Source organism: Nicotiana sylvestris, chromosome 9, assembly GCF_000393655.2.
Source record: "Nicotiana sylvestris chromosome 9, ASM39365v2, whole genome shotgun sequence".
NCBI classification, from domain to species: domain Eukaryota; kingdom Viridiplantae; phylum Streptophyta; class Magnoliopsida; order Solanales; family Solanaceae; genus Nicotiana; species Nicotiana sylvestris.
In genome coordinates, this window is record NC_091065.1 from 66,911,763 (window position 1) to 66,983,851 (window position 72,089).

At 38.7% G+C, this 72,089-nt stretch overlaps 3 protein-coding genes across 3 annotated transcripts; all 3 read right to left on the reverse strand.

Moving 5' to 3' along the window:
- Positions 1-19,893: 19,893 nt before the first annotated feature.
- Positions 19,894-30,679, reverse strand: LOC104246027 (uncharacterized). The gene is made up of 11 exons (XM_070157328.1): positions 30,412-30,679; positions 30,174-30,254; positions 30,032-30,094; positions 24,706-24,851; positions 22,735-22,909; positions 21,835-22,048; positions 21,702-21,751; positions 20,906-21,033; positions 20,459-20,563; positions 20,274-20,315; positions 19,894-20,187 (listed from the first exon to the last, which is right to left on the reverse strand). Exons 8-11 carry the CDS (start codon positions 20,909-20,911, stop codon positions 19,894-19,896), a joined length of 447 nt encoding a protein of 148 aa, XP_070013429.1. The 5' UTR covers positions 20,912-21,033; positions 21,702-21,751; positions 21,835-22,048; positions 22,735-22,909; positions 24,706-24,851; positions 30,032-30,094; positions 30,174-30,254; positions 30,412-30,679.
- Positions 25,680-27,503, reverse strand: LOC104246026 (uncharacterized). Its single transcript, XM_070157329.1, has one exon. The coding sequence runs from the start codon at positions 27,501-27,503 to the stop codon at positions 25,680-25,682; it is 1,824 nt and encodes a 607-aa protein (XP_070013430.1).
- LOC138877700 (uncharacterized) lies at positions 27,782-29,044 on the reverse strand. Its single transcript, XM_070157330.1, has one exon. The coding sequence runs from the start codon at positions 29,042-29,044 to the stop codon at positions 27,782-27,784; it is 1,263 nt and encodes a 420-aa protein (XP_070013431.1).
- Positions 30,680-72,089: the final 41,410 nt, after the last annotated feature.

The following is a 72,089-nucleotide window of genomic DNA, read 5'->3' on the forward strand; positions in this document are numbered from 1 at the left end:
CTTTTGCTTGTGGATGCTGCGTTTCATACCCGCAAGTCCCGATAGATAGGTTGAGAGTCCTCCAAGTAGGCTATTAGCTCAGCGGAAGGTGTTGATACGCTTTATTTGCTCCGGAGTTGCTTATTTGGTCAGTATAATTAGTACATGCATTGATTGGTATGGCGGGGCTCTGTCTTGACCTTTATGATATTATGTACTCTTAGAGGCTTGTAGACAGATGTCATGTATACGGATACTTGTATGGCCTTATCGGCCTATGTTTTGAGTATATAAAGGACCACGTTGGCCTTACAGGCCCGTATGTCATAGGTATGAGTTTCTATATCAGGTTGGGTCGCTTTATGTCCCTTATGTTTACTCTGGTTATATCATGACACCCTTTCTGGCCCACTTACCCATGATGATGTAATAAGAAAGATACGTTACATTGGTATACGATTGAGTAAGGTACCGGGTGCCCCCTCGCGGCCCAATGGTTTGGGTCGTGACAAAAGGCCCGCCATACCTCAGCCTGATTCTGAGGAGGATGAGAAAGAAGGTGTGGACCGGCTTGTGGATAGAGCTTGGTGTGACTCCGCTTACGGTCAATGCGAGGATGGAGAGGGCGTTGGAGGCGGGGGTGGTGATGGCCACTATTTTTTGTTTAATTTGTATATTTTTTGTTGGCGTCTTCAAGCACCCTTGTAAAGACTCTTTATCTGAATATCAAAGTTTGTTCTTGTTTCATACGCACCTTTCTTACCTTTGTTTTTGTACTTGTTTTCTTTGTTGTTAATTTTTAAGTTGCGATAGCCATGGTGTTGAGCGACCGTAGGTGTATCGGCCTTTATTCAAGTCAGTTGAACATACTTTTAAAATAAATCGCGTCGAGGTCCGGGAGGTATTGTTCGAGATGGTCGAGTCATACCTTTAAATAAGTCATGGACGAGGGCCGATAGGTGTTGTTCGAGCTTGGTCGAACTTAACTTTTCATTAAGTTGCGGCTGAGGGCTGATGGATGTTGTTCGAACTTAACTATTAAAGATATCAGTTTCGATAAATGCATATTTCTATTATTTTGAAGTCGGTGATCTGATTACATCATTTTGCCATTGGGAATTTTTGAAGAAAATTACAAGTTTTGGGTGTTGGCTGACTTTCCAATCCCAGTCCTAGTTGTTAGACTTGGAGAATCTTAAGGAGTCTGGCAATGACAAATCTATCTGCTCTCGAATACTCCAACTTGAAGTGTCCCACTCGTCGCCTCATTAAAAACCTCATTGAGAAAACCCTATTGAGACAAAACTCAAGTGAGGGAAAAAAGAGTACGACTCACAGGGTATTTCTTGGTTTTTAAGAAGTTGAAATACTTGAGGTGGCTTATATTCCAATTGTTGTTTCCCTTCCAAGCCTTCCAGTTGGAACGAACCCTTGTCTGCTTTGCTTAGAATTTTATATGGTCCGTCCTAGGTTGTTCCCAACTTGCCTCTCGTGGATCCCTATTTTCTTGGGTTTTGGCTTTAAGTACGTACCTTGACCTCGAGTAACCGAACCTTTGCCTTTTTGTTGTAGTAACACTCTGCTTGTTGTTTCTGAGTGACCATCCTTATGTACGTCATATCTCTTCGCTCTTTGACCTCGTCGAGATCTAGCCTCCTACCCCTATTTCATGTACCTCAGGTTGGGTTCTTCGACCTTGACTGGTATAACTGCTTCTATTTCGTAGACTAGAGAATAAGGTGTCTCTCCTGTGCTCGTCGTCAGGGTAGTTCTGTGCACCTATAATACCTCTGGGAGTACGTCCGGCCACAGACCCATATCATCTTCGAGTTTCTTCTTCATGATGTTGTCTATAGACTTATTGGAGAATTCTGCTTGTCCGTTGCCAGTTGGGTGGTAAGGAGTTGAAAGTATCCTTTTAATATGCCATTTTTCGAAGAACTTGGTGGTTTTCTTCCCATGAACTGGGGCCCGTTGTCATAACTTATCTCTTTAGGTAGGTCGAATTGGCAAATGATAATTTTCCATATGAAGGCGATTACCTCTAGCTCACGGACTTGGGTGAATGCTCCTGCTTCTACCTACTTGGAGAAATAGTTAGTTAAAACTAAAAAGAATTTTACGTTACCTCGTCCTAGTGGAAGCGGTCCCACGATGTCCATTCCCCATTTAATGAAAGGCCACAGAGAACAAAGTGGAGGTGCTCGCCTGCTTGTCGAATTATCGGGGCATATTTTTGACACTGCTCGCATTTCTTCACAAATGCTAGAGCATTTTTTTCATGGTGGGACAATAATACTCGGTCATTATGAGGCACCTGACGAGTGCTCGGTCACTGGGGTGACTGCCACAATGACCTTCATGGACTTCCTCGAGGACGCGTTGGTTTTGGTTTGGGCCTAAGCATTTTGCCAAGGGGCCGCCATACGTTCTCTTGTATAAGTTGTTGTGAAGGAGGTTGTACCTGTCAGCTTGCATTCTTACCTTTTTGGCTTCCTTTTTGTTGTTTGGGAGGGTTCCGTCCTAGAAATAGTTTATAATACAATTGCGCCAGTCCAAGTTAGATTTATTGATTTTACCTTGACATGGTCCAATGAGAGCTGAGGAGGTGAACTACACTCTTATCCCAAGAGGTATACTTTTGGTGGCGGTGGCCAACTTGGCGAGACCGTCTGCTTCAACATTCTCATTTCATGGAATCTGGTCGAGCTGGTACTCGTCGAAACTAGGTAATAATCTGCACATCTCGGTCTGATATTTTGGAACCTCTGCTCTTTAATTTGGAAAGTCCGAGTAACTTGGTTGACTACGATCTGAGAGTCACAACAAAGCTTTAATCGCTTCGCTCCAAACTTGAGTACTAATCTTAATCCTACAATTACAGCGTCATACTGGCCTCGTTGTTAGTCATATCCGGGCATCTTATAGATTGGCGAATTATCTCACCGGTGGAAACCTCAAGTACGAGTCCCATCCCAGACCTGCATGTATCGGATGTACCATTGGTGTGCAGGACCTAAAGGTCCTGTGTCTGAAGGAAAGCTTGAGTGGCTTCCTTTTCAGCCCCAGGCATTACTTTTGCACTAAAGTGTGCGAGGCTGATAAGTGATATCCTGCTTACTTAACTCGATGACCCATTCGGCCAGCCTCTCTAACAGCTCGGGTTTGTGTAATATGCTTCTTAAAGGAAAGTGGTGACGACCGAGATAGGGTGACACTGAAAATAGAGTCTAAGCTTTTGTGAAGCTACGACCAGGGCCAAGGCTAAGGTGAGGGCACCTCATCTCAGCGTCGTCAAGTGTTTTACTGATATAATAAATTAGAGATTGTGTACCTTTATTTTCTCAAACCAAGACCGCATTTACTGCTACTTCTGAGATGGCGAGGTAAATGATGAGGCACTCCCCAGGCTCGAGTTTCGAGAGCAAGGGAGGTGATGACCAGTACGCCTTTAATTCTTTTAGTGATTGTACACACTCGGGCATCCACTCGAGGCTGTTATCCTTTTTGAGTATGTTGAAAAACTTGTGACATCTAGCAAACGACCGCAAGATTAATTTGGATAGGACGGCAATTCGATCGGTCAATCTATAGATTTGCTTTTTAGTAGTCAATTATTCTTATATCCATTCGATAGCCTTAATTTGATCTGGGTTGACCTCAATCCCTCACTGTGATACCAAGAAACCCAAAAACTTTCCTGAGGCTACGCCAAACTCGCATTTCTCGGGGTTTAATTTCATTTTGTACTTCCTCAGAATATCGAAAGCTTCTTTTAGGTAGTCTATATGATCCTCTAACTTCACGAACTTGACAAATATGTCATCGATATATACCTCCATAGTTTTGGCGTGTTGATCTTTGAAAAGTTTTATGACCAACCTTTGATAGCTTGCCCTTATGTTCTTCAACCCAAATGGAATGACCCTATAATAATATGTTCCCCTGTTGGTGATGACCGTGGTTTTCTCTTGGTCTTCTTCCTCCATGAGTATTTGGTTGTAACCTGAGTAGGCATCCAGAAAACTTAACAGCTTATGATCGGCCGTTGCGTCGATGAGTTGGTCGATGTGTGGTAGTGGGAATGAATCTTTTGGGCATGCTTTGTTTAGGTCTGTGAAGTCGACGCACATTCTCTATTTTCCATTTTTCTCTTTGACCATCACTACATTGGTGATCCATTTGGGGTGCTTTGCCTCCCTGATGGAGCAGTTTGCCAATAACTTTTCCACTTCTCCGTGGACGGCTTCATTAATGGCGGGGTTGAACTTTCGTAGGACCTGCCTTACCATGGGGTAAAAGGGGTCGACATTCAGCTTGTGTGTGGCAATTTATGCCTGGCATGTCTGCATGACTGAAGGCAAAAAAATTTGCGTTAATTATTAAAAATTGGCTAAATTTACCTGGTTCCCGGAGTCTGCAGCCGATGTAGGCCTTTTTGCTGGGGTCGTTATGATCTAGTTGAACGGGGTCGAGTTTTTCTATGGTTGATTGAGCGGCTTCGACCGTTTTGGGGGTCCATAATGACTTACTTGGCTTCGCCTTGTGGCGACCTCAACCTTGCTGATTGATATGCTTCTTTTTCCTTTTCTTTCTTTTGTTAAGTCATCGCGCTGTCCATGCCCATTTGGTAGCATTCCCGGGACGTACGTTCTTCCCCTCATATGCTAAATATTCTCCAAGGTGTTGGGAATTTGATCACTTGGTATAAGCTAGAGGGGACGACTCTCATGGGGTGTATCCATGGTCGTCCCATAATGGCATTGTCTGCGGTGTCCTGGTCCATGATATGGAATGTTGTCTCAAGAGTTACTCCGGTGGCGAGAACAGGGAGTGCAGTTTCTCCCGAATTCCTTTCAATTGCGTTGTTAAAATCGGTTAGTGTAATGCAACGTGGCACTATCTTATCCTCGAGTCTCATCTGTGAGAGGACTCGGGGATGGATGATGCATGCTCCACTTCCGTCATGTACCATAATTCTCTTAACTTCATTGTCTAAAATTCATAAAGTAATGACAAGCACATCATTATAAGGGAAAGTCAAACCGTCGGCATCTGACTTATCGAAGATGATACTTTCTTCGAGTCTGTCATACCGTTCGTGGGTTATTGATCTTTTGAGCTTGTGGATGACGGTGAATTTGATGCTGTTGATAGAGGCGTCATGATTGCCACCAATAATCATATTGATGGTACGAGCTGATGAATGGGGCTTTGGTGGGCCTAGACATTCTCGACCCCTTGCCAAGGTGTTCCTGCCTTTACCGTTGAGTAGTTCTTTGAGGTACCCTTGCTGCAACAAGTTTTCCACCTCTAGACCCAAGGTGACACAATTTTCTGTTTTGTGTCCACATTCTTGGTGGAACTCGCATAGGACGTCAGATTTCCTTATGTTTGGTCTGACCTCATCTTTGGTGGCCATTTGACTTTTTTTCCAAGCTTCTCAAGAGCGTAGACTACTTCTGTAGGCGATACGCAAAAATTATGAGTAGATAACAATGAGGCATACCTTGATATTTCCTGTGAGTGCCTGATCTCGGCCTAGATGGGCCATATCCATAACGGAAGGAGTGAATGGGTGTCCTAACATAGGGTTGGTGTTGTTCCCTACCTGGCCGCAACACTGGGTGGTCTCTCCTCGTATTATCTCTGTGTTCTTTCCTGGGCTCAGATTGTACCGAGATGAGTCGTCAAGTTTGTCCATTGAGGTCGTCGTCGCCTTCTCTGCCCTCGGCACAGTAGGCATTATGGATTTCATACCAAGTGGCCAATGGTTACTTCATCAACCGACTTAGAAGCTTTTTGGTCGCCCTCGAACCTTCTCTACTCAACCCATTCTGAAAGGCTGCCACGGCCATCCCTTCGGAAACATTTGGTAAGGTCATCCTCACCCTGTTGAATCGGGCTAGGAAGTCCTTTTCCTGGGGATTACTTAATGGCAAAGATGTCATTTACTCTTATTTCAGCTTTCTTGGCCCCGGGGTACGCCGTCACGAAATTGTTGACCATGTCTTCAAATGTTTCTATGGAACAGGATGGTAATTGTGAATGCCATATCAACGCTCCTCCAATAAAGGTTTCACCAAAAAAATTTAGCAAGATAGAGGACACCTACTCTTTGGTGAGGTCGTTGCCTTTCACAGCAGTAATGTAGTGAGTCACATGATCTTTAGGGTCGGTCGTTCCGTCGTAGATTATGAGATATGGGGCACCTTGAAGGTGTTTGGTATGTGTGGAGCCGCTTCCTCGTACGACTATTCCACAAACCTGCTCGTGTCTCTTTTTGGTAGTAATTTAGGGGAACCAGGTATTTTGTCTACCCGTTCCTGGTGCTCTTTCATTTGGTCTTTGAGCGCCTTTTTCTCGTTTTCCATTTCCTCCATTCTTTTCAGCACGGCAGCGAGGACATTGTTACCTACATTGTCAGTAATAGTGTTCTTTACCTGGAGTCGGAGGGTCTGGTTAGTCGTCCTGTTCATTCCCACATTGTGCTGCATGTATTCTCGTGGTTTTTGTGGTTGTGCATGGAGCTTGTTTACTAAGTACACTGACTAGAGTATCAGAACGTTATCTGTTACCTCATTCCGTTTCCTTAGTTACCCGCCAAGGAAATTTTTGTACGCATAGAGAGGAGAGACAAACTTTGTGGTTTGTTAGATTAACAAGTCACATGAGTTGTAGATCTAATGGAAACTAAAAGATTGGCTGAGAAAATTCCCACAGACGGCGCTAAACTGTTAGACCCAAAATTTAAATCTAGGTTTAAATAATTAGATTTTCTAATAGGATAAAATTAATCTTAGTCAATATTAATTAATATCCAAGAGATTGTTTAACTGATTTTGCAGCAAGATGTCACTACTTTATTCGAGTAGCAATAAATAGCAACAATAAATCAATATTCAATGGCTCAAGAACAAAGAGGATAGCATTAAATATCAGTAAATGATAATAAATGACACTTATGTAAATAAATGTAAGTGAGTCACCCAAGAAGGGTGAGGTTCTTTGATATTTCCTTTGACAAAGACGGACGACGATAAGCCTTAGAATATTCAGATCCTCCTTGGATCGTGGGAGGAAAGATAGTCACAGATCTGAAGAAAAGGTGTATTTTATATGTTAATGATAAAGAAAGAATCTTCAGAGAATGTCAATGTATTATTTTTTTATAATGAGTATTCAATCCCCTCTACAATCCTCTCTCTTTCTATTTATAAGGGCACATGGGCCACAAAAACCCTAATTATACAAATGGGAGGAATATTCCTGAGAATATTCTCTATATGGTCTTAACTCTAAACCTAGCCGTTACTTCCCTGCTAAGGGGGTGCTCATCCTCGTCCTTATCCTCTATTGAGTCAACTCGACCTCACCTTCATCCTTTGTTAGGTCACTTCGACCTCGCCTTCGGCCTCTATTAAAAGCACATCGATGACGTGTGGTAGCCTTCGAAGGCTCTCTTAATGTTAACTTGACCCACATATAATTATGATAATTTTTACTCCCCCCAGTCCATAATAAGTGACCAATTTGCCTTGGGCACACCATTAAGAAAATACTAAATTTTAGACAAAAATAGTTAGTATGATAAACTACCCTTAATTAAATATTGTAGTATAATTTAATGTGAGGAGTAAGAGACTTTTTAGAAATACGTAAATAAAGGTAATTTTGGAAAAAATAAATTGAATTTTTTTCTTGATTATATAAATGGACAGTTATTTTGAACCAAAATAAAAAAGTAAATTGGTCACTTATTGTATATGAGAGAGAGTAACCCATATAATAACCTACCTCAAACTTAGTGAACCAAAATTATTGAATTTAGCCGAATAAGAAATCCACTTGCATTGTCATTAATATTAAGCACAGAAACATAAACAGTTCATCAAACAGCAGGTTAAGGCCATCTCCAACCTAACCCCATGTAACGACCCGACCGATCGTTCTGAACTTTTGCACTTTGCTCGCCAGTTCTCGAGCATGACTAGACCCATGTGATGTATTATGACTTATGTGAATTATCGGTCTTGGTTTTCAGGGTAATCGGAACGGATTTGGAACAACAGTTCTCAGTTTGAAACTTAAAATTTGAAAGGTTTGACCAAGTTTTGACTTGTTATTATATGATCTCGGATTGGAATTTTTATGATTTGGTTAGCTGTGTTAGGTGATTTGGGACTTAGGAGCGTGATCGGAATGTGTTTTGGATGTCCGGAGTAGATTTAGGCTTGAATTGGCGAAAATGGAATTTTGGCGTTTTCCGGTTGAAAGGTGAGATTTTGATATAGGGGTCGGAATGGAATTCTGGGAGTTGCAGTAGGTCTGTTGTGTCATTTGGGATGTAAGCGCAAAATTTCAGATCATTCGGACGTGGTTTGAAAGACTTTTTGATCAAAAGCGAAATTTGGAAGATTTTCGGAACCTTAGGCTTGAATCCGATGTTATTTGGTTGATTCGATGTTGTTTGAGGTGTTTTGAAGATGGGTATATGTTTGGATATTGGTATATGACTTGTTCGTGCTTTTGGTTGAGGTCCGGGGGGCCTCGGGGTGATTCGGATGGTTGACGGGAGGTTTTGGTGTTGAGTTTGGCAGCTGAAGATTTATGGTTGCTGTCATAACCGCATCTGCGGTTGGGAGGCTGTAGGTACGACTCCTGCAAATGCGGAAGCAAGCCGCTGAAGAAGCCAAGAGGTGAGTCAGGCGGAGCCGCAAAAGCGGACATCTGGATGCATCTGCGATGGCGCAGGTGCGAGAGAGTGACCGCAGGTGCAGTCCCATACCTTTAAGTGAAAAATGCAGGTGCAGTGGGTTAGACCGCAGAAGCGGTACCGCAAAAACAGGAAATGACCGCAGGTGCGGAATCCCTGGGTCAGAAGGTATATATTTCACCCTTCGCGATTTTGGCCATTTTTCTCAATTTTTCATTCGGGGTGAAGCTTTTGGGAGCCTTTTCAAGGGAGATTTTCAGAGGGATTCATTGAGGTAAGGTCCTTGGTCCCTAAGCTCGTTATTATGGTATTTTTATCGTTGTTAGCATGAAATTTAAGGGAAATCAGTGGTGAATTTGGGGATTAAGGCTTAGTTAATTGGAGAGTTTTGAGTGGTGATTTGAGGGATCATTTGAGGTCCGATTTTGGTACTTTTGATATGCATAAACTCGTGGCAGAATAAAGAGTGTATTGATGTAATTTTTATTGGATTCCAAGGCGTGGGCCCAGGGGTCAAATTTGGCCAATTCCAGGATTTTTGATGTAAATTGGATATTTTCGAGTGGGCTTTGTTCCCTTAGCATATTTTGATGGTATGAATCTGCTTTTGGCTAGATTTGGAGAATTCAAAGGCCGAGTCGAGAGGCAAAGGCATCGTGGGCTAGATTTGGAGCATTCGGAGACCGAGTCGAGAGGCAAAGGCATTGCGGGCTAGAGTTTGGACCGGATTGAGGTAAGTAATGGTTGTAAATGTCTATCCTGAGGGTATGAAACCCCGGACATCACATCATTGTGCTACTTTGAGGTAACACACATGCTAGATGACGAGCGTGGGGTCGTGCACTGTTGGGGATTGTGACTTAGTCCATCCCATATGACTGTTTTACTATGTATTTGATTGAAAACTATTTGCTATCATCATGCTTTAGGCTGAATGCCATATCTGGACCTTGTGCCAACTGTTTTGGACCCTTAGGGGATTTTTACTACTATTCCTCACTGTTTAACTTCACGTTTGTACCCAGTCATGCTATATTCTACTGTTTTCATTACTCAGCCATATTTACTCTATTTTGACATCTTAAATGATATTTTGGGCTGAGCATCATATTTTACTGTGCCCGAGTGGCTTTGAGAGATTTCTGATTGAGTGAGGCCGAGGGCCTGTGTTGTGAGGGTATTATGGGATCGGGCTGCACGCCGCAGCGATATTGTATTGATTCATGATTATGAGGCCGAGGGCCTGAGTTGTTACGCCATGAGGTGCTTGGTATGAGGCCGAGATCCTATTTGATTATGCCACGAGATGGCTTGTTAATGCGCTTGGGTCGTAAGGGGCCCCTCCTGGAGTTCGTACACCCCTAGTGAGCGCGGGTACCCTGAGTGAGTGATATATTGATTATGCCACGATATGGCTTGATATTGCGCTTGGGCTATAAGGATCCCCTCCCGGAGTCTATACACCCCTAGTGAGAGCAGGTACCCAGTGTGAGTGATATGTTGTAGCCCGAGGGGTTGTTGTTGTTTCATATTGATGCCTAAGGGGCTGTTCTTGGTCCATGTTTGCTCGAGGGGCAGTTCTTGATTCATGTTATTCCCAAGGGGCTGATTACGAGTGATTGTGAGGTAGCCCGAGGGGCTGGTTCTGTTGATATTATGCCCGAAGGGCGGTTTATGGTACATACTTTGCCCGAGGGGCTGTTTATATTTCTTTTGTTTTTACTCACTATTTTTATTACTCGTTCGAAACTATTGAAAGTTGTTTTAACATGTTTTTACTGAAACTGAGCTTGATTTACGAAGAAAATGATTTCTGTACTGTTTTGGAAAGGTACTGCATTTGCTATAGCATTGTGCTGTATTTTACGTGTTTTCTTACTGCTCAGCTTTCATTTACCTTTATTACTTATTAAGTTGGCGTACTCACATTACTCCCTGCATCTTGTTTGCAGATTCAAAAAAATTCTAAACCCGGTAGCGGGTGCTGATTGCTCAGTGGCAGAGTCATCGGATTTAGCAAGGTAGGTGCCCGACGTTTGCAGTACTGCCTTTCTCCCTCTTGTCTTCCTTACATTGTATTTAGGATATTTTTAGACTCTTCATTGTATTCTGATATTAGTAGATGCTCGTGACTTGTGACACCCCGATGTCAGGCTTGTGTATTTATTCTGCACTTTTCATTTAGACTCTCATTATGAAATATTTGATTAATTAAAGACTTAAAAATGACTTTTATTGATAAATGGTTAATTTGGGAGCTGTGTCGGCTGGCCTAATTCCACGATATGTGCCATCACAACCAGGTCAATTCTAGGGTCGTGACAAGTTGGTATCAGAGCCTAGGTTACATAGGTCTCGCGAGTCATGAGCAGGTTTAGTAGAGTCTCGCGGATCAGTACGGCGACATCTGTACTTATCCTCGGGAGGCTGCAGAACCTTTAGGAAAAACTTCACATTCTTGAATTCTGATTGTGCATCCTTGATTCAACTTGAAATGTAACTCTTTGAATTCCTTTCACGTGTTTGTATGCGCACATGAGCGCTCAGTATCAAATATACATCGATGTCTTGTGATTCCCTGATCGAGGGGCGAGATGTGATCTCTGTGTGATGATGTTGGGCCAGTATGGAAGACTTGAGGCCAGATTTTTCCTATAGCTTGAGCCCTGAGCTGTTGATTATGCGAGCGCATGTTTTTGGATCTATATGTTCAATTATGTCCCTATTAAGGGAAGGGATGATCATATGGATATGTGATGAGTATGATGTGACGGCGAGAGGTGTCCATATGATTTGAATGTGACGAGAAGGGGCCACTTGAAGGTGGAAAGAACTATTTGGTACTTGGTTTCCATCGTGATTTGATGTTTAGCCCGAGTTGTGGGTGTGTTGAAGGACCTTTTCATGTTGCCTAGTGGGGAAGTGAAGTAGATTTCACGTTGTGATATGAGTTAAGACTCAGAAGATTAAGTGACTGTGTAATGTTTATGACGACGAAAGAGTATAAGGAGATATTAGTTTGAGGCGAGGCAAGTGGGTTATCTCCTGCAGATTGTTCTGAAGTTTGTGTGACCCTTATGATGTTTATTGGAAGACCTCTTTTACCAGTGAAACATATGTGTTACAATTTGAATTTTGATCGCTTAAGAGAGTGGGCTTGACTGTTACAAGGGTGAATGCGAGATTGCAGAAGATTTGAAGTAGTAGATGGTCTGTGTTGCATGAGCTTATGAAGAATTGAGTTCAATCTCACTATGGTATTATGGCAGTAATAGAGTATATGTATTATGAGTTATTGTGCGTTTTGATCTATGGCTTTGAGCCAAGTGGGGGAGTCTACTATTGATTAGTCGATTGCACGGTTATGTGCTATGTTGGTTCCAATTTGAGGCGTACGGGTGAATCAGTATGGCTTATGGAGATTTGAGATTGAGGATGGCTCGAGTAAAGGGAAATTTTGACAAAGGTTATGTTGTGCTTCATAGGTGTATGAGAATCGCGGAATGTCTTGAGTGGTTATTGGTAAAGGATGTGCGGTGCATAGAACAGGAAGTTGCTTGGTTGCATTAAGGTGAGGTTACATTCTGCGGTGTCGGGGTGCTAATGGAGCACAGGTCATCGGCCCGTTCGATCAGTCTAATTGCGGTTTGAGTAGAGTGGGAGACTCTCGAGAATGGTTCTAATGGGTTCAAGATTTTACATGTAATAATTGGAGATTTTCAAGTTGTATAATTGGCTAGAAATTGAGGTTTGCATTGGAGGGTGTCAAGACTCGTGGTATTTCTATATCATTAGGGGATTCTATATATCAGTATCAGGAAGGTGAAGGTAATGGCTTTGGGTTTGCCGAGAGTCACTTCAGGGTAGGTATTGTGAATGTGGTGCGTTTGGGATATTCAAGAGAGTATCCAATAACTTATGCGCCTTAGACGGTGTGGTTTATTCTTGGGTCTCGTGTGGTGTGTCTGGATTGAGGAATTATGGTGTTGTGGCGAGAAGAAGTATCAAGTTGAAGGTAAATCAGAAGGAACTTGGATAGATGGGATAGCTTGGTATTAGGTCGGATCGACATGGTAATGATATGATTAAGTTCTTTGGGTGCTTATGAGGTAATGAGTTTCTACATCTGTTTTGTGGCAATGCTCTTAGGTTTTGATGGCTTGTGTAGCTTGGTTGAGTTAGAAGGGGTCAGTCCTGACGGTTTAGTTTTGTGCAAATGGAATTTGGAGAGGTCTTGATGGTTTCTACCACGGTTATAGATGCGTATTTTCTACGAGCGTGAGGAGCATGGGATGTATAGTGATTTTCTTTTAAATCGGATCAATGGGAAGTTCTTGGTTAGTTGAGTACATAGTTGCTTGTGGCTCGGGAGGGATATCAAGTTCTCATAGTTATCCTTGGTTGGTATGGTATATGCGGTATGTTGTGTAGGATTGAGATTTACGTGTGTAAGGTTGCGGTTCAGTTCTGAAAGGAAGGTCATAAAATTCTTAGGCAGCACGAGCAGCTTCAGATGATTAGGAAAATGATATTACTAATTGGTGTGTCTTGATGAGGGTATACGTTTCAGAAAAAGGGCAATGTGATCGAGTTAATGATACTTTATTAGTATTACGACACTTTCTTGTTGGATCGACTACTAATATTCGAGTTTGCTTGGTGGCACAGAAGAATTATAGGAGTACCTCTCATGGGATGATTGGATATTAGAGGTGTGCTGTATATTCGGATGGTGGAGTTGGGATCGGATATGATGATTCGCGTGCTGTATGGATTTGGAGACTTGGAGTTCTCATAAACAGGTTAGGTCGTGGTTGTGGACCGCGTATATCAGTCTTATGTGGTGACTATTGGAGGTTTGGAGACCCGATTGGATCCTTGTTACTTAGTATACTGGATTTTGGTGTGGTATTAGGTATGGACTAGTTGTTTTCCGTGTCGTGCTATTCTGGACTGTTACGCTAAGACGGTAGCGTTGCCTATGCCAAGGATGCCACGGATTGAGTGGCGAGGTTCGATGGATTATGCTTTCAGTAGGGAGGTTTCATTTTTGAAGACCCATCGGATGGCTGGGAAGGTTTTTTTTTCTCATTTGGCCATCGTGATGGATGTCAGTGCAGAGACTTCTACCATTGATCTAGCTCCGGTGGTAAGGGATTTTTCTGGATGTGTTTCTTGCTGCTAGGCATGTCCCCGAATAGGGTTGTTGATTTTGGTATTAATTTGGTACCGGGTACCGTATCGTATGGCACCGACAAAGTTAAAGGAGTTGAAGGAGCAGCTTCAGGAACTCCTTGATAAGGGGTTCATTGGTAGGCCAATATGGAGGTGTGTCCTGCATCGAGTCGGTTTGGTTGACTCCGAGTTGTATTGTTGAGGGATGAGTTGAGTCGATTGTTAATGAGCTTATTGGTGATCTTGGGAGATCTATGAGTTACCTATTCGTGTTGCGAGGCATTGGAATTTGTTGGTTATAGGCACATGTGGTGCAGTTTTATTGGGGTCTCTTAATGGAATTCGAGCGGAAAGAGTATTGGGTATTGTTCGGCGGAGAGCATATCGGTTGTGTCCTTTCGGGTTTGTGTAATGTTATGCCAATTGCTTCGCTGTGGTTATGATGATTTTCTTTGGTTTCAGATATCAAATTTCGCGTGGTGGTCGATTTTGAGCATTGTGGCTGGAGGTGCTTCATATGGACCAGTATTTTGATAGGGTCGCGTATTGCAACGAAGTTATGTAGCGGTATAACCCTTCAGGTTGGATTCGTGTTTATGTTTCTATGACATGTGATGGGTTCTCAGCATTGTGTTGTGGTGGTACTGGTGATCTTGCAATACAGCTCTCTCATTTGAGTCATTCTCATGATTTGAGTATGCTTGGATTGTTGCTTATTGGTGCGCGGATTGCACGAATTGTGGCTTTAGATGGTATTGATATGTCATGTCACCAGAGTAGTTGTGTTGAATTAGATGAGATCGTGGGGATCTAGAATGAATACAAATGGATTCAGTTTTAGTGTGTTGGAAGGATAATATCGATGTTCGACTCAGAGATTTGCTATGGTCCTTGCCAAAGGAGAAGTGGCTTCACGAAGGGTTGATCTGAGGAATGATTATGACTTTCTACGTGTTTCATTTATCATTGGCAGTATACAGAAGTGTTGGAATGTGGCTTTATTGGATAAGAGGCTTAATATCGATATTCGGTTGTTTTGAGCAACTGCTGTGAATAGAAGTTATCGCTACGAGTGTTTGAGTTATGTGATATATCATGTAATTGCATCTGAGCTTGTAGGTATGGTTTGTTACATCTTGTTCGGGCTTATTCAGAGTATGGATGTGAGATTCTGGTCTTATGGATGATTTCAGAAGTGGAAATGTAGTTCCAGACGTCAAATTGTGCGTGGTGGTCGATTTTGAGCATAGTGACTAGAGGTGCTTCATGTGGACCAGTATTTGGATAGGGTCACGCATTGCAGCGAAGTTATGTGGAGGTATAACCCTTTGGGTTGGATTTGTGTATTATGTTTCTACGACGTGTGAGGGGTTCTCAGTATTGTGTTGTGGTGGTAATGGTTATCTTGCGATACAACTCTCTCATTTGAGTCATTCTCATGATTTGAGTATGTTCGGATTGTTGCTTATTGGTGTACAAATTGCACGAGTTATGGCTTTAGATGGTATTGATGTGTCATGTCACCAGAGTAGTTGTGTTGGATTAGGTGACATTGCAGGGATCTAGAATGAATACAAATGGATTCGGTTTCAGTGTGTTGGAAGGATAATATCGATGTTCGGCTTAGATATTTGCTATGGTCCTTGCCAAAGGAGAAGTGGCTTCACGAAGGGTTGATCTGAGGAATGGTTATGAATTTCTATGTGTTTCATTTATATTGGCAGTATACGGAAGTGTTGGAATGGGGATTTATTGGACAAGAGGTTTATTATTGATATTCGGTTATTTTGAGCAACTGTTGTGGTTAGAAGTTATCGCTACGAGTGTTTGAGATATGTGGTATATCATGTAATTGCATCTGAGGTTGCAGGTATGGTTTGTTATAGCTTGTTCGGGCTTATTCAGAGTATGGATGTGAGATTTGTGTCTTATGGATGATTTCAGAAGTGGAAATGTGGTTCTAAGGTTTATGGGCTAGGTTGGATTGTGAAATCTCAGTTACATTGTGTTATCGGACCTATATGAGATAGGGTGAGGTGGGATCACCCCCGGGTATGTGCATGGTAAGGTTATTCAGCGATTGGTTGGCTTTTGGAACAACTCTAGGCACGTTCGAGGACGAACACATGTTTAAGTGTGGGGGGGGGTGTAACGACCCGACTGGTTCGTCGTTCTTGGTTTTCAGGGTAATCGGAACGGATTTGGAAGAACAGTTCTCAGTTTGAAGCTTAAAATTTGAAAGGTTTGACCAAGTTTTGACTTGTTAGTATATGATCTCGGATTGGAATTTTTATGATTTGGTTAGCTGCGTTAGGTGATTTGGGACTTAGGAGCATAATCGGAATGTGTTTTGGATGTCCGGAGTAGATTTAGGCTTAAATTGGCGAAAATGAAATTTTGGCATTTTCTGGTTGATAGGTGAGATTTTGATATAGGGGCCGGAATGGAATTCTAGGAGTTGTAGTAGGTCCATTGTGTCATTTGGGACGCAAAATTTCAGATCATTCGGACGTGGTTTGATAGACCTTTTGATCAAAAGCGGAATTTGAAAGATTTTTGGAACCTTATGCTTGAATCCGATGTTATTTGGTTGATTCGATGTTGTTTGAGGTGTTTTGAAGATGGGTATAAGTTTGGATATTCGTATATGATTTGTTCGTGCTTTTGGTTGAGGTCCCGGGGGCCTCGGGTTGATTTCGGATAGTTGACGGGAGGTTTTGGAGTTGAGTTTGACAGCTGAAGATTTATGGTTGCTGTCATAACCGCATCTGCGGTTGGGAGGCCGCAGGTACGACTACCGCAGATGCAGAAGCAAGCCGCAGAAGCGGCCAAGAGGTGAGTCAGGCAGAGCCGCAGAAGCGGACATCTGGCCACATCTGCGATGGCGCAGGTGCGAGAGAGTGACCGCAGGTGCGGTCCCAGACCTTTAAGAGAAAACCACAGGTGCGGTGGGTTAGACCGCAGAAGCGGTACCACAAAAGCGGAAAATGACCGTAGGTGCGGAATCCCTAGGTCAGAAGGTACATATTTCACCCTTCACGATTTTTGGCCATTTTTCTCAATTTTTCATTCGGGGTGAAGCTTTTGGGAGCCATTTCAAGGAAGATTTTCAGAGGGATTCATTGAGGTAAGGTCCTTGGTCCCTAAGCTCATTATTATGGTGATTTTAATCGTTGTTAGCATGAAATTTAAGGGAAATCAGTTGTAAATTTGGGGATTAGGGCTTGGTTAATTGGAGAGCTTTGAGTGGTGATTTGAGGGATCATTTGAGGTCCGATTTTGGTACTTTTGATATGCATGAACTCGTGGCGGAATAAGGAGTGTATTGATGTATTTTTTATTGGATTTCGAGGTGTGGGACCGGGGGTCGGGTTTGGCCAATTCCGGAATTGTTTTATGTAAATTGGATATTTTCGAGTGGGCTTTGTTCCCTTAGCATATTTTGATGGTATGAATATGCTTTTGGCTAGATTTGGAGCATTCAGAGGCCGAGTCGAGAGGCAAAGGCATCACGGGCTAGATTTGGAGCAATCGGAGGCCGAGTCGAGAGGCAAAGGCATCGCATCCTAGAGTTTGGACCGGATTGAGGTAAGTAATGATTGTAAATGTCTATCCTGAGGGTATGAAACCCCGAACTTCACATCGTTATGCCACTTTGAGGTGACGCACACGCTAGATGACGAACGTGAGGTCATGCACCGTTGGAGATTATGACTTGTCCGTCCTGTATGACTGTTTTACTGTGTATTTGATTGAAAACTGTTTGCTATCATCATGTTTTGGGCTGAATGCCATATTTGGACTTTGTGCCAACTGTTTTGGGCCCTTAGAGGATTTTTACTACTATTCCTAAAACTTCACATTTGTACTTAGTCATGCTATATTCTACTGTATTCATCACTTAGCCATATTTACTCTGTTTTGACATCATAAATGATATCTTGGGCTGAGCATCATATTTTACTGTGCCCGAGTGGCTTTAAGAGATTTCTGACTGAGTGAGGCCGAGGGCCTGTGTTGTGAGGGTATTATGGGATCGGGATGTGTGCTACAATGATATTATACTGATTCATGATTATGAGGCCGAGGGCCTGAGTTGTTACGCCATGAGGTGGCTTGGTATGAGGCTGAGAGCCTGTTTGATTATGCCACGAGATAGCTTGTTATTGCGCTTGGGCCGTAAGGGGCCCCTCCCGGAGTCTGTACACCCTCAGTGAGCGCGGGTACCCTGAGTGAGTGATATATTGAATATGCCACGAGATGACTTGATATTGATCTTGGGCTGTAAGGAGCCCCTCCCGGAGTCGTTACACCTCCAATGAGTGCGGGTACCCAGTGTGAGTGATATGTTGTAGCCCGAGGGGCTGTTGTTGTTTCATATTGATGCCCGAGGGGCTGTTCTTGATTCATATTATTCCCTAGAGGCTCATTACGAGTGATTGTAAGGTAGCCCGAGGGGTTGGTTCTGTTGATATTATGCCCGAGGGGCGGTTTATGGTACATACTTTGCCCGAGGGGCTGTTTACGTTTCTATCATTTTTACTCACTATTTTTATCACTCATTCGAAACTATTTAAAGTTGTTTTAAAAGGTTTTTACCGAAACTGAGCTTGATTTACGAAGAAAATGATTTCTGTACTGTTTTAGAAAGGTACTACATTTGCTGTAGCGTTGTGCTGTATTTTACGTGTTTTCTTACTGCTCAACTTTTATTTACCTTTATTACTTACTGAGTTGGCATACTCACATTATTCCCTGCACCTTGTGTGCAGATTCGGGAAAATTCTGAACATGATAGCGGGTGCTGATTGTTCAGTGGCAGAGTCATCGGAGTTAGCAAGGTAGCTACCCGATGTTTGCAGCATTGCCTTTCTCTCTCTTGTCTTCCTTACATTGTATTTAGGATATTTTTAGACTATTCGTTGTATTCAGATATTTGTAGATGCTCGTGACTTGTGACACTCCGATGTCGGGCTTGTGTATTTTATTCTGCACTGTTCATTTAGACTCTCATTATGAGATATTTGATTAATTAAAGACTTAAAAAATGACTTTTATTGATAAATGGTTAATTCAGGAGCTGTGTCGGCTGACCTAGTTTCACGATAGGCGCCATCACGATCGGGTCGGTTCTAAGGTCGTTATCCCATTTCCCCATAATGGGGGCAATTTTTTGGGGTAATGAAACTCCAACCCTCCCCTATTTTTGTCCCCGAAATGGGGGATGAATAGTGTTTCCTCAAATATGGGGGTACACTATTCATCTCCCCCATTACTATTTATGTATTTTTTATTATTATTTTATTATTTAATATTTTAATTTATCTCTTTATATATACCTAATTATGTTTATGTAATATCTTTATAATATTAATTTTACATCTTAACTTTGGCGTATAATTTTGATAAATTAATTTTCGTGCATTTATTATTTTTATGTAATATTGTAAGTTAAATTTATTAGAGGTTGAAGTTGAATATTTATGTAGTATTTCGAATGAATTTTATCGTTATGTAATATGGATTTAATTAATTTTGTATCGCAATGATTTCACCTTTATTTGAATTATTAGTTAATCTATAATAATTTCTTAGAAATTATATTATTTAAAATTTTGTGGAATTGTTTTAATGGAAATTATAAATTAATAAAAATAAAAGATGGAATTTATTTAATAAAAATTTAAAAATAAAATTGAAATGAAAGATAATAATATAATATAGAAGAAAGAGAAGAATATAAAAAGGTTTGGGGGAAAAATAGGAAAATAGTTGGAATAAATTATCCCCAAAATAAGAAAATCTTTATTTTGAGAACCAAAAATGAGGTAAAGGTTGAAGAGGCCTAAGGAGAGAACACGCCCTTGACTTGGAGAGTTGCCTTCTGTTAGTATACTAGATGATCTTGCCCATGCTTCGCATGGGGCCAACAATTTGCAGTCTAAAGTTCTCTTCATTTGTAGTAAAGATTATAACCACATGATATTGCTTATTCTCTAACAATTTAAAGTCTAAAGTAATGGTCAATTCACTGCCAAATTTTCTCCTAAGTTGAAACTGCAATCTTGAAGCTTTGAAATAATTGAGGCAAAAATAGCACAAGTGTCTAGCCTTTTATACTGAACCATAAATGTAAACCAATACAACAGCAAATAGAAGATAAAAGAGGATACAACATGATTTGTTTTATTAATTTGATCATGTCTACAAAAATAGGGCTCTAGCTTTTGAATAAGATAAAGCAATCCTATTCTGTTTCCCAAGAATTCAAAATCTATCTCATCTCTCAAAGGCGCTGCATCAACTTCCGAGCACATCTGCACCCAATGCAAATTAAAATCCCCATTACACCCATTTATATGTATTGATATTTTATTTTATGCACAAAGTTTTGTAAGCTTACATAAAATGTTGTCACAACACCAGCAGAATCACAAACTACAACCTATATACCAAGAATGTGAATATTCAAATGTTAAGAAAAGGAAAAGAATGTAAGAAATAAAAACATTTGGGTTTTAATCACCTAATACTTGGTCTAAGGTGAGATAGCAGATATGTCCATGTGAGAAGTCTTGAAACGAGTACCAGTTTTCCTGAAGTTGTTTTCACCTCCCATGAGAGGGCACCAACAGGACAATAGCCAATTCCACACAGAAACTTCAATTGAAGAGCATTATATTCACCCGGTCCCTATCAATAGATGAGCAAAAGCAGAAAAGCATGTGACTTTTAGAAAGAATGGGGATATTAGAGAGTTCAGTCCGATTATATTATAGCACTCTTACTTGCTGATGTCATCAAGGTGGTCATCGAGATCCAAACATACTTCAATTTGTCTGATAAGATGTAATCTAGAAGGGCCATATTTACTAATGGTTATATGGTCGAAACCAAACCTTGTTTTTAACAAAATTATTTGTTCAAGGGAAGAACAGAGAAAAATTCCTCATTTAAACTAATGAAGAAATTATAACCCTCTCAAAAGTTAGAAAGCATGAGTATACAATTCTAACTTCTAACAGGGACACTTACCTTCATGGTTGTGTTGTTGAACTGATGGATATCTCGACTCCAAATGATAATTTATGTTGTGCCATAGATGAAACTGTTTAAGCACCTTTAGATTGGCAAGTTAGCATAATCATCTTGAGCAGCAAATACTGAAAGGAGGGATAAAACATAGGAAAAAAAATCAAAAGTGGTGTGGATGGCACTGGAGCAATATGTCAGAAGAAACATAAATGAGAAAAATCCGCTACCAATAATGTGAGCAACAGAGGATATAATAGTAGGACAGGGCAGAGCTAACTAATAACTCTAGACATCAGAGAAACCATAATTCATTTTTTCACAGGCTTTCTTATTTCACGAAGAACCAAGTAGTTTTCTACGTAGAAAATTATCGAATTGACCAAAATCATCGTTCTTTCAGCTGTTGCCTCTTAGAGTTCTTACTTGAGTACTTTTGCTACAAACATCACAAATTCTCCATCAAATAGTGCACCTAAACCATCAGCAGTAACAATTACTGAAACAGAAAGTGCCAAATAGGTATAAATGACTTTATAATTAGCATGTTAAATTATTTGGTTCAGGGAAAAGATGTATTTTATTAGAGCAGCTGCTGAACTACAGGTAAATTGTCTAAAACATGATGCCGAACCCTTTTTATTCTAAAATTTAATCGGCAAAAGCACAAATCTTTTAAATGGAATTATTATTATGCTATGAGGTTTTAAAGTATAAAACTTCACTATTACATAAATCAAACGCAGCAGAAAACCAAAAGGAAAATATATGGAATCGAATTAGTATGAACTAAACTCACCCCGGAAGCACAATTCATTCTCTCCCAATAAATATGAATGAGCTAATAACCTGAGGACGATTTGAAACAGGGTAAAATAGAGTGAAGAGAGAATCCATAATAACCACAAAAGCAGAGGGATGGCTAAGCATACCTGAGAAAAGGCGGGACACGCGCCGCTGTTTTAAGATACATATTGATGCAGCGTTGTATCCTAATAGTGTGCCCAGCCATAAATTCCACTTAAAATGTTGGTGCTTTCTTAAAAAGAAGCTGGTCACTCTTTTTCAAAAGAATGTCATTCATCTTGTGATACAGCTTCCACAATGCTCTTGGAGAAATCTAACCAATGAAGTTCCTTTTGTAGTCTTAAGAGGAAACAATAACACAGTTGTGCCTATGAATTAGCATCGAGGTTCATAGAAGTATGTATTGTTTCTTTCTTTAAGAAACAAGCGACATATAAAGGAGAAGTGGACCAACAAAGTAAATATGTTAAAGAAAGGAATAGAGCAAAATATCAGAAATAAAGTTCTCCAGAAATAGCCTGCACTACACCACTCCCATCAGGTATAAAGTTTTAAATTTTACAGTTTAATTAACAAACCACAACTAAAAAACTATGAGACAACTAAAAGCTATGTGAAAATTTAAACCGATTAACTCAAGATGACAACAGGTCTATTGTTATATTACTGATTTACTGGTAATAGCCACTCTTCAGTTTACTCATGAATTTTTGTAAAGTAATTCTTCGAGCTTTAATTAATCCACTTTAGATTATTTCCTACTTCTGCCCTTCCTCTCCTTATTGCTTTTACTTTACTGAACGTGATGAATAGGCATTGCTTTATAATTCTCAGTCTTTCTTCAATGTCACTCAAAACAATTTTTAGAGATCAACGTCAAGAGAAATGTTAAGCACAAGAGCATTTTATTCAATTACAAATGATCTAAAAATAGAGCACTTTATTCAATTATATAAGAAGAAGTATCACAGAGTTCAAATGTAGCAACTTATCCAAAGAAAAGAATTATATGTGGAATAACTTACCCATCACTTCTAGTTTCTGAATCTGATATTTTAGTTGGTCAGGATCCTTCTTCAATATACCCACTTCTGTCACTTTCTTCCTCTCTTTCTTGTTCTGGGAAAGAGGTCGTCCTTAGAACCATCCCTCAATTTTCCTTCTGTCTCCAATAGATGTCCCATAAGACTCAAAGCTTGTCTGTGCGTACATAAAAATGTAGAATATGCAAGTAAAAACGATAGGCTTCAAGGTTATGTCCACAAAGCATATAAGCAAAATAATTAATCTGAACCAATCTCTTTTCCTAATTTTCTGTCGTATCACATTATATATGGTATAAACATATAGCCATTGCTAGATAATATATGTTTCCTATAAAAGAGTTAATCTCACAACTTCAGACGAATCCTATAATAAGGATGAAGTATATGTAGCCACTCAACATTTAAGACATTTAGAATGAGGATACATGAGCATATAGCTATAACAGTACAAGTGCAAGAAAAAGGTCAACTAACATAAACTTATAGCTACTTCTATTTCTCAAATTTCTCATCAGTAGTAAAATGTAAGAAAAATCACATGAACTGTTTTTAGAAAAAAAAAACTCAATATTTAAGAAAGGGGGGTTAAAGGCGACATTCAAATCAGGGGCTTCTTCAGGACACAATTAACTAAAGTTCCTTTTCAATTCCTGTTTGATACAATAATGCTTAAAAAGCTTTCACCACTTTTTTATTTTTCATTATTTCTTTCCAAGTAATATAATTCTATACTATTTATATGTGACAACAAAATTACCTAACCTGTTTCACAACAAAGCAATGAGCCCGAGAAACCTGCTTCGTAAAAATACTGCTAGCCCTAGAAGATGATGCATTAGCTGAGTTACGAATAACTAAATTGTCAAGCAAACAATATTTTTTCAATTCAATTTAATTCAGCTCTGTAATTTCGTTTTCATGCAATTCTCTCAACTTTGAATTACTCTTTTCTTTTCCCTTTGTGACATGCAATTTCACAAACACATAACAGGCAAACTGAAAGTGAAGCTGCCAAAGAAAAACAATTAAAACCTAGCAAGCAATTGGTGATTCCTTGGACTTATTTAAACCCAGAAGCAACACAGGAAGAAAGAGAAATAATTACTTCCAAAACGCAGGGATCAAATCTTAAGAAGTAGAGTAAGAAAAAACCAAATAGAGAGACACAAATTGAGAAAGATGGAAATTTTTAAAAAGAAGAAATATGACCATCGGATATAGAAGAGACAAAGTCAAAGGAATCAGTAGAAAAACAGAAGAGAAATGCTTATTTTGTGACAGAATCGTGCACTCTATATGATTTTGTCGAGTGAATAAGCACATGACTTTGTTAAAGCTAATTTCGTGCACTTTAAATGATTTTCGCTCGACAAAATCAAGATTGTAGCTGTCTGAAATCAACCTGTGCTACACATAAGCGAAGTAAAATTAAAAATTCACCTTAATTACTGAAGCCAGTCTATATGAATATCCCACCTACAAGCTACAACTCAATAGAGAAGAATATTACCAAACCATGTAGCATGACCAGACAGTTCAAGAAGAAAGCGAGTAAGTACCATAAAACAAATGATACCTATTTTGTTTTATAAGGTGAAATTTGGAGATGAGTGACTTGTGAAAAATATAGAAATTTTCTCTAGAAAGATGCAGTCATTTGAAGACCAATGAAAGATGGCAAGAAATTCAAAGCTATTTGACTTATGGGGTGCTAATGCAAGAAGTTCATCAGAAAGGCATAGATTATTTGACGGCTGGACAAAATCAGTGTTGTCTATCTTCGTTAGTTAGAGGTGCTTACGGAAAACTGATTTGCGATTCTACTACCATAATATAATCACCCACAAGAGAACATACTTGTTATTATTCACACCAAGGTTGAAGAGGGCTATGATTTCAATTTCTTGAGCAATCAAAATTAGTACAGACGTTTCAGGAGAAAGAGGAAACCTGAGGGTTGTTTAATTCCATAACAGCCCCCTGCAGCAGCTATGTAAATATTTTCAAAAGCTTATCCTTTGCTGCCAGACCAATTCGACAGTTGTGCATTAACTCGTGTATTATGACGCAACAAATAACACTGGGTCATTTAGTTTCTGTGAAATATATATGATGTCAATTATTTGTATGTATTCATAATAGTTGAATGAATATAATAAAGACATTAAAAAAGATTAATTGGATAACTTCCAGTAGTAAAACTAATCACATCATTGAAATATGCAAAGATATCCATATAAAATCAAATAATGAAACAATCTCTAAGGTAGAAAATGAAATTACTATATCAAAATTTGGTTAGTGTGACAGTACCTTTTAGTACCAACTTGTGAAAACATTTTACTTTAGAAGATCTTTTTAAAATACCTACAATACAGATTATACGTGTTAGTAAGCAGTAAAGGAATATAAAGACATCAAAATAGAAGATGAATAAATTTTTAATTTATTTCTCATTTTGTTTCTTAAACGAACAATGGATTTTTTTTCCGCCAACATATTGATAGTGATGTATAAAAATTTATAAGAGGAAATCAGTAAGTACATTCAAATGAAGAAATAAGATACAATTGTTATTACCAATATACAATAGACCGTCCTCCTTTATCCGGGCTTGGGACAGGCTGTGTTACAATATAATTTGAACACAAGCGGAGTTAAAAATATATATATATTTTTTTTGATGTAAATGTCAGTCAGGTAAGCTTCACAGGGTTGGAAAAAAATCACATAAATATGCAAGTTGCTTTTGTATTTATAGATTTGTAAAGATGAGTAAAAGTTTAGGAAGGATTTGTAGATACACAAGCCAACTCTTATTTAGCACATAGTAAATTGCAGAGAAACTATCTCAAGTCTCAAGAAAATTATTGAAATAAAGAATATAAGGTTAAACCAGGAATATAAAGAAGAAAGCTACAGACTTATAGAAGTGCTTTTTGAATGATTTCGTCATACACTATGTTATATGTAGAATGGTCATCATCGTTATCTACGGTTGGTGGTCGGATTAATATTTTAATACAACTTGAACTCTTTGCTCTGGATAAAGCAACATATAGCTGGCCATGAGAAAATACTGGCTCACGCAAATAAATACCAACATAATTTAGTGTTTGCCCTTGCGCTTTATTTATCGTCATTGCAAAACACAAGCGTACTGGAAATTGAGTTCTTTTAAATGGGATTGGTAGCTTCTCATCATCTGAAGATAACAATGATATTCTGGGAATAAATACATGCGTATCTTTAAAATCACCACTCAAAATTTTAGCACTTATAACACGGCTCTTAAAATCACAGCATATCAGTCGTGTACCATTGCATAAACCCTCACAAGGATTTAAATTTCGCAGCAACATAACAGGACAATTTTCCTTCAAGATTAATTTGTAAGGAGGCAAACCAGCAGGGTTCAATGAATGTAAAAAACCCTCAAACTGGCTCTGATCATTTGGTTCAACAGTTTCATCTATTGCAATAAATGTTTTAGCTTCTTTAGGGAATTGAGCTATAAGTCTATCATTTATTTCATCAACAAAGTCATTTTTTGTTATCAAAATAACGCGCGAAGTTAAAAAAGAAGAATTGTGAAGAGACATGTGCAAATTAGGATATATTATGTTGAATAAAAGATCCAAAGATTCTTTTTCAGTAATATAAGGAACAATGAAAGACTTTGAAATTTCTATTTTATTATCCATGTTTGTTTTTTCTTTTCCATTTCCAATTCGCATCAAATATTCACAAAAAGAGGGATCAATTTTGGTACGCATATTCTCTGATAACTGCAATTTTTCAAGTTTGTTCCATATTTCGAAGTTCAATATGCTTTCTCGAATGAAATCTTCCTTTTTTCCACTTCGAACCACAGGAAGAGTTTGTCTAAAATCCCCTCCAAACACAACAACTTTTCCGCTGAAAAGCACATTTGTGTTCATTATATCTTTCAAGAGAGAATCTAAAGCTTCAATCATGTTCTTTTTTGCCATTGATACTTCATCCCACACAATCAATTTTGCATCATGAATCAAAGATGCCAATGAGCTTTTCTTTCTAATATTGCAAGAAAATTTTTCATCGATATTAATCGGAAATTTAAAACGTGAATGAACTGTTCGTCCTCCTGGAAGGATCGAAGCTGCAACTCCAGAAGTTGTTGTTGCTAATGCTACAAATCCTTTAGATCTCACAGTTGCTAATAAGGCACAGTATAAAAACGTCTTACCACTTCCTCCAGGACCATCAATGAAAAATGCTCCTGATTCATTGACAAATACTCTTTGCAAGATTATGTCGTATGCTATTTTCTGTTCTATATTTAATTTTCTATGTAACAACAAATCTTCGTTACCCACAATGATGTTTCTTTCGAAATATGCTTCCTTCGCTTCATTTGCCATTTTCGAAGATGTAATATTTTCTGAAACAAGATTGAATTCATTAATATCACGACCCATAGAATGTAGTATATCATTGATGTGATTCAGAACAGCGAGGTGGATATCTTTTGCTGTTATATTGGCTAGAATTTTAAAATCTTCGGACATTGAATCTTCAAACTGTTCCCGTAGTTCTCCTGGATTGTCAGGGCTACAGTATACTAATATTGTAGCAAATAAACGTATTAAACTATAAGGCATTTGATAACATGCAGCCTCTAACATACATTCAATCAAGCTGTTATCACAATGTAGCAACCCTTTTTTTTTCTGCAGATTCTCTATATGTGTCGCAGCATATTTCATTTACCGTTAGAAGATCTTTGTATGATTTTGGTGCTCTCACATTCATTAGTAATAATCTAAGGTAATATCTTTCTCCCTCTGTTGGATGACATGTTACAACCCGGCCAATAACGTGACCTTGTTGTCGTCGAGTCCACATTTTATAGCTAGATGACCATACGAAGTGTTGTGGAAAATCTTTATACATTAATTTAAGCTCTTTAGCATCTTTATTTGTTTCATTCATCAAAAAGAATTCTGTCAGCATCGTCTTCTTGATCATAGGATTTTTCACGATACTATCTATTGTGTCTTTTTTTAAAAGAGACAAATTGTAGTCCATCAAGATGTAATGGGAGGTGGTAAACACTCGGAGTCATTTCACTAATAGGAAATGCAAATAAGCGCCACATAGCTTCTGGAGGTGACACCCATCTAGCAGATTGATACTCTTTTATCTCATCTATTTGTATATTTGTGTTATCTTCATGTAAGCCAAATGATATCTTATCATGTCCTTTAAAGATATATTTGTATATATATTTCACAACTTTAATATCAGAGCAAACTTCTACATTTATATGGCAATTGTATTTACATAGCAGATAGGGGTTGTAAGGAACAACCCATGAGTTATCAAGAAATTGTTTTCTAACTTTCACAGATTTACCAGTATTTCGTCTTCTATAAATTGGGTATGAGTTCTTTTCTTTCGTCGTCTCATCAACGAAACTCTTGGGGTACTTAAATTTGCACTCATTTATTTTCATACATAAATTTGTGGGATTTAAATGACCACAAGGCCCATGCATCATGTGTTTAACGACAAGCTTATGTAAGTATGAGTATGTATCAGGGTCAGGCAACTTAGCACAAACAAATTTGTCATAAGCCTCGGGCATTAATAATTTGTATTCATCAGTAAGTATAACAAGAAAATGGGCATGTGGAAGACCGGGTTTTTGAAATTCTAAACTGTACATAAAGGCGACAACTTTTCCAAATATGCTTCTTTTTAATATATCTGTTTTCATCTCTTCTACCTTTGCTCTGAATACTCGACTAATTAAATTAGGCCTATTTTGAGTTTCGTCTGTTGGGAGCAAATGTTCCTTTATTTCAAGCCAAGAGGGATTACATGTTATGGTCAGAAATATATCAGGCTTTCCAAAATGCTGTACTAACGCAATAGCATCCATATAACGTTGACGCATATCTCTCGGACCACCCGTAAAACTTGTTGGAAGAAAGTTTTGTTTTCCTATCTTAGAAGCTTCTCTTTCGCCAAGTCTCAAGATATCTAAAAGTCCTTGTAGTACATCAATTCGAAATAAATCTTGGTTAAATGAGGCAAAATCTAATCTTTGACTTTCTACTTTTATGAATTCATCAACTGAATATTGTTGAAATAATCTACCAGAATGTAAAACTCCGTTTTCCTCATTGTCTCTCATCTGGAGTTTGTAATAGTAGTATTCACGACAAGAAACATTATTTCTTTTTTGTTTCCCCTTTTGCAGGACATCCGCTTCCATATCAAGTAGTCCATCAATTGAACACATGTTAGAGACACTCGGAAGCTGCTCAGTCTCATAGTAAGCTCGCTTTCTCAATTTAATTCTAGGTTGTACGATTTTTGGAATACCGCAATGCCAGCCGTTTTGACCATAAGGAAATAAAAGTGGATATTGCAAAGGATCATAGCAACAATAATAGTAATTTACTAATTGGCTTTTGTTACTGTGAGTATAAATTCAAATATGGGGTGTAAAACTATTATTGCTCATTTCTTGTTCTAGCCATAATGCTGCTACTTCTGACACAGTTGGCAGATTATATACTCGTTGATCTAAGCCAGAGCCACATCTCAATGCAATATAAAAGTTTGATAATTCTGGAATATGTATTAGAGATTTCAAGAAGATACAATAAGGATTTATCTTTAGTATGTTCATTAGCTTCTGAACAATTGATTGTCGAAGTATATCCGACGAAGCCATTCGTTTTAATATTTCTGCATTCTCATCGTAAAAATACAACTGTAAATTTCTTGGTCGCCGATTTGTTGGAATTAAATCATTTATAAAGTGATACATTTGACCTTGTACTCTAAATGTATAAATTCCTTGGTTTCTTTTTGCTAGTACTTTGTCATAGTGCACCCCAAGGGAAGTAAATGCAAACATATTGTTGTATAATCTAAGGTAGGTACGGAAGTGTTCAGATTCTTCGGTATTGCCTAAATATAAATTCAAGAGTTCATTAGGCATTTCATGTGACGTCAACTTAATTGAACCATTGCTACAACAAAATGCCGGTAGCTCATATTCAAATCTTTTTGCTCCACAATATTTACAATCTGGTACAGTTTTTAAAATGGTTGCATCAGTGGGTAGTTCTCTAATGTTCCAGTTCCAACTTATTATTTTTGATTTAGAACCTGTGTATATTAGTTGCAACAATATATCCTATTAGTGTTGAGAAGAGAGAGGCAGCAGGTGGTGTTATAAGATTAAATTGAGATAAACCTAAATTAAATTGAGACAAACCTTTGTTTATGACAGTAGATGTCTCTACATGATGTCGGTCACAGGGTGCACCAGAGGTCGAACCTAACATACAAATAATTCTAATTAGTATATTAAAAGGGAGTACAGTCAAGTTACAAAAAACATATTTTCACTCACTTACCATGTTCAAAAATGGAGAAGTGATCAGCAATATTTTTTCCTTTGTGACAATCAACTACTGCCCCCACAGCTGAAGATATACCTGCTAATATGGAAATCTAAATATGTTTAGTAAGAGCAAATTGTATTTAAGTATAATCACGACGAAGAACACATATATACATGCATATATTTCTGTCTACAAATAGTGTATATGTGGATGTGTCTTTTGTTCTAATAAATCTTTTTCGGTTTCTAACCTTTCCCAGCAATGCATGGTGCCTCGACTATTGTCAGAGTTTTTTCTGTATGCAGCTCAAACCCAGCAGCTTGTTTGGTATATTCAAGCAGCGCAGTCGAACCCTTTTTTAATTCAAGTTTTTTTGATCGCCGGCGTGTTAAAAGCAATTCTTTTTTATCAACTGATAACTGCTTGTATAGATCACGTCTCCTATGATTAATTTTAGAGACGATTTCTGTTGAGCACTGTTGCTTCCTTTTCTGCGCACAACAAGCTGACGGTAAATGCTTTTTAACAGTTGACATCTGCAGTTCAAGTAATCTATAAAACTTTAACATCAAATCTGCAGTAACACCGATTTCTATATATGAAATGTTCTACAAACAGATACAGAGAGTTACAGTTCAAAGTGTGTATTTGTTATTCTAGGCAAATAAGATGGTGACCAATACAAAGAATTCAATAGTGGTAACGCTGGAAAGCAAACGAATTAATACTATAATTGTTTCTTATTATAGAATTAGTTTTTGTATATGGCAGAAACTTTGAACATTGACTATGGTTTTAGTGTACAATAGAAAGAAGAGCACAACGATAGACGAAGTTTCTAAATATTTATTGGTAACTTATTAAAAAAATAGTCAAATTACTAAACGTGTTAAAGCTGTTACACCACTGGAAGAAATACAAACTATTGTCAAATTTCAAATAGTTTTAAGTTGATTAGAGGAAATTATTGAAAACATGAAAAAGAATCTCTGCTGTAGCTGCACTATTAGTTGCCTCAAGAGAATGAAAAGAAGAAACTTCATTCTTTCTCATTTTCTTTTGTAGACCTTTCAACTGCTAACTCAGGAATTAACTTTTAACAATTATTTCACTGCCTTGAAAAATTTGGATTCTCAAGATACATATATCTGGGGCTCAGAGCACAGAGCAATGGTAAACTAATATAACCAATATTTTGTCAAATACAGCCTTTGAAAATACAAGTTCCAAAATAGATATAGGTCTATCCCTCCAAATCTTCATTACAAACATACACAAGATCATTAGTTTATCATTCCAAACTAAATCCAAATAAAAAATTAGAAACCACAATCTCGAAAATAAATCATGAATCAACAAAACAACTTTTATCATTAGGGAAAAGTAGATTTTTTTTAACTTAGATTCATTTTTGGACTCGTTGGCAGTAGCTTCAGTATTTCTTGCCATAGGAAAGTTGTACCTTTAGATGTGCAAGAAAAGGGAACACATTAGATAAGCCCAAAAAAAACCTATTTTAAAAAACTTCATTGTTATGCATCACAAGTTTATCAATGGAAATATCTTGTAATAGGGGGAGAGATCAGTACAAATTCAAAGTTAATTAGATCAGCTAGCATTCATGCCAAAAGGAAATAGGGTTTTTTAAGAGAAGTATACGAAAAGTAGTGTGTGTATTATACCAAAAATGCAATATTTTGTATTATGCGATTTCAAAAGCGATCGAAGAAAAATTTAAGCAAAAGAGATGCCATTTAATCTAGATGATGTTATCTTCTTCCCAGATAGTGAGAATTAAGTGCCCCTCTAATAAAACAAAAAACTCTATGGTTTCCCGAAAAAGATTTTAATCTAGTGTGATTTAGTGCCAACAATAAGTAAAATTTGTAGGCAAAAGTGCTTGAACAAATTAAGAGGGACAACAACTTGCACTTGCTCAAGATAAGGCAATATGATGGTTCATAAGAACTTTAAAATCATTTTAAGCAGCTACTGCCAAATGCTGCAAAGAATTACTGTGAACTAATAAATCAAATAAACCAAACAGTGAAACAGAGCTGTTAAAAGGTCAAAATGCAGAAAATACAAACTATTGCATTTTTTTTTAATTTTTTACCAAGAATTGATTGGCCTTAACAAAACTTATTACCAACTGAAAAGAGATACAAAATCTACCACATGAACAACAATAGTTCGTCATAGAGTGTAGTAGATAATGCACTTCAACAACTGCATCAACAAAGTACGCAAATAAATAAATTCTAAATAAAGCTTCATAGATAGATTCGCCGTTTCAGTGATGGCTTGGAAAATCAACAATGAGATGATTAGTTAAACTTGTTTTGCTGAATAACTGTAAAGTATCCTCTTTTCTTCTGACATGTCATATATATAGTGTTATAAGATAAGCTACATGTTGCCCATTCAAATTATGTTTATAATCACTCACCGAGATGCACATGTAGTTATATTTAATTTCACATGAAGATTGAATACTTTGATAACCACTTTCGAGATACCATATTCAAAATATTTTTTGGGTAACCCAAAGTCAAGTTGTTTAAATATATTTATGCTTCCAAGTTCAAATATGCAATAAAAAGGTGACAACAATTCCCGATGTATCCATTGTTCTTATGATGCAAGTGGAATATGAATTTCCAATAAAAAATTTCATGGTAACTGGAATGCAGTTTGTCACTTGAACTATCATGTATGGTTTCTATGAACTGCTTTGGTAATTGCATGGTTTCTATGAACTGCTTTGATAATTACATTCTTTGGTAATGCTCAATCTTGAAGACTATGGGCGACTAAGCTTAGGGCAGATCTTATTTTCAGATAGTTTCATTAGTGCTTTCTACTTTTGTTTCCACCTTTTTAATAACTCTTCAGCCTTTATCTTCCTTTTCTTTAAGGTATGAGAGAAGTGAGAACAGAGATGATGAAGAGGTACATTATTTTTGTATACCCTGTACTTTTGGTTAAAAAAATCATGTAAGTAACTGTAGGACTGATTGAAGTCTATCAATTAGTTCAATATCTGCAATTTATGCAAGAAAATTAGAAGTCAAATGAGATGCATAACAACAAGTTATAGTAGATTTGCTATAGAAGTGTTTATTAGTTATATGCTAATACACTTAGCGTTACAATTTTATAATCAGTTCCACAAATAAGCCATGAACATTCATGTTACCTTCTCAGGAAAAAGAAAAACTATGAAGATTTTCCATGACTTCATGTTTCAAGTTAGTTCTTGTCAAAGTTTATTGAAAGATGGTAACATGTAGCCTTCCAGTTAAATATACGCTAAAATTGTGGGAGTGCCCAAAAGATTAAAGATGACCAAGTCTCTCTCTCTGTATGTGTGTATTTACCTAATTTCTCCATATGAGCTCTTTCCTACATGCTAACAATTAAACATCACAGTTTCTATCGCCGGATAGATTGTCAAATCTAATAGTGAATATAGCTTAGCTCAGAATTCACATTTTTTTAATCAAAAAAGACAATGAGCTCATATTCACATTTCTTGATAACAATAAAAAAATACAATGAGCTCATAATGACCTCCAAATTATTAAAATCTCAGCTTTCTCACTAATCTTTTTATAAACTAAACAAAACTTTGCTTGTTAGAGAAATCTCAGAGGAAGCATATCAATACCCTTTCCTCTTATACATAAGAAAGACTTATTTTTTAGATTATCCATAAAAAAAGTTTACATATTAGTACATAAAAAATATCATTGAACATTGTTGGTTTAAACCCCTATGCGTGGTCCCAAATACCACCAAAATTTCAACTGATATTAAATTTTGAGCCCATAATCTCAACTCAATGGACAACCAATTGTCACCCTCTGTATTTGTTAGTTTTCCTTATTGGAAAAATCCATATTGAATAGGAAGGTGCAGAGAACTTCAATTAATGGATGATCTCCAGAATGGCAGCAAAGTGGCTACCAAAGCAATAAAGAGCCTAAACATTAGATAGTCGAAGGAAATCCCAATTTCTTTTCTAGGTATTTTTGAATTTCACAAAACTAACATAAAATTACAATTTAATTTCGAGCAACAAATCAGCAAGAACCCAAAAATAAAACAATCACAATCACATGTAATGGAAAAAGATAGAACAATAAACTAACCTTTCAGCCATATGATTATGTCAATTGAGCAACTACTGAACTACAAAACCTCAAACAAAACCCTAATTTTCTGTTACAACGAAGAAGCAGAAGCCAAAGGAATTCTGAGCGAAGATCAGCGGTGACTGTGAACCATGTGATTATGTCAATTTAGCAAATAATGAACCACAAAAATCCAAGCCAAACACCAATTCTTTCTTACAGCGAAGAAAAAGGTTCTGGAATTCTCACCGAAGAGAGGAAAAAAGCATAGCAAATGTAATTCTGTACTTTGAAATTAGATACAAATTAGATAGAGAAAAACAAAGAAGATGAACAGATAGAGATAGAGAGTGACTTATCTGTCATACTGAAGTACCGCAGATAAATCAGTACTGCGTCAGCTGTCATATTGATCACACGCGTTAGCTTTCAGTCAAATTTAGGAGCAATATGAAATGACCAGAATACCCTTTAGCAGCAAGCAGACATGACGACCTTCAGCTGCTTCTCTCGCTCTTCTATATATTAGTAATGCAGAATTAAAGTGCGTGTGAATCTGTGCGCTTGTGACACAAACATGCAAAGAGATTTCATCGTCATCTGAATTTTCACATATTTTCCACCTTGATTTAAACGTCATCTCCACCCCTTTTTCTATATGAACCGAACGGATCGACTATCTTATACAATTCAGGGTACCTTGCGCTATAACATTATATATCTATAGCTACAAAATCTTAGTTATGAATTTAATAATTATAGCCAATACCTAATAATAGTCACATAAATTAGAATTTCGTGTCTATTTACAAAATTATAAAAAAAAATTGCCACGAAAATTAAGTTGGTAAAGCTAATTCCTCGTATTAGCTATATTTGCTAACAATCGTGGCAATAGCTACATAAATAGCTATAAATTTATTGTTACAAATTAAATTTTACAGCTAATCATAAGTTTTTACCACGGGTCAATAGTTACTGTAACAAAAGTAACCTTTTTGCTACAATAAATTATTTGAAACAAAATATTATAGCTAAATGAATACTTTTGCTTCAAGTTTTAAAAAGTTGTGGCAGTAGTTAAATGATATAGCCACGAATTTATTGCTATAACTGAATTCTGTAGCTAATCATTAATTTTTTTACCACGAGTTGAAACTTACTATAGCTATAATAACTTTTTAACCACAATAAAATATTTAAAATAAAATATTGTAGCTAAATAAATATTTTTGCTTCAAGTTATAAAAAGTTGTAGCAGTATAGGTTAAATTAGCCACAAATTTCTTGCTATAATAGTAGTTTTTTGCCACGAGTTGAAACTTCATATAGCAATAGTAACCTTTTAGTCACAATAAATTTATTAAATAAAAATGTTACTAAATAAATAATTTTACTTCAAGTTCTAAAAAGTCATGGCAATAGTTGGCGTAATAGCTACAATTATTTGTCACGCTAAAATGATACCACAAAATTGATAAGATAAAATTATAACTCATCATTAGTTTTTTTTCCCACAAGGTAAATCTAGCCACATTAAATATTTGAACAACATTTTGTAGTCAAATAAATATTTATCTTCTAAATAAAAAAAATACTTAGATAAAAGTTAAAACTATTTGTCATTACAAAATTAATAGCCACAAATTTAAAGTGATGATAAATTTACGAGTTAATTATAACTTTGGTTGTATAGTTAGGATTGTCACTGCAATAACAGTATTTTAACCACAATAAGTTATATATACAAAATTTCATAGGTGAACGTTTTTATTTCAATGACAAAAATAAGAATTGCTCAAACACTATCAAGTAATGAAAATTCAATTTTAACTATAAGTGTTAAATTTTCTCAAAATAATTAAAAATATAGTAATTATATATAAATTGAAGTATTAATAAACTTTAAAATAACAAAAAGTAAATTGCAAAATTTAATCTTCAATAATAGATCAGTGGTATGCCTATTTGTAGCCTCAAAACTTATCGATTTACTTTTTATTTATCAAACTCATATTTATTTTATTGCAACATGTTATATTTTGTCACGACCCAAATTTCTTACCGTCGGGACTGTGATGGCGCCTAACATTGTACCCGCTAGGCAAGCCAATGTTCCGGAATATCCTACCTTTTTCCTTTGTCTTTCATATATTTTTGACTTAACAAAATAAACCAGTGAAATTAAATGCGGAAGAAAGCAGTTTAAAAGCTTAACTTTATGCAATAACGAAAATCGAAATAAAATCCACCCAAAACTGGCGTCACAAATCACGAACCATCTAAGATTACTACAAATAAAGGTCTGAACGAAAAGTTTATATCTGTCTTGAAAGTAGATAAAACAGAAAATGAAATGGGATAGAAGGGACGCCAGGGCTTGCGGACGCCCGCAGGACTACCTTGGGTCTCCGGTACGCAGTGATAGCAACCAACCTCACGATCAGCCGCTAGCTTCAAAATTTGCACAGGAAGTGCAGACTGCAGTATCAGTACAACCGACCCCATGTACTGGTAAGTGTCGAGCTTAACCTCGACGAAGTAGTGATGAGGCTACGGCGGGGCATACAACATATACAACCTGCAACATTTTATACTAAACAGAAAGGAAATACAAAATTTAATAAAGCAATAACTGGCATTAAGTGAATCCGGAACCCAACTTTTCTACTAGTATTCAACTATAGCCAATCCTTAAAGGTGTTTCAACGTCACAATAATGAACCTCAACGGATATGGAAACATAACAACAACTGATGCAGCGCGCATCCCGATCCCATCGTATAATCAACAACAGTATCAATATTCACCCTTATTCCTCCTTGTTGCGGCGCGCAACCCGATCCCACCTATCCACCCTTATTACTCCTCAACACATATGGACCTTATTCCTCATGTTGCAACGCGCAACCCGATTTCACCTATCCACCCTTATTACTCCTTGTGGCGTGCAACTCGATCCCACCAGACAATCCTGTTGCGGCATGCAACCTGATCCCAATATAAATCAACACCAATCACAAAAATAAAGACAAGTATTTCACAGATTAATTCAAATCCTCCAATGTACTTTTACCTCAATTCACACAACGGAATATCACTACGGTTATTCAGCTTCACCAGTGTAAAATACTCAGCGAGACCAACCAAGGTGTACCATAAGGCACCAACAAACCAATATAAGCCAATAGTGTAATAAAGCGAAATCATGAAACAATTAGATACTTCAATAAAGAGAGCAACAGTTAATATAAAGTAATGAGGCATGGAAGCATTTATGAGAAAGTAGCAGTTAAGGCATGGAAACAGTTACGAGCAGGTAACAATTAAGATAAGAAACAGTATAATAGGAAACGAGGAAGGGAAATAGCTAAACATAATAATTTGATGGCGCATAGGTACTCATCACCACACCTATATGTCACACACATGGAATTTCACGTAGCAAATGAGTCGGGGATTCTTATTCCCTCAAGTCAAGGTTAGACCAAACACTTACCTCAAGCCACCAGGTAATTCAATACTCATTCAACGCTTTACCTCTCGATTCCACCACCAATTCACTCGTATCTAGTCATAATTAACTCAATAACATCAATAAGTGCTTAATAATTCAATTCCAATGCATAATTAAAAGTTTTCTACCATTTTTTTCAAAAAGTTAAAAATCGTCCTCGGGCCCGCTTGTTCAAAACTCGAAGTTCGGACCAAAATCCAATTACCCATTCACCCCGATCCCAGATATGCACTTGGTTTTGGAATCCGACCTCAATTTGTGTAATTCCCCAAATTTGGAAATTCCCAAATTGCACCCAAAAACACTCAATTTCCCGTGAAAATCCCTAGATTTTGTGATGAAATCTTGCAAAAAGATGAGATAGATTGAAAGAGTTGAGTTATAAATCACTTACTTATGATTTGGAGAAGTTTGGGACTTTGAAAAATCGCCTAGGGAAGTTTAGAGTTTGAGAGAATTGAAAAATGGGTGAAAATCTCATCTAGGTCCAAACATATCACCTGTAGATGTCGCAATTGCGAAGCTCGCAAATGCGAAGGTCCATCGCAAATGCGAGAACCATCACACTATATCAGCCTCCACAATTGCGATAAAATGATCACAAATGCGATCCCACCCCTTCCCAGACTCTCTTCGCAATTGCGAAGTTATGTTCGCATTTGCGAACTAAGCCGACCCAGCCTCGCAATTTCCATCATTGTTTTCCTCGCAATGCGATCTCTGTTCTCGCAATTGTGAGATCAGAGGCCAACACCAGAACTGAAACCTGCAACATTTTTTTCCGAGTCCAAAACAGCTAGTGGCCTATCCAAAACTCACCCGAGTCCTCGGGGCTCCAAACCAAACATGCACATAAGTCTAAAAACATCATACGAACTTGTTCATGCGATCAAATTGCCAAAATAACATCATAAACAACGAATTTAACACCAAAACTCTTGAATTTCACAAGATAGTTCAAATTTCTATTTTCTCAATCAAGGGTCCGATTTATATCAAATCTCTTCCGTTTTTCACCAAATTTCACAGTTACGACTTAAATACTAAATTAAACCTATACCAGGCTCCGGAACCAAGATACGGGCCCGATACTAACGGACCCTATGGGACCGTCGGAACAAGGGTCCGGGTCCGTTTACCCAAAATATTGACCGAAGTCAACTTAATTCCACTTTAAAGGCAAAATTTAGCATTTTCTCAAATTTTTACATAAAGTCTTTCCGAATATGTTCCCGGACTACGCATGCAAATCGAGGAGAGACAAAAGAAGGGTTTTAAGGCCTCGGAACACAGACGTGACTTCTAAAATAAGAGATGACGTTTTGGGTCATCACATTTTCCTCCTCTAAAATAACTGTTCGTCCTCGAACGGACATAGAAAAGTAATTGAGTCGATGAAAATATGGGGATATAGGCTCCACATATTAGACTCAAACTCCCTGGTAGTTGACTCAATATGATGACCTCTCCACTGCACATAAACCAACGGATAACTCTTTGATCTCAACTGACGAACCTGCTGGTTTAGAATAGCTACTGTCTCCTCCTCATAGGTCAAATCTCTATCCAACTGGATGGTGCTAAAGTCTAATACGTAGGATGGATCGCCGTGATACTTCCGAAGCATGGACACATGAAACACTGGATGCACAGCTGATAAACCCGGTGGCAATGCAAGTTTATAAGCCACCTCTCCCACACGATCAAGGGATATCAAAAGGTCCGATGAACCTACGGCTTAGCTTTCCCTTCTTCCCAAATCACATCACGGCCTTCATGGGCGACACCCGGAGCAACACTCGCTCTCCGACCATGAATGTCATATCACGAACCTTACGGTCGGCGTAACTCTTTTGCCTGGACTGAGCTGTACGAAACCTATTCTGAATGATCTTAACCTTTTCCAAGGCATCCTGAACAAAATCTGTACCCAACAACCGAGCTTCTCCCGGCTCAAACCACTCAACTGGCGATCGACACCGTCTACCATATAATGCCTCATAAGGAGCCATCTGGATGCTCGACTAATAACTGTTGTTGTAGGCAAACTCCGCTAATGACAAGAACTAATCCCAAGAACCTCCAAAGTCAATAGCACATGCCCGGAGCATATCCTCCGGAACTGATGCTCGTAGTTTACCTGCTGACATTCAAACACCAAGCTACATATGCAACAATATCCTTTTTCGTCCTCCTCCACCAATAATGCTGCCGCAAATCCTGATACATCTTAGTGGCGTCCGGATGAATAGAATACCGGGAACTATGAGCCTCCTCTAGGATAAACTCACGAAGTCCATCCACATTAGTCACCCAAACACAACCCTGCATCCTCAAAACTCCATCATTTCTGACTGTAACCTTTTTGGCACCACCGTGCCGCACTGTGTCCCTAAGGACAAGAAAATGAGGGTCATCATACTGCTGATCTTTGATACGCTCAAATAATAAAGAATGAGTGACTGTGCAAGCTAAAACATGACTGGGCTCAGAAACATCCAACCTCACGGACTGATTGGCTAAAGCCTGAACATCCAAAGCAAGCGGTCTCTCACCGATTGGAATATATGCAAGGCTACCCATACTGGCTGACTTCCTACTCAAAGCATCGGCCACAACGTTGGCCTTCCCAGGATGATATAAGATGTTGATATCATAGCCTTTCAATAGCTCCAACCACCCTCTCTACCTCAAATTTGACTCCTTTTGCTTGAAAAAATACTGTAAACTCTTATGATCCGTGAACACCTCACACGACACGCCATATAAATAATGCCTCCAAATCTTCAGCGCGTGAACAATGACTGCTAGCTCCAAATAATGAACTAGGTGATTCTTATCGCAAATCTTCAACTACCGCGAAGCATATGCAATAACCTTGCCGTTTTGCATCAATACTGTACCAAGTCCAATACGAGATGCGTTACAATAAACTGTATATGGCCCTGAACATGTGGGAAACATGGCACTGGCGCCGTAGTCAAAGCTTTCTTGAGCTTCTGAAAGCTCGCCTCACACTTGTTCGACCACCTGAACTGGGCACCCTTCTAGGTCAACCTGGTCATCGGGGCTGCAATAGATGAAAACCCCTCCACAAACTGACGATAATAACCCGCCAAACCTAAGAAAATCTGGATCTTTATAGCTGATGTGGGTCTAGGCCAGTCCTTGATTACCTCAATCTTCTTAGGAACAAACTGAATACCCTCTGCTGATATGACATGACCTAAGAATGCAATTGAACTCAACCAAAACTCACATTTCAAAAACTTTACATATAACTGACTGTCTCTCAGAGTCTAAAGAATGACTAGAAGATGCTGCCCATGCTCCTCTCGGCTGCCAGAGTAGATCAAAATATCATCAATGAAAACAATCACAAAGGAATCCAAATAAGGCTTGAAAACTGGGTTCATCAAATCCACGAATGTTACTGGGGCATTTGTCAACCCAAATGACATCACTAAGAATTCATAATGCCCATATCAAGTCCGAAAAGCTGTCTTGAGGACATTGGATGCCCTAATCCTCAACTGATGGTAGCCAGATCTCAGATCAATCTTCAAAAATACCTTGGCACCCTGAAGCTGATCAAACAAATCATCAATCCTCGGCAATAGATATGTTACACCCCATATTTTTGTACGTGAAATTATACCATAAGTAAATTGATGAAAGCTCAAAAATGAGGTGTTACATCCCGTATTTTTATACGTTAAAGTTTCATCGTAAGCTAATCGACGTAAGTTCAGGAATAAGATTGTTTTGAGATTATAATTACTTTGCTATTTCAAACAAGTAATGAGTAAATTTGTGAAGGTGAGAGGGTAAGCAAATCGAAGTAAATGAATTTTCGTCGAAGTTTGACATTTTGGGATAAAGCACGACCGGAGCCAAAATACCCTGTATTTATGGACTAGTGCCATACAAGGTACCGCGTGACCATGATTATAAGATGTATAAAGTGTGTTAAAAGTAAGTGGTATTTTAAGTAATTTGAGATGATTCTTAATTATGTGGGTAATTGGTTAATTATTGGATTAGTGGGGAATTACCAAGTTAATTAAGACATTTTGGATTGTCATTTGGATAAGTTTCAACGTGGCAACAAAGGTTATTTATTGTGACTCTTTGGATAAGACTTTCTTTTGGATATAACACCTAAGAACCATTATTTACACATAAAAGTCTTTGGATAAGACTTTGTTTTGGATATAACACCTAAGAGCCATTCTTTACATGTAAAAAGTCTTTGGATTAGACTTTACTTTGGGCATAACACCAATATGCATATTAAGTCCTTGTTTACTTTTGTGTGGTTTCTTGATTAATGATATAAAACTTGGAGAAATTTTAAAGACACGATAGAAGAAGGCCGAAAGAATTTTTTTGATGATGTAAATTATGAAGTGAATGTTAGTCGGATAAGAAATAACGTGCTATGATATCGAGAATATCATACAGATTTTCCCCTACTTTGATCCGCCATTACGTGTTTCGTGACGATTGGCATGTGTTGAAAGGATTGTTAAGAGAATCGATTCAGGTATGTTAAGGCTATCCCTTCTTTCTTTTGCCATGATCTATACGACATAAACGAAATGAGTAAATGCACAACTTCCATAAATGAGTCTATTCATAGAAATACTAGAGATGCTTATGTTCTTGATTCGCCATGTGTCATATTATTCTATCATCTGTTCATGGGTCTCAGAAAATACGTAAGTTGATAAAATTATTTCTTTATACTAATCAAAAGCATAATGGTCTTATGACACTCCAAAAGATTTATTGGCGTACTTCTCATGCATTGCATTTATTTACATTGACACGTGACCAGATGGCGTTATATACGTGTATATATGTATATATATGTATGTATATTGGATATGAAAAAAGGTTATGGCGTTATATACACACCACCACCTAATCAGCTGGTATACGTTGATGATTTGCCCACGGTGGCCGAGATGATATGATGGGATGCCCTCAGAGGCTTGATGATGTTATGAATGCATATACCCATGCATGGTATGACATTTATATGCATATCCATGACATTATAATATTAAATGATTCACAGAGTTATTCAGATATACATATTGAATCTTTTACTCCATGTTTCTCTCATGTCTACTAGTTACTAATTTTCATTCCTTACCTACTCGGTACATTATTTGTACTGACATCCCTTTAGCCCAGGTACGCTGCGTTTCATGCCTGCATGCCCTGATAGATAGGTCGAGAGTCCTCCAAGTAGGCTATCGGCTCAGCGGAAGGTGTTGGTGCATTCCATTTGCTCCGGAGTTGCTTCTTTGGTCAGTATGATTAGTACATGTATTGATTGGTATGACGGGACCTTATCCAACCTTTATGATATTGTGTATTCTTAGAGGCTTGTAGACAGATGTCATGTATACAGATACTTGTATGGACTTGTCGACCTATGTTTTGAGTATATAAAAAAATCATGCCGACCTTATAGGCCCATACTTCATATGTATAAGTTTGTATTCCCTCATGTTTTACTTCGGTTCATCCCTATGATAGAATGATATGAAAGATACATCATGTTGGTACTCGGTTGAGTAAGGTAACGGGTACCCGTCGCGGCCCATCAGTTTGGGTCATGACAAAAGTGGTATCAGAGCAGTTCTATCCTAGGGATTCTACAAGCCGTGTCTAGTAGAGTCTTGTTTATAGGTGTGTTCTGCACCACACTTATAAGCATGAGGCTACATAGCATTTAGGAGTGTCACTCTTTCTTCTTACTCTAGATCGTGTGGTAGAGCTCAGTTGTGAGAACTCAATTTCCTAAACTCTATCTTATTCATAATACGACGATGCCTGTATCTAGAAAGACGGTTGGTAAGGGATTGAATATGGTTGTGGAAGAGTTGAGTCAAAGAAACTAGATTTTGCATCATGTTTATGATGAGTAAATGTAAGGTCTCTAGCAGATCATGTGCGTACTAAGACTTGTGAGCTTCTGGAAAAGAAGCCTTAATGCAGGAATATTTATCCACCCCTATGGTGAAAGGCAATGAGAGATTCAGAAGATAAATACAAGTTTTAACAAGTAAAAGAAGCAAGATGAAGAGGGGTACGAGACACCCAGTTAATGAAGATTATCATTATTTACCATTCAGTACGGGAGACATAATCATTTTGAGTTACCTTCAATGGTAGCAGAGGTGTACAATTGGCCACACCTATCTTATTTATGCCATATGGAAGCTAATAGAAGTAGTATAAAAGAAGGCAGGGTATCAGGATCTAGCTGGGGTTAGAGTGACCCAAAATGGTGGATGAATTGTTTATGTTAGTTGACATTTCCGAAGGATATTACAAATGTGCTAATAGTTCTCCTTGCGAGACACCTAGATGGTGCACTCTAAAATAGTACAACTGAATATGAGTACTACAAAGATAGGCACTGGAAGCCTTGAAGGGATAAATATTACCTTAGTATGGCTCTCGTCCCTAGTAGCGCGAGAATGCTAGGCAACCCGAAGAGCCAATAGATGAAACAAGGGGAGCTAAAAGAAAAAGATGTCTTGTTGAGGTTTTCAAAAGAAAGTGATAGGCAAAAATATTAGCAGAAAAATAATAAGAGAGATAAGGAAGCACTATGAGTAAGGTGTGATACATGGATAAAAACGGTAGATCAAAAAATAAATAATGAAAATGACAGTATTACAGAGTCTATAATCAAGTGAAGGAAGAAACGAGAGGTGATTCTAACGTGATTTCTAGAAGGAAAAGTTAGACCTCAAAATAATAGAAATCAGTATGGGCTGGTGAACAAGATAAACTAAACATGAATTAGGGACATAATGATTTGATAATAGCCAGCATCATGAGAATTTTAGAGATTGTGTTTCGGTGATAGTAGAATGGACGACAAAAGAATAACCTTTAAAGGTCATTCAGGAAGACGCTTTCCTAAAGCAAGAAAGATAAGGCGAGTAAGGGTCATCGATGATGTGAAAAGACGCCAAAAAATAAAGAGGTAAAATATTTATACGTAGATCATCGTAGCGCTAAATCTTAGTACTTCCCTAAAGGGGGGAATATGGAGTGATATGGCATTAAGTTAGAATTAAGTGGTTCTAGTAACTATGAAATGGTAAAAGAAGAATGCGATAAAAAAGAGAAAGGGATGATATTGCATTTATTCAAAGCCTACAGATATGCTACGATTCCAGAACATTATGGAAGCACGACGTCAAAGAGAGGAAGTAAGGGTTCTGGCCCGGGATGTTTTTGATAAATAAGGAGCCAGTGCGAGAAGTAAGTTAAGACAAAAGGAGTAGCCCAAGAAAGATTACATGGAATATTAATATGAGAATGGGCCAACGAGTAATTAGCAGTTGATTCAGGAACAACCTAGTTATGGCTAGACAGGTGGTTACCGACGAATCAGGAGATCGTGCAAGATAAACATAGTAAAATCCAATATAGTGAATTTAGCCTCGCAGTAATATCATTATAATACTTGAGATATATTCAGATAGGAGTCGGGGTAGTAAAAGGTACCGTATAAATGTTACGGGAATAAAAGAGAGTGCCACTGGAAAGACAATCAAAATATCATCTCAGAAGCAACCCTACAAGTACAAGGGCGTGGAGGTAAGTAACTACAGACAATTATAGGCGAGGAAGGACATCAAATTTCTGTCGAGTATACGATATAATAAGCTCACAGCCTTGCAAGAATCACGGGGTCCTCTCTAAATACTACAATGAAAAACTGGTTGAGAAAGTAAGGAAGAAGGCTTCGACCTAAGCTCAGTGACCTAAAGATGAAGTGATCTTATAACAATAGTCTCACAACAACGTTGTATGTACTCCATGAGAAAGTGGCACCTACTATGGCTAATTGAACGGGGAGTAAAAATCAAAAGTAGGATTCGAGATCATAGGAGTTGCACGAAAACTCTGGCATGTGTGGGAACCAAGATAAGCTAACAACGAGGGGAAAAAAGGCCAGGAAAAGTAATAGCTTACGTTTAAAGAAAGATGAGATGGAAAAAAAGGAATTATTCGATCAATGATCCAGAGTGAGTTACGTTATGAATGCACTCAAATTTTGGATCCGTGCAGCATATATGTTGACAATCATACCATCGTAGAAGACTCTAGTATAAGTTAAAAGAAATAATTGATCCCAAGTCATAAACGAATGATTAAATTGTTAAAGGATTGTATCATGCATATTCCTCATTGCCCATAAATGGCTAAATAGAATAAATAATACCATAAACCCTAGAGTGGGAGATAATTTAAGCCGACATAAAGGCCGATAAGAAGATGGAGAAAACTAAAGAGTTACATCAAGGAAGTAAATCAGGAATTCGGTTATTGGACCCAGGAATTATAGAAATCGTGAGTGAGAATATTGCAGGATCACTCATAAATATCAAAGGTACAAGAGAGATAGTACAGTAGCCATATTCTATAGCAGCTCTATGATAAAGCAAGTTAGAAGAGTACTAGCATCATAAGAAGTCAGTAAGAAGCTCTTACTGGATTGTGTATGCACTAGAGGTACAAGTATTATAATAGAGCTTCAAGTTGTGAATGTGAATTATACCTATATGGAAGGGAGGTTATGAAAGAGATAAAAGATGTGATGCGAGATTGTAAGGCAAGTAACGTAAAGGTGAACAACGCATGGGATACTCAAAAGAAGAAGGTTGTGAACATATCATACTTCAGATAGAAGGCTAGAAACGTTGGGATTCAGTATTCAGGAGTGATAGCGACTTCGTCAGTTGCATATTTTCAAGCCCATAGTTTCTAGGTACTGAGAGGTCTTGTTAAGAAAGTAAAGAAGAGTAAAAGACGACGTGATGTCTCGCTTGGTATTCCAGAATAACACAAGGAAATTTATGGTGCAAGCAAGTTGAAGGAAGGTTGCGGGTAATATAAATAGATACGTATAGGTCGCAAGCTAAAGTATAGTAAAGCGATAAGGCTTTATGACAGGAGTAAGGATGAGAAAAGGCGAGTGAGAAGGTGACAAGAATGGATAAGTCCTCGGATTAAGCCCACAAAAACAAAAGAGTTGATGGTTTCTCTATGTTATATAAAGCCCAGTATAGCCTGAATGAACTCAAAAGAATCTAAGACTAGTAGCATTTAGAAGAGATGGAATGATGCCCTGGTAGTATAATAAGGGTGTAATTGTGATAAATAAAGGATGACATTTGGGCCTTCACTTGAGTAATGATTTGAAGAGGAAAGGAAAGGGATTTCATATGTTACAACCCATATTCACGTACGTTAGGTCATGTCATAAAGTAGTCGACGTAAATCCATGAAGAGATTATCTTTAAGATGATAAGAAGTTAATCTTATTGGTCTTAAATGATACAAAGGTGTATAAGGGTGGTTAACAAGTATTATAAGTTAAACGAATCAAGGATGTTGTCAGCCGTATTTTTGGGTAAACCTAGAGGTGCTTAATACACTCAAAAGGTCATGTTTTAAGGTATTTGAATCATATAATACCTGTATCATAAGTCTTGAAGTCAAACAAGTTATGAAACAAAGGTCGACAAACGTTGTCGCAACTTAGGTTCATAATTTTACTTAAACATTAGATCAAATTTTACTAAGGTTTTCTCCCAATTTACAAGGAATTACGGGGTTATCTACCCACCAAATTAAATATCTATGAGTCTAGTTTCCAATGCACTAAATCGTTCATCGATACGACATCGGAGTAGAGAGAGATATAGGCATTTTTGCGAGACTGCACAAGCTGCTAGGTGACAAGTAGGTGTGTCACCTACTTGGTTAAATGATAGCCCAAAAATAGGAAATTTCGGGTCGGCCAAAGAGCCCATTTAAAGGGTTATCTCCTTCAATATAAGCCTCATTATATATCACAAATAACCAGACCTAAACCCCTGCAAACTTACTCCCAAAAATTATCTACAAACCCTAATCGATTTTCCCTCTCTTTCAAGTTCTAATTGGGGGTAAAACCTAGAGTTTGAAGAACAAAGGGAAGGGCACAGTTATACAAAAAGAAATGTAAGTTTACTGATCTATTTCATACGTTTTTTCTACTGTGAATTCATGGTAATTCGTTCTATACATGTAAGAACTCACGGGAAGGTGATTGGAAGACGTGAGTTCGAGTTATTCACTTGTAGCGGACTGTTTTGTGGACTGTTTTGTGTTGCTGTTGGGATGCATGTTTTACTACTGTTTTGTGGAGTTTTGGAGGAGGAAGGGTGTGGAGAAGCACCATATATATGTAGGGTTGTGGTCTGGTAGTTGTTCGTAACATTTCCAGGTCGTTTGACACGACTACGGTGGTTGTCGTATGTATGAAGTGATTAGGTTGTGCGTGGACTATTTTGGAAGGCTCAATATGATTATTATTGATGTTGTTAGGTCTTTTTGGTAATTGTTTGGAATTATGTGAAGTCATATATATAGGGGATGTGCTGTCTATTTCATCGTAAAGTAGGTTGTGGTCGATACATAATATTTATGATGCTTGAATGATAACGATAATATCGTTTGTCTTATTGTAGACTAATGAGTCGTGACAATTGCATAGCTTGAGATTGGGGTAGTATATACAAGGTATGTGAGGCTATCCCTTTCCTTCCTTTGCACGACTCCGATTGTACATAATGTAATGAATGAGCTTCCAAAGATACTCTACTCTTAAAAGCTACCAGTACTTACATTGTTTCCCCTCTTATGGAATGATTGATGTTGATGTTGCTTCTCTTATTCTTATGTTATCAATATTGTTGGTACTTCCTGATTCTTATAGGTTCATGGTGAAGAGTTAGTCCTAATAACGTGTATAGAGGATACCAACCTTACGTCACTCCGAAAGGTTTAGAACGTGATTCCATGAGTCGAGCATGCATTATATATATGTATCTATTTTACTCTACTGAGTCGTGCTATAGTCGGCTGGGTACGGCTCCTATTGTGCAACCACTGATCAGTTAGGTTTTACCGAGCTCTACGTGGCCGGGTACGATTCTACCGAGCCTTGTGATGGCCGGGTATGTTTTTACCGAGCCTATTATAGCCGGGTACGATATGATGATGATGATGCCCACAGAGGCGTATGTTTTAAAAATTTATGTATATATACATATGTATCATGCATTTCATGTCAGTAGCCCTCACAGGTACGCAGATGTTACAAGTAGTATATTCTCTATTCCTGCTTACATTACTGTTCGTACTAATGGTTCCCTACCTTACATACTCAGTATGTTATTCATACTGACGTCCTTTTATTTGTGGATGCTATATGTTGTGCTGCAGGTCTTGATAGACAGGTAGGTACAACTCCCCCACCACAGTAGACTATCCAACTCAGTGGTGATTGGCGAGATCCCTTCTCCGGACTTGTCGTGGTCTTGGTATGCATTTTTGTTATAGACATTATGGGTATGTCGGGGCCATGTTTCGGCTATGTTGCATCACTTATGTTCCTTTAGAGGCTCATAGATAGGAGTTGACTCATGTATAGTTTGGTATGCCTTGTCGGCTGAATTTGTGTTGTATAGTCTTTCATGGAAGCGTGGTAGCTCGCACCTTATATATAGATTCTTGATTGTCTGGTCATCCCATGTTATGTATGTTCATGCCATCATATTTTATTGTTGGTTTCCCATGATCCATGTCTACCATTTATATTGATCTCGTCAGCTCTAAAAGATAATAAAGAAGGTTAGATAAAATGTACGTTGGTGCTCGGCAAGTATGGACGCGTGCTAGTCATGGCTCTCCAGTTTGGGTCGTGACAAACTTGGTATCAGAGCAAGTCTGTCCTAGGGATTGTCTATGAGTCGTGTCTAGTAAAGTCTTGATTATGGATATGTAGCGCGCCACATTTATAATCAGGAGGCTACATGACATCTAGGGTTGCTACCTTCTTCCTGAATCTAGATCGTGTGTAGAGTTGAGTCGTAAGTGTTCATATCTAATATTCAACTTGTTTTCTTTCAGTGATGCCTTCGAATAGGAAGCAAACAATTAGTAGACGGCTTGATACAGCTGCGGGAGAGGATACTAGTCAGGTGCCCCAAGCCAGAGCAGGCCAAAGTGAGGCTTAGAGTGAGATGTCGTCTCATACCTCATCTACTCCGTCTCCTCTATAGGAAATTAAGAGGCACCCAACACCACCACCTGTTCCTCCGTCTGGCACTACAGACCAGGATATGCGGAATGCGGTGCAGTTGTTGACTAGCTTGGTAGCTGTTCAGGCTCAAAGGTAGAATACCGGTGTTGTTAATCTAGACCCTCCAGTGTTTACCGGATTAGACCCCAAGGAGGAACTGCAGACATTTATTGATCAGGTTCATCGTACACTGCGGGTTATGCATGCTAGTGATACAGAGGCAATAGAGTTGGCTTCTTATCGACTACAGGATTTAGCGGTTCTCTGGTATGATAGTTGGGAGAGATCCAGGGGTCCAAATGCTCCTCTAGCTGTGTGGAAGGAATTTTCTGAGGACTTTCTTTGTCACTACTTTCCAGTTGAGATACGACGAGCTAGATCTGATAAGTTCTTGAACCTTAGACAAGGTATTATGAGTGTGCGAGAGTACAATATGCAGCTTGATTGTTTAGCAAGGTATGCTCCCCATATGGTGGCCGAGATGAGTGATAGGGTGCATCTGTTCGTGAACGAGTTGGGACCACATCCGATAAATGAGTGCACGATAGCCTCCTTGGTGGAGGGCATGGATATTTCTCGTATTCAGGCTTATGCCCAGACCCTAGAGGATTGTAAGTGCTAGTAGAGGGCAGATAGGGAGCACGATAGGGGCCAGCATAAGAGGGCGATATTTATAGGGTATTCTGATGAATTCAGAGGCAGCGTCAGGCCCCAGTCATTAAGGAGTTTGGCACCTCCTATAGCTTGTGCTCCTCCACAGTTTCAGAGGCCTCGATATGATCGATTTACCTATTCTAGTCCAGGTCAGAGTTCACGTGCATCAGGCTCGCAACATCACAAGGATACTAGTCAGATGAGACCCCCATCACCATGTTGTGATCAGTGCGGCAAGGCCCAATTTGGACTGTGCCGTCGAGGTTTTGATGCGTGCTACTCTTGCGGATAGCGTGGCCATATGATGCGAGATTGTCCTAATAGAGGAGGTGGTGGTATGGTTTAGCCGACTAGATCTGTGTCTTGTTCTTCCTCATCAGTTCGACCTCCAACACAGGTTTTTAGTAGTCGACAGGTCGTGGTAGAGGTAGAGGTGTAGTGTCGAGTTCGAGTGGTGCTCAAAATCAAACCTATGCTCTAGTAGGTCGACAGAATCTCGAGTCATCTCCAGATGTTGGTACATATATATTGTCTGTGTTTTCTTATGATGTATATGCGTTGATTGATCTGGGATCTACATTATCATATGTTACACTCTTTGTGGCTAATAAGTTTCGCATTGAACCTGAATTGATAAGTAAACCCCTTGCGGTATCTACTCGGATAGGAGATTTTGTGATTGCTAGAAGGGTATATAGAGGTTGCACTGTGATGATTTGTAATCATCAAACATCAGCAAATTTATTTGAGTTAGAAATGGTTGATTTCGATGTGACAATGGGAATGGACTAGTTGGCCTCATGCTATGCAAATGTTGACTGTCGTACGAAGATGGTTAGGTTTCAATTTCCTGGTGAACCCGTCATTGAATGGAAGGGGAACATTTCTATACCGAAAGGTAGGTTTATTTCCTATCTTAAGGCAAGGAAAATGATCTCAAAAGGTTACATTTATCATCTCGTTCGCGTTAGGGATGCAGAGGCAAAGCCGCCAACTCTACAATCAATCCCCGTGGTCAATGAATTTCCAGATGTTTTCCCAGATGAACTCCCAGGCCTTCCTCCTGAAAGGGAGATTGAGTTTAGCATTGATGTGTTGCCTGACACTCAACCGATCTCTATCCCTCCACATAGAATGGCCCCGGTAGAGTTGCGAGAGTTGAAGGCGCAGTTGAAGGATTTGCTGGATAAGGGCTTCATTAGGCCTAGCTCTTCACCTTGGGGTGCGCCAGTTTTGTTCGTGCGGAAGAAAGACGGGTCGTTAAGGATGTGTATCCATTATCGACAGTTGTAAGTATCCAATTCCAAGGATTGACGACCTTTTTGACCAACTCTAGGGTGCCAAGTATTTCTCCAAGATTGACTTACATTCAGGGTATCATCATGTTACACCCCAAGTTTTCATACGTGAGAGTACGTCGTAAGTCATTGATGTAAGTTCAGAAATGAGATTATATTTGGGAGCAAATAAAGTAAGTTAATCATGTTACCTTGGAGGTTACAAATATTTAAGATCATGAATAACGAGTACCAAGAGGGTTGGAAATCTTAGAAGCTAAACCAATTGAAGAAAATAAGTTTCGTCGAAAGTCGACAAGTTTCGAATGTTATAACATGTACTTTGGGGTGAGACTAGGGTTATTAACATGATAAGGAGGTTATTCTATGAGTTATTTTAGTCGTATGATATTCATTTTCTACATTTTGAAGGCAAGCAAGTTGTGGAACAAGAGTTGGCAAAGGTCATCACAAGTTACATTCATAAATTTGCTGAAATTTAGGTCAAATGTATCTGAAAATTTCTCCACATATACTTGGAATCATGGGGTGTTATACCTACCAAATTGAAGGTCTACAAGTCTAGTTTCTAGCTCATTAAACCGTTTGTCAATACGACATCGTGGTAGAGAGATATTCGCATTTTTGCGAGACTGCGCAAGCAGCTCCCAATGGGACTCACTTAGGCGGTGGTTGACCTACTTCAATTTATAAACGATTTGGACGCCTATTTTTGCTCATTTTTCAACTACAATTCGTCTCCAAACTTCTCCTAACCCTCCTAAACATATACCACAAGGGTTTGAAGTGATTCCAAAGTGATTACACCATATTTCAACATCAAAACTTAGTTCTAGTGAAGAACAACACCTCTTTGAGGTTGTGTTGTCATTGAGGATTGTTGTGGGCTGTATTTGGATGAAATTCCAAGTTTTTGCTGCTGTCTAAGGTGAGTATAACAGCCTACTAATTGTGCTTAATCTTGCTTGTATGTTGGTTAAGTTGTTAGGATGATAAACTACAAGATAATACTTGGATTAGCTTAAGTCACTTCTATGGTGTTGTATTGCTATTAAGGGTTGTTGTAAACTGAATATAACTTGGATTTTGACTTGAAGTTACTGTATAAGGTATGTATATTGTGATCTTGCTTGTTCCTAAGGTTATCTTGATGTTGATTAAGTTAAATGGATGGGCTAGACATGAACTAGTGAATAAAGTTGCTAATTGAGGATAGTTGAAGTTGTGGATTATTTTTGTTGTTATAAATATATGGTTTAAGGCTGGAATCATTGATTAATGACTTCATTATCATGTTAATGATACTTTTATGTTGAAGTAAGAAGTATATAAGGATTGATAAGGGGTATACGGATTCCAATCGGAGCTTGCCGCTCGTCGTAATGTAGTTGTGACTTGTTGTTGTTATATGGTGTCTTGATATTGATAATTATGTATTGATGGATTGCTCTGGTAATTGTTGTTGGTATATGGTATTGGAGGAGGCCCTTGTTACAAGGGAGATGCTGCCCAAATTTACGTAAACGAGCTACTAGCTTAAGTTATAGACTTAGCCTTTGCTCAACACTGATTTTGAATCTCCTTATACTATGATAGATTGAGTTGACTTGTTTGAAGAGTTGCTTGGAAGGGATTAGGGACTCAACGAGTTTAAGGTATGTTAAGGCACTTTCTTCTTTCTTTTGGCATGATCTAAAGTGAAATGAATACGCTACTTCATAACGGATCTACTCCTAGTAACTAAGGTTGTCCATGTTGTTCTTTCCTTATAAAATTATTCTAAGCAAGTGTGTATGATCCTTGAATCCTACTAAGGTTCATATTGAGGGTATGGATGCCCATAGTGCTCTTTAGTCACTCCAAAAGTTTTAGAAGGTGATTCCATGAGTTGAGCATGCATTATATATATGTATCTATTTTACTCTACCGAGCCGCGCTATAGTCGGCCGGGTACGACACCTATTGTGCAACCACTGATCAGTTGGTTTACCGAGCTCCACGTGGCCGGGTACGATTCTACCGAACCTTATGATGGTCGGGTACGCTTTTACTGAGTCCTCTTTGAGGCCGGGTATGATATGATGATGATGATGCCCACAGAGGCGAATGTTTTAAAAAGTTTATGTATATATATATATTATGCATTTCATATCAGTAACCCCCTGAGGCACTTAGATGTTACAGGTTGTATCTCCTCTATCTCTCTCTTTACATTACTGTTCTTGTTTATGCTTTCTTGCCTAACATACTCGGTACTTTATTCGTACTGACGTCCCTTTTGTCTGGGATGCTGCGTTTCATGCCCGCAGGTCCCGATTGATAGCTTGACAGTCCTCCTAGTAGGCTATCAACTCAGCGAAGGTGTTGGTGTACTCCACTTGCTCCAGAGTTGCCTATTTGGTCAGTATGCTTTGGATATATATTGATTGGTATGGCGGGGCCCTGTCCCGACCTTATGATTTTATGTACTCTTAGAGGCTTGTAGACAGATATCAGGTGTATGGATATTGTATGGCCTTGTCGGCCTATGTTTCGAGTTTACTAATTGTCATGTCGGCCTTATATGCCCGTATCTCACATATATAAGTTTGTATATCATGTTGGGTCTTCATATGTTGAGTATTCCTTTATGTTTTATTCTTGTTATCTCATGACGAGTTTTATGGCTCATTTACTCATGATAATATGATAAGAAAGATATGTTGTGTTGGTACTCGTTTGAGTAAGGCACCGGGTGCCTGTCGCGGCCCTTCGGTTTGGGTCGTGACAGAAGTGGTATCAGAGCAGTTCTGTCCTAGGGAGTCTACAAGCCGTGTCTAGTAGAGTCTTGTTTATGGGTGTGTTGTGCACCACACTTATAAGCAGGAGGCTACAGGGCATTTAGGTCTGTCACTCTTTCTTCTTACTCTAGATCGTGCAGTAGAGCTCAGTTGTAAGAATTCAAACTCCTAAATTCGACTTTAGTCGTAATACAACGATACCTACATCCACAAAGACAGTTGGTAAGAGATTGCATGTGGATGTGGAAGAGTTGAGTCAGAGGAACTCGATTTCACATCATGCTTATGATGAGTAAATATGAGGTCTTCAACAGATCATGTGTGTACTAAGATGTGTATGCTTCTTAATAAGGAGCCTTAAGGCACGGATATCTATTCACGAATATGGTGAAAATCTATGAGGAATTCAGAAGCTAGATACAAGTTTTAACAAGTAAAAGAAGTAAGGTGAAGAGGGGTACGAGGCACCCAGATAATGAAGATTATCAATATTTTCAAATCAGGCAGAGAAATATAAGCATTTTGGTACCTTCATCAATGACAGAGGTAAGTACAATTGGCCACACCCATCTCAGTTATGTTCTATGGGAGCTAACAGATATTATTTAAGAGAAAGATGGGATATCAGGATCCAGTTGGAGTTAGAGTAACCCAAAAATTGTGGATAGGTTGTTATCATTAACTAACGTTTCCGAAAGATGGTGCAAATGTGGTAATAGATCTCCTTCTAAGACACCCAGATGGTGAACTCTAGAGTACTACAATCAGATACGAATACTGGAATATTCAAAAATTTCAGAAGATAGGCAGTGGGATCCTAGAAGGGACAAATATTTACCTTAGTATGGCTCTAGCCCCGAGTAAAAAAAAATAATGTTAGGCATTCCCAAGAGCAAGTGAGATGAAGCTAGGGGAGCTTATAGGGAAAGAACTTTTTGTTGAAGTTTTCAGAATAAAGTGATAGACAAAAGAAATATTATCCGGAGAATAAGAAGAAAATAAATGAAGCATCATGAGTAAGATGTGATATATGGGTAATAACAGTAAATCAAAATATGACACGATGATAGAGTCTATAGTCAAGTGAAGGAAAATACAAGAGGTGACAAGCCTTAAGGCAATGCAGATATGTTGCGACTCCAGAACATTATACAAGCACGACACCGGGGAGAGGCAGTAAAAGTTTCCGGCCAGGATGTTATTGATAAATAAGTGTGAATGGACACTTGATACATCAGGAGCTAGTGGTGAGAGATAAGTTAAGACAAAGGATATATCCCAAGAGGGATTATGCAGAATATATATATATATATATATATATATATATATATATATATATATATATATATATATGAGAATGGACCAACGAGTAATTAGTAGTTGATTCAGGAAGAGTCCAGTTATGGCTAGACAAGAGGTCACGAATAAATCAATAGATCATGCAAGATAAATGTAGTGAACCGCGACATAGTGAATTCAGTCTCGTAGATACGAGATCGCAATCATTTGAAAAAAAATTCAGATAGGAGTTGAGGCAATTAAAGGTACCATTTTTAAAGTTTATAAAAATAAGAGAGAGTGTCACTAAGGAGACAATAAAAATTTGAGCTTAGAAGTAACCCTACGAGCACAAAGGCATAAATTTATGTAACTAAGGATTATTATAGGCGAGTAAGAATAACGAAAATTACCTTCGGGTGTACGATATATCAAGCTCGCAACTTTACAAGAGCCAGAAGGTCTCCCTAAGTACTACAATGAAAGACTAGCTGAGGAAATAAGGAAGAAGGTTTCCACCTAAGCATAGTGAGCTAAAGAGTAAATGATCCTGTAACAACAGTCTCACTACAATATTGTATACACTCCATAAGAAAGTGGCACCTATCATGGCTAATGAATGGTAAAAAAAAGCCATCAAAGGTAATGTTTGAGATCATATGAGGTACATGAAATTATAGTATTCGTGGGCAAAATGACAAGCCAAGTATTCATGCAACAAGTGATAGAATGACCAGCAAAAGTAATTGCTTACATTTAAGGACAACTGAGAAGGCACAAAAGGAAATTTATGGTGCTAGCAAGTTAAAGGAAGGTTGCGAGTAGTATAAATAGATCGGTGTAGGTCCTAAGGTAAAGTATTATAGAGCAACAAGGTTTTAGGAGGAGTAAGGATATGAAAAGGTGAGTGAGAAGGTGACGAGAATATGTATGTCCTCGTGATTAAACCCATCAAAACAAGGGAGCTAATGATTTCCATATGTAATAAAAAGCTCGGTACAGCCTGAATGAACATAGAGGAGTCTGAGACTAGGTGAATTTAGAAGAGATGGAATGCTGCCCTGACAGTAGAATAAGGGTGTAATTGTGATAGATAAGAGAATGATGCTTAGGCCTTTGATTGAGTAATGATTTAACGAGAAAGGGACTTCATTAATTGCACGGGATTAAAATACCCCCATAAGATGAATTGCGTTGGGATGCAATGAAATACGGTTATTGAAGTATAGTATTATCCCTAGGTGGATCAGGAAAATCACTTCATATGTTCCCCGATAAGATGTGAGCCCTAGTGACAGTGTATTACGTAAGAGGTTGCAAATTATCAGTGATAGATTATAGATCAACATTAAGGTGAATAAACAATAGATGGGTACAAGTTCCAAAGTTCGAGATGAGATTTGTTTGTTATTCTTAGATGAATAATAATGAGGAAGCACTAAAGGACTTAGATTTATACATATAGGATAAGCAGCGAGAGAGTAACCTGGAGTTGGGTAGCAAACCTCGGTAATAATAAACCGAAGTAAGTTTTATGGTATAGTATAACCTACCTAGATGTAGTAAATCCATAAGGATAGATATACAAGGCTATGAAACAAGAGATAGAAATAGTCTTAAGTTCGATAAAGTACCAAGCGAAAGACATCAGTACACCTATAGATGCCTAGAGGGATAGCTTGTCATAATTCTGTATATGTTCATAAAGTGAGGCTTAGAGATTGGCTAAAAGATAGAGGAAAAAGAGAATAGGAGTCGCTAGGCGCTCATACAAGGACACAGTCGTACATACTGCATGACATAAGGTATCAAATGTTACGATGTTGGAAGAATTCCAACCACATGTCATGGTGTGACAAAGAGGCCTAAAGGGGGGAATGCCCAAATGTTTGGATTTATTCACAAAACAGTTGCTTAGATGGAAAGATGAGCATTAAAGCATTTGTAAGAGCCATAGTTTATGAAACTGATAAGCGCATCAGTCAACATTCGAGGACGAATGTTCCAAAGGGGGAAATGATGTTACACCCCAAGTTTTCATACGTGAGAGTACGTCGTAAGTCATTGATGTAAGTTCGGAAATAAGATTATATTTGGAAGCAAATAAAGTAAGTTAATCATGTTACCTTGGAGGTTACAAATATTTAAGATCATAAATAACGAGTACCAAGAGGGTTGGAAATCTTAGAAGCTAAACCAATTGAAGAAAATAAGTTTCGTCGAAAGTCGACAAGTTTCGAATGTTATAACATGTACTTTGGGGTGAGACTAGGGTTATTAACATGATAAGGAGGTTATTCTATGAGTTATTTTAGTCGTATGATATTCATTTTCTACATTTTGAAGGCAAGCAAGTTGTGGAACAAGAGTTGGCAAAGGTCATCACAAGTTACATTCATAAATTTGCTGAAATTTAGGTCAAATGTATCTGAGAATTTCTTCAAATATACTTGGAATAATGGGGTGTTCTACCTACAAAATTAAAGGTCTACGAGTCTAGTTTCTAACTCATTAAACCGTTCGTCAATACAACATCGGAGTAGAGAGATATTCGCGTTTTCGCGAGACCGCGCAAGCAGCTCCCAATGGGACCCACTTAGGCGGTGGTTGACCTACTTCAATTTATAAACGATTTGGACGCCTATTTTTGCTCATTTTTCAACTAAAATTCGTCTCCAAACTTCTCCTAACCCTCCTAAACATATACCACAAGGGTTTGAAGTGATTCCAAAGTGATTACACCATATTTCAACATCAAAACTTAGTTCTAGTGAAGAACAACACCTCTTTGAGGTTGTGTTGTCATTGAGGATTATTGTGGGCTGTATTTGGATGAAATTCCAAGTTTTTGCTGCTGTCTAAGATGAGTATAAAAGCCTACTAATTGTGCTTAATCTTGCTTGTATGTTGGTTAAGTTGCTAGGATGATAAACTACAAGATAATACTTGGATTAGCTTAAGTCACTTCTATGGTGTTGTATTGCTATTAAGGGTTGTTGTAAACTGAATATAACTTGGATTTTGACTTGAAGTTACTGTATAAGGTATGTATATTGTGATCTTGCTTGTTCCTAAGGTTATCTTGATGTTGATTAAGTTAAATGGATGGGCTAGACATGAACTAGTGAATAAAGTTGCTAATTGAGGATAGTTGAAGTTGTGGATTATTTTCGTTGTTATATATATATGGTTTAAGGCTGGAATCATTGATTAATAACTTCATTATCATTTTAATGACACTTTTATGTTGAAGTAAGAAGTCTATAAGGATTGATAAGGGGTATACGGATTCCAATCAGAGCTTGCCGCTCGTCGTAATGTAGTTGTGACTTGTTGTTGTTATATGGTGTCTTGATATTGATAATTATGTATTGATGGATTGCTTTGGTAATTTTTGTTGGTATATGGTATTGGAGGAGGCCCTTGTTACAAGGGAGATGCTGCCCAAATTTACGTAAACGAGCTACTAGCTTAAGTTATAGACTTAGCCTTTGCTCAGTACTGATTTTGAATCTCCTTATACTATGATAGATTGAGTTGACTTGTTTGAAGAGATGATTGGAAAGGATTAGGGACTCAACAGGTTTAAGGTATGTTAAGGCACTTTCTTCTTTCTTTTGGCATGATCTAAAGTGAAATGAATATTCTACTTCATCACGGATCTACTTCTAGCAACTAAGGTTGTCCATGTTGTTCTTTCCTTATAAAATTATTCTAAACAAGTGTGTATGATCCTTGAATCCTACTAAGGTTCATATTGTGGGTATGGATGTCCATAGTGCTCTTAAGTCACTCCAAAAGGTTTAGAAGGTGATTCCATGATTTGAGCATGCATTATATATATGTATCTATTTTAATCTACCGAGTCGCGCTATAGTCGGCCGGGTACGACACCTATTGTGCAACCACTGATCAGTTGGTTTACCGAGCTCCACGTGGCCGGGTACGATTCTACCGAACCTTGTGATGGTCGGGTACGCTTTTACCGAGTCCTCTTTGAGGCCGGGTAAGATATGATGATGATGATGCCCACAGAGGCGAATGTTTTAAAAAGTTTATGTATATATATGTATTATACATTTCATATCAGTAACCCCCAGAGGCACTTAGATTTTGTAGGTTGTATCTCCTCTATCTCTCTCTTTACATTACTGTTCTTGTTTATGCTTTCCTGCCTAACATACTCGGTACTTTATTCATACTGACGTCCCTTTTGCCCGGGGACGCTGCATTTCATGCCCGCAGGTCCCGATTGATAGCTTGACAGTCCTCCTAGTAGGCTATCAGCTCAGCGAAGGTGTTGGTGCACTCCACTTGCTCCGGAGTTGCCTATTTGGTCAGTATGCTTTGGATATATATTGATTGGTATGGCGGGGCCCTGTCCCGACCTTTATGATTTTATGTACTCTTAGAGGCTTGTAGACAGATATCAGGTGTATGGATACTTGTATGGCCTTGTCGGCCTATGTTTCGAGTTTACTAATGGTCATGTCGGCCTTATAGGCCCGTATGTCACATATATAAGTTTGTATATCATGTTGGGTCTTCATATGTTGAGTATTCCCTTATGTTTTATTCTTGTTATCTCATGACGGGTTTTATGGATCATTTACTCATGATAATATGATAAGAAATATATGTTGCGTTGGTACTCGTTTGAGTAAGGCACCGGGTGCCTGTCGCGGCCCTTCGGTTTGGGTCGTGACATATCAGGTGAGGGTTAAGGAGAAGGATGTTCCAAAGACAACCTTCCGGACAAGATATGGGCACTTTGAGTTCTTGGTGATGTCGTTCGGGCTAACGAATGCCCTAGCAGCTTTTATGGATCTCATGAATACTTTATTCAGGCCCTATCTTGATGTGTTCGTGATTGTATTCATTGATGACATTCTGGTGTATTCTCGTTCGGAGGGGGAACATGCGGGCCAGTTGCGGATAGTATTACAGATGCTTTAGGATCGTAAGTTATATGTTAAACTCTCCAAATGTGAATTCTGGCTTAACTCAGTAGCATTCCTTGGTCGTGTGATATCTGACGAGGGTATTAGTCTCGAGACTCAAAAGATCGATGCAGTAAAGAATTGGCCGAGACCTATAACACCATCAGAAGTTCGCAACTTCCTGGGGCTAGCATGATATTATAGGCGGTTTGTAGAAGGGTTTTCCTCTATATCAGCACCATTGACTAAGTTAACACAGAAAGCTACCAAGTTCCAGTGGTCTGACACTTGTGAATGTAGTTTTCAGAAGCAAAAGAATCGATTGACATCCACACCAGTGCTCACTCTTCCTGAAGGAACATAAGGTTATATGGTATATTGTGATGCCTCAGGTATAGGTTTGGGGTGCGTATTGATGCAGCGTGGGAAGGTGATTGCTTATGCATCAAGACAATTGAAGAAGCATGAAAAGAATTATCCAACCCATGATTTGGAATTGGCTGCAGTAATATATGCTTTGAAGATATGGCGGCACTACTTATACGGCGTCCATGTTAACATCTACACAGATCACAAGAGTTTACAATACATCTTCAATCAGAAGGAGTTGAATTTGAGGCAACGTAGGTGGCTTGAATTACTGAAAGACTACGACATCGAGATATTGTATCATCCCGGTAAAGCCAATGTTGTGGCAGACGCTCTCAGCCGTAAGTCAATGGGAAGCTTAGTACATATTGAGGCAGGTAGATGGGGGGTTGACTAAAGAGCTTCATTAGCTAGCCAATATAAGAATCAAATTGTTAGACTCTGATGATGGAGGTGTTACGGTACAGTATACATCAGAATCATCTTTGGTAGCCGAGGTAAAAGCACAACAATATGAAGATCCTATCTTAGTATGATTGAGAGAGAACATTCAACAGTGTAAAATTATGGCTTTTGAGATCGGAGGAGATGGGGCACTGAGATACCTGGGCCGATTATATGTGCCTAATGTGGTAGGGTTGCGAGAGAAGATTATGAATCAGATTCATCAATCCCGATATTTCATCCATCCCCGCTCGACAAAGATGTATCATGATGTCAAGGAGCAGTATTGGTGGGATAACATGAAGAAGTCCATTGCAGAATTTGTAACCCAGTGTCCCAATTATCAACAAGTAAAGATAGAACATCAGAAACCCGGTGGATTGCTTCAGAATATAGAGATTCCGACCAGGAAATGGGAGGTGATTAATATGGACTTCATTATTGGATTACCTCGCTCTTATCATAAGTTTGACTTCATCTGGGTGATAATTGACCGACTTACAAAATGTGCCCATTTTTTGCTAGTTAAGACAACTAACACGGTTGAAGATTATGCGAAGTTGTATATTAAGAAGATTGTTAGGCTTCATGGTGTGCCAGTATCTATTATATCAAATCGAGGAGCTCAATTTAGGGCTAACTTTTGGAGGTCTTTTCAGAAGGGTTTAGGCACACAAGTGAATCTCAGCACTGCATTTCATCCACAGATTGACGGACAGGCTGAACGTACCATTCAGACACTGGAAGATATGCTACGAGCATGTGTTCTAGATTTTAAGGGGAATTGGGATGAACATCTTCCACTCATAGAATTCACCTACAATAATAGATACCATTCTAGTATTAAAATGGCCCCATATGAGGCACTATATAAGAGGAGATATAGATCACCAGTTGGATGGTTCGAAGTCAGTGAAATAGAATTATATGGGCCAGATTTGATTCACCAAGCCATTGAGAAGGTGAAAGTGATACATGAGCGATTGAGGATGGCACAAAGCCAAAAGTCTCATCTCGATGTTCGATGTCGTGATCTGGAGTTTGAGGTTGGTGATTGGGTTTTCCTAAGGATCTCACCAATGAAGAGTGTTATGCGTTTTGGAAGGTAAGATGAGTCCAAGGTATATCGGGCCGTATAAAATTCTTCGACGAATTGGACAGGTTGTTTATGAGTTTAAATTGCCATCCGAATTAGAATTTGTCCACCCGGTATTCCATGTATCTATGTTGAGGAAATGTATTGGAGACCCTTCTCGAGTTGTCCCTATCAAAGATGTACAAGTTACAGAGGATCTATCATATGAAGAAGTGCCAGTGGCTATAGTAGATCGACAAGTCCGCAAGCTGAGAACAAAAGATGTAGCTTCCGTCAAAGTATTGTGGAGGAAGAAGAATATGGAAGAAATGACATGGGCAGCAGAAGAGGAGATACAGTCTAAATACCCTTACCTATTTCAGAATGAAGATAAAAAGGATGTTGGTGGAACGCAGGATACATTAGAAGGTGAAACGGCTCTATGAGGTAAGCAATAACTTGAGAATACTCTTCCATAATACAAAATGGTGATATGCAGATAATGTACATATCCATAATGCTTTGTGTAGCTTGGTGAGACCATACATTGGGCTTAACTGCTTGCAAGCTTTGCTAGTGACCATTTTATAGCGGAAAATTGACCGGAAATTTCCGTTGGAATCCAGGATGATTTGGACTCCCATAAACCCTTACATTCGATGACAAATGTTCCTAAGGGGGGAGGGTGTTACAACCCATATTCACGTACGTTAGTTCATGCCACAAGGTAGTCGACATAAATCCATGAAGAGATTATCTTTAAGATGATAAGAAGTTAATCCTATTGGTCTTAAATGACACAAAGGTGTATAAGGGTGGTTAACAAATATTAGAAGTTAAGCGAATCAAGGATGTTGTCAGCCGTATTTTCGGGTAAACCTATAGGTACTTAATACACTCAAGAGGTTATATTTTAAGGTATTTGAATCATGTAATACCTGTATCATAAGTCTTGAAGTCAAACAAGTTATGAAACAAAGGTCGACAAACGTTGTCGTAACTTAGGTTCATAATTTTACTTAAACATTAGGTCAAATATTACAAAGCTTTTCTCTTAATTTACAATGAATTATGGGGTGATATACCCACCAAATTAAATATCTATGAGTATAGTTTCCAACACATTAAACCGTTCATCGATATGACATCAGAGTAGAGAAATATAGGCATTTTGCGAGATTGCACAAGCTGTTAGGTGACAAGTAGGCGTGTCACCTACTTGGTTTAATGATAGCCCAAAAGTAGGAAATTTCGGGTTAGCCAAAGAGCCCATTTAAAGGGTTATCTCCTTCAATATAACCCTCATTATATATCACAAATAACCAGACCTAAACCCCTGCAAACTTACTTCCAAAAATTATCCACAAACCCTAATCGATTTTCCCTCTCTTTCAAGTTCTAATTGGGGGTAAAACCTAGAGTTTGAAGAACAAAGGGAAGGGCTGAGTTATTCAACAAGTAAGGTAAGTTTACTGCTCTCTTTCATACATTTTTTCTACTGTGAATTCATGGTAATTCGTTCAATACATGTAAGAACTCACGGGAAGGTGATCGGAAGCCGTGAGTTCGAGTTATTCACTTGTAGCATACTGTTTTGTGGACTATTTTGTTGTTGTTGGGCTGCATGTTTTACTACTGTTTTGTGGATTTTTGGAGGAGGAAGGGTGTGGAGAAACACCAGATAGATGTAGGGTTGTGGGATGGTATTTCTTCGTAACAATTCCGGGTCGTTTGACACAACTACGGTGGCCATCGTATGTATGAAGTGATTTGGGTGTACGTGGACTATTTTGGGAGGCTTAATATGATTATTATTGATGTTGTTTGGGCTATTTTGTGATTGTTTGGAATTGTGTGAAGTCATATATAGGGGAGGTGCTGTCTGTTTCATCGTAAAATAGGTTGTGGTCGATACATAATAGTTATGACGCTTGAATGATAACGATAGTATCTTTTCTCTTATTGTAGACTAAGGAGTCGTAACAATTGCATAGATTGAGATTGGGGAAGTATATATAAGGTATGTGAGGCTATCCCTTTCCTTCCTTTGCATGACTCCGATTGTACATAATGTAATGAACGAGCTTCCAAAGATACTCTACTCTTAGAAGCTAGCAGTACTTACATTGTTTCCCCTCTTATGGAACAATTGATGTTGATGTTGCTTCTCTTATTCTTATGTTATCAATGTTGTTGGTACTTCCTGATTCTTATAAGGTTCATGATGAAGAGTTAGTCCTAATAACGTGTATAGAGGATACCGGCCTTACGTCACTCCGAAAGGTTTAGAACGTGATTCCATGAGTCGAGCATGCATTATATATATGTATCTATTTTACTCTACCGAGGCGCACTATAGTCGGTTGGGTACGGTACCTATTTTTCAACCACTGATCAGTTGGGTTTTACCGAGCTCCACGTGGCTGGGTATGATTCTACCGAGCCTTATGATGGTCGGTATGTTTTTACCGAGCCTATTATGGCCGGGTACGATATGATGATGATGATGCCCACAAAGGCATATGTTTTAAAAGTTTATGTATATATACATATGTATCATGCATTTTATGTCAGTAGCCCTCAGAGGTACGCAGATGTTACAAGTTGTATATTCTCTATCCCTGCTTACATTACTGTTCGTACTTATAGTTCCCTGTCTTACATACTCAGTACTTTATTCGTACTAACGTCCTTTTATTTGTGGACGCTACATGTTGTGCTGCAGGTCCTGATAGACAGGCAGGTGCAGCTCCCCCACCATAGTAAGCTGTCCAGTTCAATAGTGATTGGCGAGATCCCTTCTCCAGACATGCCGTGGTCTTGGTATGCATTTTTGTTATAGACATTATGGGTATATTGGGTCCATGTTCCGGCTATGTTACAGTACTTATGTTCCTTTAGAGGCTCATAGATAGGTGTCGACTAATGTATAGTTTGGTATGCCTTGTCGGCTGAATTTTTGTAGTATAGTCTTTCATGGCAGCGTGGTAGCTCGCACCTTATATATAGTTTCTTGATTGTCTGGTCATCCCATATTATGTATGGCCATGCCATCATATTTTATTGTTGGTTGTCCATGATCCATGTCTACCATTTATATTGATCTCGTCAGCCCTAAAAGATATTAAAGAAGGTTAGATAAAATGTACGTTGGTGCTCGGCAAATATGGTCGGGTGCTAGTCATAGCCCTCTAGTTTGGGTCGTGACATCATGAATTGTACAGGATCAAAATACCTACGTAAGATAAATCACATGTGAAATACTATTATGAAAGCATGGTATTGCCCCAGGTGGATTAGTCTAACCATTTCAGATGTTCCCCAATGATACGTGATCCCTAGTGGTTACATAAGAAGCTTCAAGTTATTAGTGGTAGATTGTAGATCAATATTGAGGTAAATTAACAATGGAGGGATAAAAGTCACAAAGTATGAGATGAGATTAGTCTGTCATTCTTAAGATGAACAGTAATGAGAGAGCATTAAAGGACTTAGATTTATACATATGGGATAACAACAAAAGTAAATGGGAGTTTGGTTGCAGACCTCAATAAGGATTAATCGAGGTAAGAGTTATGGTATAAAATGACCTACCTAGGTGTAGTAAATTCATATGGATGGATGAGCGAAATAATGTATAGCAATATTCGTGAGTTCAACAAAATACCCAATGAAGAACTTCGGTATACCCATAGATGCCTAGAGGGACATCTTATCAAGATTTGTATATGTTTACAAAGTGAAGCCTAGAGATTGGGTAAAAGCTGGAGGAAAAAGGAAAGAAGAGTCACATATGCGTACTTACAAAGTCAAAGTCGTACATGCTGTATGATAAAAAGTAGCAATAGTTACGAGATCGAAAGGATTCCGACCATGAGTCGTGGTGCGAGAAAGAGGCCTAAATGGGGAAATTCCCTGGCCTTTGGGATTCATTCACAGAATAGTTGCCTAGATGGCAAGAGGAGTACCAAAGTATTCACAAGAGCTATGGGTTATGAGAATGATAAGTGCATCAGTTAACATTTGAGGATGAGTGTTCCAAAGAGGGGAATGATGTTACACCCCATATTTTCATACGCGAAAGTACATCATAAGTAAATTGATGAAAGCTCGAAAATGAGATGTTAGATCCCGCATTTTTATACGTTAAAGTTTCGTTGTAAGTTAATCGACGTAAATTCGAGAATGAGATTGTTTTGAGATTATAAGCACTTTGCTATTTCAAACAAGTAATGAGTAAATTCGTGAAGGTGAGAGGGTAAGCAAATCGAAGAAAATGAATGTTCATCGAAGTTTGACATTTTGGGATAAAATACGACCCGAGCCAAAATACCCCATATTTATGGACTAATGCCATACAAGGTACCACGTGACCGAGATTATAAGATGCATAAAGTGTGTTAAAAGTAAGTGGTATTTTAAATAATTCGAGATGATTCTTAATTATGTGGGTAATTGGTTAATTGTTGGATTAGTGGGGAATTACCAAGTTAATTAATAAATTGGTAATTAATTAAGACATTTTGGATTGTCATTTGGATAAGTTTCAACGTGGAAGCAAAGGCTTAGTTATTGTGACTCTTTGGATAAGACTTTCTTTTGGATATAACACCTAATAACCATTATTTACACGTAAAAGTCTTTGGATAATGACTTTGTTTTGGATATAACACCTAAGAACCATTCTTTACACGTAAAAAGTCTTTGGATTAGACTTTACTTTGGGCATAACACCAATATGCATATTAAGTCCTTGTTTACCTTTGTGTGGTTTCTTGATCGATGATATAAAAATACACGATAGAAGAAGGCCGAAAGATTTTTTTTGATGATGTAGATTATGAAGTGAATGTTAGTCGGATAAGAAATAACGTGCTATGATATCGAGAATATCATACGGATTTTCCCCTACTTCGATCTGTCGTTATGTATTTCATCGCAATTGGCATGTGTTGGAAGGATTGTCAAGAGAATCGGTTTAGGTATGTTAAGGCTATCCCTTCTTTCTTTTGGCATGATCTATACGACACAAATGACATGAGTAAATGCATAATTTCCATAAATGACTCTATTCATAGAAATACTAGAGATGCTTATGTTCATGATTCTCCATGTGTCATATTATTCTATCATCTGTTCATGAGTCTCAGAAAATACATAAGTTGATAAAGTAATTTCTTTATACTAATCAAAAGCATAGTGGTCTTATGACACTCCAAAAGATTTTGTTGACGTACTTCTCATGCATTGCATTTATTTACATTGACTCGTGACCAGATGGCGTTATATACGCGTATATATGTATATATATGTATATTGGATATGGGAAAAGGTTATGGTGTTATATACGCACCACCACCTGATCAGCTGGTATACGTTGATGATTTGCTCACGGTGGCCGAGATGATATGATGGGATGCCCTCAGAGGCTTGATGATGTTATGAACGCATATACCCATGCATGGTATGCCATTTATACACATATGCACGACATTATAATATTAAATAATTCACAGAGTTATTCAGATATACATGTTAAATCTTTTACTCCATGTTTCTCTCATGTCTACTAGTTACTAATTTTCATTACTTACATACTCGGTACATTATTTGTACTGACGTCCCTTTTGCCTGGGTATGCTGTCATGCCTGCAGGCCCTGGTAGACAGGTCGAGAGTCGTGACAAGATACTTGTTCTTGATGGTGACTTTGTTCAACTGCTGATAATCTATACACATCCTCATCGACCCATCCTTCTTTTTAACAAACAACACCGTTACACCCCAAGGCGAGACACTAGGTCTAATAAAGCCCTTATCAAGCAAATCTTGTAGCTACTCCTTCAATTCTTTCAACTCTGGCGGGGTCGTACGATACGGCGGAATAGAAATGGGCTGAGTGCCCGGAGCCAAATCAATACAAAAGTCAATATCCCAATCGGGTGGCATCCCCGGTAGGTCTGCAGGAATTACCTTTGGAAACTCCCGAATAATTGGCACAGAATCCATAGAAGGAACCTTAGCACTAGAATCACGAACACAAGCCAAATAAGCCAAACATCCCTTCTCGACCATACGCCGAGCCTTCATATAAGAGATAACTCTGCTGGTAGAATGGCCAGGAGTCCCTCTCCACTCCAATCGAGGCAACCTCGGTAAATCTAAGGTCACGGTCTCGGCATGACAGTCCAATATAGCATGATAAGGCGACAACCAATCCATCCCCAATATAACATCGAAGTCAACAATGTCAAGAAATAGGAGATCTACACAAGTCTCAAGACCCCCAATAACAACCATACATGAACGATAGACACGATCTACAGCAATAGAATCACCCACCGGCGTGGACACATATACGGGAGCACTCAAAGAATGACAAGGCACAACCAAACATGAAGCAAAATAAGAAGACATATAGGAGTATATAGATCCTGGATCAAACAGAACTGAAGCATCTCTACTACAAAACCGAAGAAGTACTTGTGATAACATCATCGGAGGACTCAGCCTCAAACATGGCTAGGAAAGCATAACATTGGGGCTGAGCCCCACCACCTTGAACTATGTCTCTGGGATGACCTCCTGCTGGTTGGCTTCCACCTCAGCGGCCTCACTTCCACCTCTAACGGCATGACCTCCACCTCTAGCGAGCTGACCCCTACCTCTGGCTCCCTGACCCCTACCTCTAGTTGGCTGGGCAGGCGGTGCCGGAATCATGGCATGAGAACTCTGCTACTGCGACGTGACACCCACTAATCTCAAACAAGCCCTCTGGATGTGACCATACTCACCACACTCAAAATGTCCATCTGAATATTGCGACTGAGGAAACTGAGATTGACCTTGGCGAGCCGGCTGACCATGATAATAGCTATGAAGAGGAGATGCTTTGACAGGAGCTGGCGGTGCACTATGAGCTGGCTATCCTGAAGGAGGTACATAAGGACCACGACCCCCTGAAGCTCCATGTGATGCCTGAAGTGCTGAGTGAAATGACCTGGGATGATGGCCCCTACCAAAAGATTCCCTCCCTCCAAACGAGGCACCACTAAACCTACCCGAATGACGAGGCCTCTTGTCAGACCCCTGATCACTCCGCTGAGATAGAACTGCCTCAACTCGTCGGGCCGCATTAACCACATCCTGTAAAGAAATCTCGCTCCCTATCTCCTTAGCCATTTGCAATCTGATAGCTGAGCGAGACCCTCAATAAACCTCCTCACTCTCTCTCTCTCTCTCTCTCTCTCTCTCTCTCTCTCTCTCTCGGTGGGAAGTATAAGAAGAGCATGACGAGCCAAGTCAATAAATCTGGTCTCGTACTGAGTGATGGTCATAGAGCCCTGCTGAAGGCACTCAAACTGCCTCCGATAGTCCTCTCTTTGAGTGATAGGGAGAAATTTCTCCAGAAATAGCTGAGAAAACTGATCCCAAGTCAAAGCAGGTGACCTAGCCAAACAAAAATCCCTCTACCATTTCTTGGCAGAACCTGATAAGCGAAAAGCAGCGAAGTCGACCCCATTGGTCTCCACTATCCCTATGTTCCGTAGAACCTCATGGAAACTGTCCAAATATTCTTGGGGATCCTCTGAAGATGTACCGCCATAGGTATTAGTGAAAAGCTTGGTGAACCTATCCAACCTCAACAAAGCATCTGAAGACATAGCTGATCCATCACCGGTCTGTGCCACAACACTCGACGGAACTACCCCAACTGGCTGAGCTACTGGAGTCTGAAACTGGGGAGCCATCTGCTCCGGAGTATGAGTAGTGGGAGTCTGTGCTCCTCTCCGAACCCGGGAGACGGCTAGTGCTACAGGCAGTATGCCTGCCTGAGTAACACTCTCCGTAAGGCCTACTAGACGGACCAAAGCATCTTGAAGTACTGGGTGGCTATGAACCCCTCTGGAACCTGAGATGGCCCTGATGGAACTGTTTGGACCGGAACCTCTTCATCAAACTCTACCTGAGGTTCTACCGCTGGTGCTGCTGCTCGAGCTCTGGAAAGAGCCCTGTCCCTGCCTCGGCCTCTGGCACGGCCTCGGCCTAGTCCTCTGCCCCTCGTAGGAGCTGCCATTGGGGATTCAGGCTGCTGATCAGCTGATAAAGCGGTACATGTTCTTGCCATCTGCAAAAGAACAGAGTAGAGAGTTCAATTACTACAAATAAAGGTTTGAATGAAAAGTTTACATATGTCTTGAAAGTAGATAAAATAGAAAATGAAATGGGATAGAAGGACTGCCTTGGGTCTCCAGTACGCAGTGATAGCAATCAACCTCACGATCAGCAGAGTGCAGTATCAGTACAACCGACCCCATGTACAGGTAAGTGCCGAGCCAAACCTCGACGAAGTAGTGACGAGGCTACGGCGGGGCATACAACATATACAACGTGCAACAGTTTATACTAAATAGAAAGGAAATACAAAATGCAATAAAGCAATAACTGGCATTAAGTGAATCCGGAGCCCAACTGTTCTACTAGTATTCAACTATAACCAATCCTTAAGGGTGTTTTAATATTACAATAATGAACCTCGACAGATATGGACACATAACAACAACTGATGCGGCGCGCATCCCGATCCCATCGTATGATCAAACAACAATATCAATATTCACCTTTATACCTCTTTGCTTCGACGTGCAACCCGATCCCACCAGTCCACCCTTATTACTCCTCAACACATATCACCCTTATTGGCTATTGCGGCGCGCAACCCGATCCCACCTGTCCACCCTTATTACTCCTTGTTGCGGCGTGCAACCCGATCCCAATATATAAATCAACACCAATTACAAAAATAAAGACAAGTATTTTACAGATTAATTCAAATCCTCCAATGTACTTATATCTCAATTCACACAACAGAATATCACTACGGTTATTCAACTTCACTAGTGTAAACTACATAGCGAGACCAACCAAGGTGTACCATAAGGCACCAACAAACCAATATAAGCAACAGTGTAATAAAGCGAAATCATGAAACAATTAGATACTTCAATAAGGAGAGCAACAGTTAATATGAAGCAATGATGCATGGAAGTATTTATGAGCAAGTAGCAATTAAGGCATGGAAACAGTTATAAGCAGGTAGCAATTAAGACAAGAAATAATATAATAGGAAACGGGGAAGGGAAATAGCTAAACATGGTAATTTGGTGGCGCATAGGTACTCGTTACCACACCTATATGCCATACACATGGAATTTCACATAGCAAATAAGTCGGGGATTCCTATTCCCTCAAGTCAAGGTTAGACCAAA

What these genes read in the sequence shown, in the direction of transcription:
- LOC104246026 (XM_070157329.1), bottom strand. Translation starts at nt 27,503, where the DNA reads ATGAAATATGCTGCGACACATATAGAGAATCTGCAGAAAAAAAAAGGG.
- LOC138877700 (XM_070157330.1), bottom strand. Translation starts at nt 29,044, where the DNA reads ATGTGTTCAATTGATGGACTACTTGATATGGAAGCGGATGTCCTGCAA.
- LOC104246027 (XM_070157328.1), bottom strand. An exon ending in AAACAACTTCAGGAAAACTG is followed by an intron (nt 20,316 to 20,458) that starts GTACTCGTTTCA and finishes CTTGGTATATAG; the next exon opens with GTTGTAGTTTGTGATTCTGC. An exon ending in GTGTTGTGACAACATTTTAT is followed by an intron (nt 20,188 to 20,273) that starts GTAAGCTTACAA and finishes CATTGGGTGCAG; the next exon opens with ATGTGCTCGGAAGTTGATGC.